Below are 72,089 nucleotides of genomic sequence, written 5' to 3'. Positions count from 1 at the left end.
GGAGTTAAATTCTTTCGGATTTTTAAAATTTTTAACTTAAAACACTTGGTTACCATTAGAAATACTAGTAAAGTAGTAGTTGTATTAGAATCTAGTGCTCTCTGATAATAAAGAACAGCCCTAGTCTTATATACTGACTACCCAATTCTAGTAAAATTTTTCAAAATTTTCAATTAAATGAACTCAAAATCATGTTTATACATATTTATGAACGATAAAACTAGGTGTTAACACCGAAATTATTGTTACCTCGGAAAGGACATAAATTGAGAAATAAACCAAAATGTTAGAATTCATTTAAAATGGAATAGAGGAGAACAAAAAGGAAAATAAAAGCCAAGTGTGGAAAATTTTCACCGAGTTATTCAAAATATATATCACATATTTTTGTACAAATAATTGAAAATACTTTTGTTTTGGACGATAATTAACTGTTTTACCCGATGAAAGAAAAGAAAAGATGGATCTACACGATGAATCAATTCCATCATTAAAAGGAAGTAAAGTCTTCCGAAAAAGACACGCGATTATTGATTTAGGTCATGAAGTTGTCGTCCAGACCAGCTGTAGGTTGACGAAAAACCTAGAAAAGTCATCACTAAAATCAGCAGGAAATCCACGGACCTCAGCATCAAACAGGGTCGCCAAGTGGTCAGACTTATCCTAACCATGAGAGGATATGTCTTGTAAAATGGGGGGGGGGGCACCGTGCAAAATAGGTTGATAAGACTAATGAATCAGATCCCCAGAAAGGATAATCTCCTTAAAGATTAAAAATCAGCTTTTAAGACTGATATTACTCAATCCTTGAGATTGACCTTAAAGATTGAGAATTCAAACTCATAAAATTCAATGATATCTAAACTCGAGGTTGAACGAGAAAATATTTTGATTAAAATTACAAACCGATTTGTTTTCTGAAAACCCATTTTCAATGCATTCATTACCATTGAACGTAAAATCCTAGGAATTCACCTAAAATTCATTAGGTCACCTGAACCAAATCGGGTGTCAACCGTAAGAACGGTGGTTGCATAGCATGGTCGAAGACAGGACCTTGTGCCAGACCGACAAATTAAAAGGGTGAGCTTTACTATTGCTCCTACCAAGAATAGTAATTGCGTCCGACACGTTATAGACCATAATTAAAAGCATGTCAGGGGACATTGCCTTAACAGTTGCTTGTTCAACGCTTTCCTTTACAATCGGACGGTAGTTTACCGAAAGGTAATATTCGGAACAAGTATACTGGACGTGTTGCTTTTCCAATTCAAGGTTAGCAAGTGGGTGACACAAAACCGCAAGTTTTGAGCTAAAATTTACAAATATGAAACCCACCAAACCCAAAAAAATATTTTGCAAACACCGGTGAAGGGTTATTCCGGAAAACTTATCTAGGGTAAAAACTAGATTTAATTTTCAAAAGATCAAATGTTTTCATAAAGATCCAATTTCCTTAATGGATCTAAATTTTTATAGTCATGTGGGACTGTAAACCATATCGTTACTACCATTATTTATACCGCCGTAAAAAAATCACTGATGTACAAAGTGTGAAGAATAAAGAAGTGATTCTAGTATTTCAAGACGATATTGCTTGAGGACAAGCAACGCTCAAGTGTGGGAATATTTGATAATGCTAAAAACGAACATATATTTCATAGCATTATCCCTCAAGAAAGACAAGCTTTTAGTTGCAATTGTTCTATTTACAAGTGATATTCGTTTAAATAATAAAAGGTGAAGACAAAAGACAGATTCGACGAATTGAAGACGCAAACGACCAAAAAGCTCAAAAGTACAAAGTACAATCAATGAGGTTCTAATTATTGATAAGAAACGTCTCAAAATTACAAGAGTACAAGATTCAAAACGCAAAGTACAAGATATTAAATTATTCGCAAGGACGTTCGAAAATCCGGAACCGGGACCAGAGTCAACTCTCAACGCTCGACGCAACGGACTAAAAATTACAAGTCAACTATGCATATGAATATAATATAATATATAATTAATTCTTAAAATTAATATATATATATATATATATATATATATATATATATATATATATATATATATATATATATTATATTATATTTAAATAAACGTCTGCAGAAGAAAACAACCAAATTTGGCTCTCCCCAGCTTGCCATGCGATCGCATGGCCTGGAAGGCATAAATCCATGCGATCTCATGAGCATCTTTTCCAGATCACAGGCCTATAAAAATCGAGCTTTGGTGCACCATTTATCCATCCATAATATCAATCTCTCTATCTATATACGTAATATATATATATATATATATATATATATATATATATATATATATATATATATATATATATATATATATATATATATATATATATATATATATATATATATATATATATATATTATATTTTAATTTTAATTTTAATTTTAATTTTAATTCTAATAATAAGGGTATGTTAGCGAATGTTGTAAGGGTGTAAGTCGAAATTCTGTCCGTGTAACGCTATGCTATTTTTAATCATTGTAAGTTATGTTCAACCTTTTTAATTTAATGTCTCGTAGCTAAGTTATTATTATGCTTATTTAATCCGAAGTAATCATGATGTTGGGCTAATTACTAAAATTAGGTAATTGGGCTTTGTACCATAATTGGGGTTTGGACAAAAGAACGACACTTGTGGAAATTAGACTATGGGCTATTAATGGGCTTTATATTTGTTTAACTAAATGATAGTTTGTTAATTTTAAATATAAAGATTTACAATTGAACGTCCCTATAAATAACCATATACACTCGATCGAACACGATGGGCAGGGCATTTATATGTACGAATAATCGTTCATTTAACTGGACACGGGAATGGATTAATAGTCACTAGAATTATTAAAACAGGGGTGAAATTATGTACAAGGACACTTGGCATAATTGTTAACAAAGTATTAAATCCTTGGGTTACACGCAGTCGATAACCTGGTGTAATTATTAAACAAAGTATTAAAATCTTGTTACAGTTTAAGTCCCCAATTAGTTGGAATATTTAACTTCGGGTATAAGGATAATTTGACGAGGACACTTGCACTTTATATTTATGACTGATGGACTGTTATGGAAAAAAACCAGACGGACATATTAAATAATCCAGGACAAAGGATAATTAACCCATGGGCATAAAACTAAAATCAACACATCAAACATCATGATTACGAAAGTTTAAATAAGCATAATTATTTTATTTCATATTTAATTTCCTTTATTTTATATTTAATTGCACTTCTAATTATCGCACTTTTATTTATTGTTATTGTATTTAATTGCACTTTTAATTATCGTACTTTTTAATTATTGCAAGTTTATTTTATCGCACTTTTATTTATCGCAATTTCATTATCGTTATTTACTTTGCGCTTTAAATTAAGTCTTTTATTTATTTAATATTTTACATTTTGTTTTAACTGCAACTAAAGTTTTTTAAAATCGACAAACCGGTCATTAAACGGTAAAAACCCCCCTTTATAATAATAATATTACTTATATATATATATTTGTAATTTTATAAATTTAAACTAATATAGCGTTAAGCTTTGTTTAAAGATTTTCCCTGTGGAACGAATCGGACTTACTAAAAACTACACTACTGTACGATTAGGTACACTGCCTATAAGTGTTGTAGCAAGATTTAAGTATATCCATTCTATAAATAAATAAATATCTTGTGTAAAACTGTATCATATTTAATAGTATTTCGTTATAAAAATAAAGCTATTTTATATACACCTCGCAGAACATCAAGTGTTTTAATATGTATTCATACACTTTTGAAAGACTTCAAGACACTTATCAAAATACTTCTACTTAACAAAAATGCTTAAAATTACATCCTCGTTCAGTTTCATCAACAATTCTACTCGTATGCACCCGTATTCGTACTTGTACAATACACAGCTTTTAGATGTATGTACTATTGGTATATACACTCTAATGATCAGCTCTTAACAGCCCATGTGAGTCACCTAACACATGTGGGAACCATCATTTGGCAACTAGCATGAAATATCTCATAAAATTACAAAAATATGAGTAATCATTCATGACTTATTTACATGAAAACAAAATTACATATCCTATATATCTAATCCATACACCAACGACCAAAAAAACCTACAAACACTTTCATTCTTCAATTTTCTTCATCTAATTGATCTCTCTCAAGTTCTATCTGCAAGTTCTAAGTGTTCTTCATAAATTCTACAAGTTCTAGTTTCATAAAATCAAGAATACTTCCAAATTTGCTAGGTTACTTTCAATCTTGTAGAGTGATCATCCAACCTCAAGAAATCTTTCTTATTTACAGTAAGATATCTTTCTAATACAAGGTAATGCTCATATTCAAACTTTGATTCAATTTCTATAACTATAACAATCTTATTTCGAGTGGAAATCTTACTTGAACTTGTTTTCGTGTCATGATTCTGCTTCAAGAACTTTCAAGCCATTCAAGGATCCTTTGAAGCTAGATCCATTTTTCTCATTTCTAGTAGCTTTATCCAGAAAACTTGAGGTAGTAATGATGTTCATAACATCATTCGATTCATACATATAAAGCTATCTTATTCGAAGGTTTAAACTTGTAATCACTAGAACATAGTTTAGTTAATTCTAAACTTGTTCGAAAACAAAAGTTAATCCTTCTAACTTGAGTTTTAAAATCAACTAAACACATGTTCTATATCTATATGATATGCTAACTTAATGATTTAAAACCTGGAAACACGAAGAACACTGTAAAACCGGACATACGCCGTCGTAGTAACACCGCGGGCTGTTTTGGGTTAGTTAATTAAAAACTATGATAAACTTTGATTTAAAAGTTGTTCTTCTGGGAAAATGATTTTTCTTATGAACATGAAACTATATCCAAAAATCATGATTAAACTCAAAGTGGAAGTATGTTTTCTAAAATGGTCATCTAGACGTCGTTCTTTCGACTGAAATGACTACCTTTACAAAATGACTTGTAACTTATATTTTTGACTATAAACCTATACTTTTTATGTTTAGATTCATAAAATAGAGTTCAATATGAAACCATAGCAATTTGATTCACTCAAAACGGATTTAAAATGAAGAAGTTATGGGTAAAACAAGATTGGATAATTTTTCTTGTTGTAGCAACGTGAAAATTGGTAACAAATCTATATTAATCATATCCTAACTAACTTATATTGTATTATACATGTATTCTAATATATTATGTAATCTTGGGATACCATAGACACGTATGCAAATGTTTTGACATATCATATCGACCCATGTGTATATATTATTTGGAACAACCATAGACACTCTATATGCAGTAATGTGGGAGTTAGCTATACAGGGTTGAGGTTGATTCCAAAAATATATATACTTTGAGTTGTGATCTAGCCTGAGACATGTATACACTGGGTCGTGGATTGATTCAAGATAATATATATCAATTTTTTTCTGTACATCTAACGTTGGACAACTAGTTGTAGGTTACTAACGAGGACAGCTGACTTAATAAACTTAAAACATCAAAATGTATTAAAAGTGTTGTAAATATATTTTGAATATACTTTGATATATATGTACATATTTGTTATAGGTTTGTGAATCGACCAAATTTTCTTACAACAACAGTTATCACTCTAGCATTAATGCCGCACCTTTTGAAGCTTTGTATGGCCGCAAGTGCCGATCTCCTATTTGTTGGGCCGAAGTAGGCGAAAAGCAAATCACCGGACCCGAGGTAGTCCATGAAACAACGGAGAAGATTGCTCAGATTCAAGCCAGACTTAAGACTGCCCGCGATCGTCAGAAGAGTTATACCGATCTTAAACGTAAAGACTTTGAATTCAACGTGGGTGACCGTGTAATGTTAAAGGTTGCACCTTGGAAAGGTGTGATTAGTTTTGGAAAACATGGAAAGTTGAACCCACGATACATTGGTCCTTTTGAAATCTTGGAACGTGTTGGACCCGTTGCATACCGTTTGGATCTACCAGCACAATTGAGCTCAGTTCTTCCAACCTTCCATGTGTCAAACTTGAATAAGTGTCTTGCTGCACCCGAACTTATCATACCACTTGAAGAACTTACAATTGATGACAAACTCCACTTTATAGAAGAACCTGTTGAAATTACGGATCGAGAGATCAAAAATTTGAAATGCAACAAGATTCTGATCGTCCGAGTACGATGGAATGCCAAACGAGGACCTGAGTTTACTTGGGAGCGAGAGGATCAAATGATGCAAAAGTATCGTCACCTTTTCCCAACTCCTCCATCTACCTCAGCTTAAAATTTCGGGACGAAATTTTCTTTAACAAGTGGGTAATGTAACGACCCTGGAAATTCCAACTTTTATTTATTAATAATTATTATTAATACTTGTGTTTAATGAATGTATTTTATTACATTTACTTGTCACCATACTTGACTTTTAATTGCCCGACACGTCTTTGTGACACGCGTACTTTTCACGAATAATATTTTTGAATATTATTTACATTCATGATTATTTATTTTTAATCATTTTAATTAACTAAGGTTAGTGATTAATTACTTGGGCTTTATTTATTTAATTGCATCCTTATTTGGACTTGGGCCTTTAATTAATAAACTTGGACTAGTAACCCCACCCTACACTTTATTTGCACTTGTAAGCCCAACATATTAACTAGTATTTCATTAAGATTAAACTTGTATTAATTAGCTTAATGGGGCGACAAAGCTTTCAAGCATGCAAGACCATACTCTCATGCATTTAACCTTACTACCCCATTCTAGCATTCACCCTTCTTCCAAGACTTGAAAGCAAAATTTGACCTTCCCCTTTTATTCAAAAAAAACCGTCCACTTCCTAGTGTGAGGAGGAGTTCTTTTGTTTTCAAATTTTGATACATATTACTTGTATTTCATTCTCATTTACTCATACATTCAACACTTACATTTTTTCTCTCTTTTCTCTCTAGCATTTTCTCTCTAAAAACTAGTAAGTGACAACAAAAATTCTTCTTCTTTTTCCACTCTAAAAACCGTAGCTACACATGTACATCATCATCATCTAGATTACTTGCTTTAATTACTTGTTTGTTACTTGTAGTTTGATAGTTGTTATTCAAGATCAAACTTATTAGTTTGCTTCTCCATGAATCTTGTTTTTCTTCACTCCTTTGTTGATGAAGAATCAAGAACAAGAACTCAAACTTGTTAGTTTGGAGTTCTACATTTAAGTGTTTCAAAAAGTTCATAAGATTTATAAATTTCTTTCTTTGTTTTCATGTTTGTAGACTTAAACGCTAAGATTCAACTTTGTTTTGAATCTTCCTAAGTATGACACAAACATGAAACATAATACTTATAGATCTAGTTATTTTCTTCATTTATGCTCACTTTAAATTCGTGATTTCAAGTTCATAAGTTTTATAATCTTCTTTGTTTTCATGTTTTGTAGACTTGAATTCTTAAGATTCAAAACTTTAGTTTGAATCTTCTCAAGTATGAAACAAACATGAATATTACTTGTAGATCTAGTTTATTTCTTCATTTTTACTTACTTTTAATTTGTGTTTGATGTTCATGGTCAAGTGTTACTAGTTAACTTTGATCTCATTTATCTTGAACAAAAGTTAACTTTAAAAGTTCAAGAACATGTAAGTAAGCTTTCTTTAATTATAACTTTGTACACTTATGTTAGATCTAGACTTTTGGGTCTAGGATCTTCAAGATCTAACTAAGAACTATGTTCTACAACTTAAGATCTTGATTTTATAAGTTTATTTTCAAGTTGTAACTTAATATTAGATTTAAAGTTCATGTATGTGTTAGATCTAAGACCTTGATGTAATTTTGGTTCATCAAACTTCATACAACTCTTAAGTGAGTTATGCTACATGTCTTAGACTTACACTTGTGTCATAATAGTCAAAACTTGGTTAATATTACTTTTATAGTTCATGTATGTGTCGGATCTAAGACTTTGATGTAACTTTAGTTCATCGAACTACATACGACACTTAAGTGAGTTGTGCTTAGACTTGCACTTGGGTTATGATGGTTAAACCTTGGTGAAAATGATGAAAACACATCAACGAGTTGTACACTTAAAGCTATATGCATCAAGGATGAGAACCATGATAAGCATCGAGCACCAAGAACCACCGGAACCTACTGACCCTACTGTTTTACTGTTTCTGTGTCTGACCCGTATGACCTAGGCTACTGTAAAGATGATTTTAAGATATCTCTGTTCGATTAGATAACATTTCATTTAGGACTCATCTTAATCCGAGTTACGGTTTAGGATTTATGGCCCTCCGATCGTCCCTATGTCATTTTAACGTTGTGCTGAAAATTCTGACCTACTCGCACTTAGACCGTCGCCACGGTCAAACGAAGACGATTTTGCTTCTGGTATTTTTATCACAACTAAAGGACTCATATACGGAGCCATGGCCACTGGTCTCACCTTATTTCAGTAGGTATAGAGGCCGTGGTGACTGATCCAAGTCAGCCTTTGTTTTAAAACTCTTTTCATGAACGAAACTTACTTTACACCTTGTGTTTGATGATGAATTATGATGACCTTTAAGACCTTATTTACATACTTTTAAACCTATTCGGACGATTTACTGACTTAGTACTATTTGACTTAGGTTAAGGACTTTCCGTACCTACACACTTGCTTATTTCCCGAGTCATACTTTACCGCTACTTTATCATTGTGAGTTATAGCATCCCTTTTTACTTTAACTATTTTGGGACTGAGAATACATGCGCTTTTTACATTTTACATGTTAGGCACGAGTACTTAAACTTTATATATGTGTGGGTTATACAACGGCATAAACATTCCCTTTAGCTTGGTAACGTTTAGTCATTGGTTTTTGAACCGGTGAACGCGAATCTTAGATATGGATCCATAGGGTTTGACATCCCCACTCGGGCAAGTAGCGCTAGCATTTAACGAGTGTTTAATACTTCGTAATCATACGCACTTGCCAAGTGTACTTTCAGGGGGTATAAACGTTAAGTTAGTTACCAAGTGCCCACGGTTAACATATACTTTATCATACTGTTTTGAAACGCTCTTTGTAGCACTGAAATCTCGTGGCCTACCTTACATACTGTTACACTTAAACTATAGCTCACCAACCTTTGTGTTGACGTTTTTAAGCATGTTTTTCTCAGGTGCTTAAGGTTATTTGCTTCCGCTGTCGTGCTAGTCTTGCCGTAGACACCCGCTGCTCTAGTGTTATCACCGCATGAACTGTTTATCCTGCATTCATAACTTTAATACATTTGAAAATATGTTTTGTAATGACCTAAGGGTCACATACATTTATTCATGCTTGCTATTTGTAGAAGCATACTGTTGGTGTAAAACATTTGATGTCGATTATGACGTCATCTTTCTATCGTGAATGCAACTTCTTTAATTACAGCATATAGTACTTAACCTTGTAATGATCCTGTTGTTGATGATTCGTACACGATGGTTTTGTACGGGGCATCACAGTAAGCGGGTCGGGTCGGGACGTAGTGATCCTGAGGTGACATTCGGCTCATAATCTGACGCTGATGATAGTCCCATCTATCATGCTGTCATTGCCTGGAATGCTCGTAATCATTCCGGGCTTGCCACTGCTCCTTCCGACGAAATCTCTCTGAAGTTTGTCATATCAACCTCATCTACACGCTGGTAGACGTCAGTCATAGCCTCCCGAATGACATCCCTAATGTCATCCGCTTCCTCCATTTCCTCGTCTGAACCTCTCTCTACCTGAGGATGATTACCTTCATAGGGTACTGGCTGATTGTGTCTACTCTTTAATACCTTAGCACCCGCATAAACCCTCAATTCTAAAGGTTCAACTTGTTCCCTACATACCATAAGTGGACCCCCTTGATCCCTATCTACACCTAAATACTCTCCAATGAGAATAACAAAAATACCTCCTCCAATTATCCCCCCTTCCTGTATTCCTTCCCCCATTTTAGATAAATAAAAACCAACACAGTAAGGAATATTAACAAAGCCTCTTGGGTCTCGAATACACTTTAGGTAAATTAAATCATGTAAGGTCAATTTTTACTTGTTGTGACCTCTCTGTGTAATCGAGTTAGCAAAAAATCTTTGAATTATACGAAGCTCGGCTCTGTTAATATGTAAGTAGGTATGTGTTCCTGCCCGCCCAAAAACATTATAATCTGACATACGCCTCCAGACGGCGTTCGCATCAAAATTTCTATCTACCCTTTCACCACGATAAATCAAATTAATACAATCGGGTAGTAGTAATTCAGCGGGCGTATATATCTGCAAAGCCCTGGCCATGTTCAGTATGGACATCCTGTACATCCTACGGCCAAGTATAAATCTAAGAAAACTTCTATCATCTAATCTATCTACATCTACATTTAATGCTATAGTACTCATCAGTTCAACACACCATTCCTTATATACAGGTCTACGAATGGTGAATAGACATTCCCAATCGGTAAAAGAAGAATTGCCATACCTTTGAATCAGTAGCAGTCTAACACGGTCAGCTAGATGTACTGTTTCCAAAGGATTCCAATCAATTACCCTAGGCACCTCTACATCTTTCGTTACTAATTTGAATTTATTACTTTGATATACCAGGTAATCTCTCCAGCTTCTACCGAATCTCAGATTAGGATGCAACATGTGTTCAGGAATCGTTAGGTATTCTACTGGCGGATGCATCGGAAATACTGTAAAGGCATCAACAAACTGTAGCGGATCATAATAAGGCACATGTTGATCAGGTTGATGTTGTTGTTCCTGTTGTGGTTCTTGTTCGGGTTCTGGCTCGTATTGCGGCTCATATTCTGGTTCAGGCTCCTGTTGTGGTTGTCTAGATGATGATGAAGTACCAGCAGTATCGATTTTCTGCAAAACACATTAAACACAAAATTTGTGCATCCAAATATGCATTAGTGTTGGCAAAATAACAACTTAAATTAACCACAATAACATGTTCAATCGAAATTAAACTTATACACATTTTCACATTTTTTTACAATTCTACACTTTTTCAAATAAGCACATATGAAAATGTATACAAATTTCATAAGCATTTAACTCAAATAACATGTCAAAATAGTCATTACAAACAATTAAACAAGTCTCAAATGGCAATTATATCAAATTAATTAAGTTCATGAATTTTGTACCTAAAAAGTCCACTTTAATTCTCAAAAATCATGTTTAGGATCAAAGTTTGGATCATTTAACTACCTAAACATGTTACACTACTTAATTTAATAATAATTCATGACAAAAATCGGCTATAACCTGTTTATATCAAAAAGCCTCAAATTGCTCAAGAACACAAACCCTAGATTTCTAAAATTTTTGAAGTTTTTGGCTTCAAATCATGTTAAATAGCATCAATCTAGGTTATAGATGCATAAAATACTAACAATTTAACACTAATTACACTAGAAATTAACAAAATCAAATTAGGTAAAATATTGGTAATTTTCACAAAAAACTAGAAATTTTTAGAGTTTAGGGGTGTAATTTTTACCTTTTTGTTGAAGAATCCGAACCTAGGCATGATTAGAGCAAGAAATTTGACGAATTACGGTGAAAATTTGCGATTTTTAGATATTATTTGGGTGTATTTTCGTGATATGTATGTGTGTTTGTGAGGAGACAGACTAGTCGACTGATATTTGATCCTGGCCAAAATTTCAGCTCCATGCGATCGCATGGACTGGAAGGCCAAATCCATGCGATAGCATGGGGTTCAGGTACAGTGCATTTTTGTTTTTTGTTTTTTTTTTCTTTTTAAATAAAAACCTTATAACTTTTTAAAACATATATTAATAAAATTTTTAAAAATTTGTTTCTTTTTAGGATGAGGGCGTTTCGGAACGATGTCCTAGTCCGTCCCTCGACAAAATTTTAAAATTTGTCAATTTTAAGCGCAGTTTTAAAAGTAAAGGTTTTTGGGGTTTTTTAATGTTTTTGGCATACTTTAATTCAATAAGATTAAAAATAATGATAATAAAAGTTCTCGTCCCTCCCTTGGGTAGAACAATTTCGGTTCAACGACCTAGTCTTCAACTCACGACGAATTTTTAGAAATCAATTTTTAACTTAGCGAAATAAAGTAAATTTTTGTTTTTAAATTCACACCAAACTTAAATTTAAAATGCATAAAATTAAAAATTCATATTATTAAAATTAAAAATTCACACCAAATTTATATTATATTTTTGTTTTTATACATACAAACTTATATTAAAAATATTAATTTTTTCAAATATTTATAAATTTAAATATATTGATTTTAAAAGTTTTACAATATTAATTTAATATTTATATATTAACTTTAAAAACATAGTAAAATTAAAAATTAAAAATCTTTTTGGTCTTTTATCTCACTTTAATCAATCAAATATTATCAAAAATATATGCCCCTCTTTTCGGTAAAGTAATTTCGGCTATATTACCTAGTTTTACTCCTGACGAATTTTTGAAATATTTTGGATTGATTGATCAAAGATATTTATACCTTATGAATAAACGGTAAATTTCGCAGTGATGTAATAAATTTTTGCATGATATCAATAATTCCGATCACAAAACCTAATTTTATTGAATACCAATTTAATAGTTTATAGAGAACAATTTAGCGTTTATTATCAAAAGGTTAAAAGCAATAAAAATATACATAAAAACTGTACATACTTACCTGTAAAATAGAATTCTTAGTGACCTGCTTTAGCCCACTCATAAGATAGTCGGACTAATTGGTTTTCCATAGCTACATAGGCGTAACCTCGAGCATTCAACGTTTTTTCTTCGAAACATATGAACGGTCCATCTCTGCATAAAGTAACAAATTCGGTATTGAAATATGTCTGATTCGTCGAGCATTTTCCTTCGTGCGACCATTTTCTGCATTTGTGACATCTTTCAAGGTGTCGTGCTCTTCTTTTCGCTGCGAATTTTGATTTTCCTTTACCAAAATGTAACTTATTATTTTCGTTTCTGGATTCTTTTCTTACTCCGTCCAATTTGCCTCTGATTAATGATACCAATTCACTTGGAAGGGTGTCATTATTCCGTTTAGTGATCAAAGCGTGTAGCATTAGACCATGGTTTAGTTCACAGGAAGTCTTCATCTCGTAAAACCTAAAAAAAAAAAAATTTCAGAATGGGGGGAGAAGACTAGTTCTTTAGGGTCTGCTAGGGAAAGACCATTCGGATTCCATTCTCGAAGACTACACGAAAACAGAATATCTAACTCTAACAGAAATATATATTACCCTAAAAAGATTCGAATCTCCCCACACTTAGTTAGAAGTGGTGTTGAAATTATGATTGACTTCATTGTCAACTTCCATCGGATCATGTACGTAATGTTTAACTCTGTGACCATTAACTTTAAATTCAATCCCATTTGAATTTATCAACTCTATTGTTCCGTATGAAAAAACTCTTTTGACTATAAATGGTCCAGACCATCTTGATTTCAATTTTCCAGGAAATAGCTTGAATCGTGAATTGAAAAGAAGAACTCTGTCTCCTTCTTTAAATTCTTTTGAACTTCTGATTCTTTTATCATGCCATTTCTTCGTTCTTTCCTTATAGATTAACGAATTTTCGTATGCTTCATGTCTTAATTCTTCTAATTCGTTTAGTTGACTTAATCGTAGACGTTCGGCTTCATGTAAATCAAGATTACATGTCTTCAAACCCCAAAATGCTTTGTGTTCAATTTCTACTGGAAGATGACATGCTTTTCCGTAAACGAGTTTAAAAGGTGTGGTTCCAATTGGAGTTTTGTAGGCTGTTCTAAAAGCCCAGAGTGCATCCTCCAATTTCATGGACCATTCCTTCGGATTTGATCCTACGGTTTTCTCTAGAATACGTTTTAAAGCTCGGTTGGTATTTTCAACTTGTCCACTTGTTTGTGGATGATAAGCGGTGGAGATTTTATGAGTTACTCCATATCTTTTAACAACTTTCTCAAGTTGATTATTACAAAAATGAGTACCCCGATCACTTATTAAAGCATTCGGTATTCCAAACCTGACAAAAAGAAGTTTTAAAAAGTTGACTACAACTCGCGCATCATTAGTCGGGAGAGCTTGTGCTTCCGCCCATTTAGATACATAATCAATGGCAACGAGAATGTAGAGATTATTATGAGATTTTGGAAATGGACCCATAAAGTCAATACCCCAAATGTCAAATACTTCACATACTTGAATTACATTTTGTGGCATTTCATCACGTTGACTTATTTTTCCGGCCCTTTGACAAGCATCACAGGATTTGCAAAGAAGGTGTGCATCTTTGAAAATTGTAGGCCAATAGAAACCAGCATCGTAAACTTTTCTTGTTGTGAGCTGAGGCCCCCATAATGCCCTCCTGTTGGTCCTGTGTGACAATGGTTTAATATTTGACTAGCTTCATCTCCGAATACACATCGGCGTATTATTCCATCGGGACAACTTTTAAACAAATGTGGATCTTCCCAGAAATAGTGTTTTATATCGCTAAAGAATTTATTTCGTTTTTGGTACGATAATCCTTTTTCAAGGAATCCACATACTTAGTAGTTTGCATAGTCTGCAAACCATGGAATTTCATTATAATCTATCTTCAATAGATATTCATCAGGAAAGTTGTCTTGTATTGCCGATTCATTTAGAACTTCTAATTCAGGATTTTCAAGACGAGAAAGATAATCAGCGGCTAGATTTTCTGCTCCCTTTTTATCTCGGATTTCAATATCGAACTCTTGTAAGAGTAAGATCTAACGGATTAATCTTGGTTTAGCATCTTGTTTCAAAAATAGGTATCTAAGAGCAGAATGGTCAGTATAGACCACCGTTTTAGCTAGAACGAGATATGAACGAAATTTGTCAAAAGCAAAGACAATAGCAAGGAGTTCTTTTTCAGTAGTTGTATAGTTTGTTTGTACTCCTTGTAATGTCTTACTAGCGTAATAAATAGGTTGAAATCGTTTTTCAATCCTTTGTCCTAAAACGGCTCCCATTGCAAAATCACTTGCATCGCACATTAGTTCAAATGGTAGATTCCAATTTGGAGTTATCATGATCGGCGCATTAGTGAGTTTTTCTTTAAGAATATTAAAATATTTGATGCATTCATCTGAAAAGATGAATGGAGCATCTTTTTCTAGGAGTTTATTCATAGGAGTGGCAATTTTAGAAAAATCTTTTATGAAACGTCGGTAAAAACCGGCATGCCCTAGAAAATTCCTAACTCCTTTAACATTGGTGGGATGTGAAAGTTTAGCAATTACATCTACTTTAGCTCTATCCACTTCAATTTCTTCCTTTGAAATTTTATGACCAAGAACGATGCCTTCTTTAACCATGAAATGGCATTTCTCCCAATTAAGTACTAGATTTGATTGTTCGCATCTAATAAGCATTCGTTCAAGATTAACTAGACATGTTTTAAAAGTATCACCGAAGACTGAAAAGTCATCCATGAAAACTTTCATGCATTCTTCTATCATGTCGTGAAAAATCGCCATCTTGCACCTTTGAAATGTTGCAGGGGCGTTGTAAAGTCCAAATGGCATGCGTTTGTAAGCAAAAGTACCATAAGGGCACGTGAATGTGGTTTTCTCTTGGTCCTCGGGTGCTATTGGAATTTGAAAATATCCGAAAAAACCATCAAGAAAACAATAGTAACTATTTCCGGCTAATCTTTCCAACATTTGATCAATGAAAGGTAAGGGAAAGTGATCTTTTCTGGTGGCGTCATTTAATTTTCTATAATCAATACAAACATGCCATCCTATTACAGTCCTAGTAGGAATAAGCTCATTTTTCTCATTTGTGATGACAGTCATGCCACCCTTCTTAGGTACGCATTGAACTGGGCTTACCCATGGACTATCAGAAATTGGATAAATTAAACCTGCATCAAGCAGTTTAATAATTTCTTTCTTAACAACATCTTGCATATTAGGATTTAGTCTTCGTTGGCGTTGCACATACGTTTTATGACCTTCTTCCATAAGGATTTTATCTGTGCAATACGAAGGACTTATTCCTTTAATATCATGAATTTTCCATGCAATAGCTGGTTTATGAGCTTTTAGCACAGAAATTAGTTGAGATTTTTCATTTTTGGTAAGAGAAGACGATATTATTACAGGTAATTCAGTTTCACCATGTAAATAAGCATATTCCAAATGGTTTGGAAGTGGCTTTAACTCTAATGTCGGTGGTTCTTCTATCGACGATTTATATCGATATCTGTCTTCTTCTTTTAGCATTTGAATTTCTTCTGTTGTTGGTTCATATCCATTAGCCATAAGTGTAGCTAACATTTCAGCTTCATCAATTGGTTCAGTTCCTTCTCCTAAAGAACATTCTCCTGTTCCTTGTAATTCTGGAAATTCTTCTAACAATTCTGCATGTGAATCTATAGTTTGAATATAATAACATGTATCATCTGCAGATTGCGGTTGTTGCATGGCTCTATCAACTGAAAAGGTAACACTCTCGTCCTCTATACTTAGGTTCAGTTTCTTACCAAACACGTCTATTATTGCTTTGGCCGTGTTTAAGAATGGTCTTCCTAATATGAGAGGAACTCGAGAATCTTCTTCTATGTCCAGAATAACAAAATCTGCTGAAAATACTAAAGTACCAACTTTAACTAGCATGTTCTCCATTATCCCTCTAGGATATTTTATTGATCGATCTGCTAGTTGTATACTTATTCGTGTTGGTTTCAATTCTCTAAGGTCTAGTTTAGCGTATAGTGAATACGGCATTAGATTTATACTAGCACCTAAGTCTGCCAATACTTCTATTGAACTAAGACTACCCAGAAAACATGGAATCATGAAACTTCCTGGATCTGATAATTTTTTCGGTATCTTATTCAAAACACTTCAGAACAATTAGCATTCATAGTAACAGCCGAGAGTTCTTCCATTTTCTTTCTATTCGTGATTAGATCTTTCAGAAATTTAGCATATCTAGGAATTCCTGAAATTACATCGATAAAAGAAAGATTGACAATTATCTGTTTAAACATATCCAAGAATTTGGATTGCTCGGCTTCAAGTTTCTCTTTTCTTATTTTACTCGGGTAAGGAAGTGGTGGTTGGTATGGTTTAACATAAGGTTTAACCTTAACTGTGTTATCTTCATTAACCTTTTCAACTACCTGTTCTGTTTCCTTATCTTGATCAGATTGTGGTTCTTGTGGAGTAGGAATAGCTTCATCAGAAATTACAGGTATTTCAGGTGGTTTAAGTGTAATACCACTTCTTGTGGTAATGGCTTTAGCTGTTTCATTCCGGGGGTTAGCATTTGTATCGCTAGGTAGACTTCCCGGTTTTCTTTCACCTATTAACCTTGCTAGGTTGCTCACTTCTTGTTCCAAATTTTGAATCGAAGCTTGTTGATTTCTAAATGCTTGAGCATTTTGTTCATTGGTTTGTTTCTGAGATGTGAAAAACTGAGTTTGAGATTCAACTAGCTTTGTCATCATGTCTTCTAAATTTGGCTTTTTATCATCGGTTTGTGGTAGTTTATTTTGAAAAATAGGTCTTTGCTGATTGTAAGTATTATTGGATACTTGTTAATTACTAGGACCTTGTTGATTGTTGTATGGAACATTTCGGTTATAGTTCTGATTTTGATTGTAAATTGGTCTTGACGGTTGATAATTATTCTGATAATTATTTTCAGGCCTTTGGTTTATGTATGAAACATTCTCTCTTTGTTCCATTGTTAGTTCAATACTGAGACAATCTTTTGTTAAATGTGGTCCTCTACACTGCTCACAACTAATTCGTATTGAGTGAATATCTTTAGTCATCTTTTCCATTCGTCTCTCGACAGCATCTATCTTTGCGAAAATGGAATCTAAGTCATGGTTAGAATCAGCTCTAGCTGCTTTAGATGATCTAACGATATCTTTTTCTTGGTGCCACTCATGTGAGTGGGAAGCAGTGTTATCAATAATTTTGTAAGCGTCAGTTGCGGTTTTCTTCATAATGGAACCACCAGCTGCTATATCGATGTCTTTTCTTGTAGTGATGTCGCATCCTTGGTAGAATATTTGTACTATTTGACAAGTGTCTAAACCATGTTGCGGACATCCTCTCAATAACTTTCCAAATCTTGTCCACGCCTTATATAGAGTTTCATTTGGCTTTTGTGTGAACGTAACTATATCTCCTTGAAGTCTTACGGCTTTAGATGCCGGAAAGAATTGTTTAAGAAAATTTTCAACTAAAACGTCCTATGTATCAATCGCCCCTTCAGGTAACGATTCTAACCAATCTTTGGCTTCTCCCTTTAAAGTCCAGGGAAATAACATGAGATATATCTGTTCATCCTCCACTTCTCTTATTTTAAATAGAGTACAGATCCTATTAAAGGTTCGAAGATGTTCGTTTGGATCTTCCTTCGGCGCACCACTAAATTGGCATTGATTAGTTACCATGTGTAGAATTTGTCCTTTGATTTCATAATCTCGCGCATTAATGTCTGGTTGAGTAATTGCGTGACCTTGGCCAGTGTGTTTAGCTCTCATTCGGTCTTCCATACTTAGAGGTTTCAGATTCTCCATAATTGAATTTGTTGAATCTGAATCACTAGAGGATTCTGATTTAATGGTTGGTTCCTCGACAATCTCCGTTTGAATGATTGGTGGTTCCGGAGGAAAGATTAGTGGTTCAGGATCTCTGAATTGTCCCTGAATATCCTCCGGATTCTCAATTGTGAGGTCGGGTTCAAAAAATGGATTATCGGAAATTTGAATTGGAGTACTTGGTCGACTAGATGACGATTCTAAAGAAAAATCAACGGCGACAATATTTGCTAGATGTCTTGATCGAGTTACAGGTGGTGAACGTACAAAAGGTGGTGAACGTTTTGCTCGGTGCATTCACTGAATATCCTATTAGTTATAAAAATAAGAAAAATTATATAAGTTATCAAATTAATAGACTTTTCTGATTTTGCACACGTTTCGAATAGCCAAAAGATGCAGCAGAGGGGCAGGATTCGTTTGGTCTCAATATAATTGAGTACTGTTTGGCTCCAATAACCCGGTCCACGTACAAATCCAACTATTACTACGAACCAGAAAATGGATGGCTATCAATTTAACCACTTAAAATAATTTTTCGTTTTGAAATTTTAGAGAAGAAATAGAAAAAAAATTCTATGTCCTATAAACTAGAGCGGCGAAAAATAAGAAAGAAAAAGAGCGCGTCGAAAAACGTCGAAAAATAAATAGTCAAAAAATAAAAATAAGAAAGTAGCGCGTCAAAACTTAAAAAGGAACTAAAAACTAAGAATTAAAAGTTGCGTCTAAAAATATTAAAGATTAAAAGAAAAACTATATCCCAAACGGCAATAACTTAAAAAGGTACTAAAATTTATAAAACGGCGTCGCAAAATTCTAAAACACCTAAATCTTAGTCTAAAGAAAAAGCACTTAAGGAATTTTACGGCAAAGCCTAAGAATCTAGAAATAAAAATAACTATGGCAAAAACTAAGTTTAAAACTAAGTACGAGCGAAAAATACAAATATTACGCTAAAACAAATAAAAAGATACAAAATATAAAAATATACTTAAAGTTGTAAAAAGTACAATTTTTATAAAAATATTATTTTTATATTATTTATTTTATAAAACTATTAATTTTATAACTAATAAATCTAATTAAAACTTAAATATACAAAATAAACTAAAACTAAACTAAATATTAAAATACACTAACCCTAATTAACTAATTAATTAATAATAATAATTATTTAAAACCTAACCCTAATCTGGTCGTCTGAGGTTTCAGACATGTCCAGTCAACTCATGCGATCGCATGAGTTTTCTGTTATGGATCCATGCGATCGCATGGGCCTTGGATCCGGTTCAGTGTTGGGCTGCTACAGTACCAGGCCGAATAATTTTATTATTATTTTTTTTTCTGTTTTTCAATATATAAAATATAAATATAACTTAAATAAAAATTTAATTTTAAAAACTTAAATAAAAATACTTATTCACTTTATAAACTCTTAAAAATATAAATGTATTTTTCTTTCTTTTTGTATTTTTATATTTTTATTTTTTTTTAAAACTTATATTTTTATAAAAAGAACTTAATAAAAACTTTTATAATTTTTTTATATAGCGTTTCGCTCCGGCGTTTAGCTTTTGAGCCCCCGGCAGCGGCGCCAAAAATACTTGATGTTATGCGAGGGTATATGAAATAGTATTATTTTTACAACGAAATACTATTAAATACGATACAATTTTACACAAGATATTTATTTATTTATAGAATGGATATACCTAAACCTTGCTACAACACTTATAGGCAGTGTACCTAATCGTACAGTAGTGTAGTTTTTAGTAAGTCCGGTTCGTTCCACAGGGATCTTTTAAACAAGCTTAACGCTATATTTTTAAAAACTTATATTTGTAAAAACACAAAAATATATAAGTAATATTATTATTATAAAAAGGGGGTTTACCGTTTAATGACCGGTTTGTCGATTTTAAAACTTTAGTCGCAGTTAAAACCTAATGTAAAATATTAAAAATAAATATAACTTAATTTTAAAGCGTAAAGTAAATAACGATAATGAAATTGCGATAAATAAAAGTGCGATAAAATAAAATTGCGATAATTAAAGAGTACGATAATTAAAAATGCAATTAAATAAAATGACAATAAATAAAAGTGCGATAATTAAAAATGCAATTAAATATGAAATATATAAATTATGCTTATTTTAAACTTCCGTAATCATGATGTTTGACGTGTTGATTTTAGTTTTATTACCATGGGTTAATTATCCTTTGTCCTGGATTATTCGATATGTCCATACGGATTTGTCCATAATAGTCCATCAGTCATAATCATAAAGTGCGAAAGTCTTTGTCAAATTATTCTTATTCCCGAAGTCAAATATTCCAACTAATTGGGGATTCGAATTGTAACAAGGTCTTAATACTTTGTTTAATGAATACACCAGGTTATCGACTGCCTGTAAACCAAGGTTTTACTACTTTGTTGACAATTACACCAATTACCCTTGAATGTAATCAACCCCTGTTTCAACAATTCTATTAACTATTAATCCAGTTTCGTGTCCGGTAAAATGAACAATTATTGGTATTTATAGATATCCCGCCCACCGTACCCAGTCAAGCGTATGTGGTTATATATAAATACGTCAAATTATAAGTCTATATATTAAATTATCGAGGTATTGTTTAGTTAATATAAAGCCCATTAATATCCCATAGTCTAATTTCCACAAGTGTCGGTCTTTTGTCCAAACCCCAATTATGGAACAAAGTCCAATAACCCCGTCTTTAATATTTAGCCCAACATCACAATTACTTCGGCTCAAATAAGCATAATAATAACTTAGCTACGAGACATTAAACTAAAAATAACATTAACCATAACTTACAGTGATTAAAAATAGCGTAGCGTTACACGGACAGAATTTCGACTTACACCCTTACAACATTCGCTAACATACCCTTATTATTAGAATTTAAAATTAAAATTAAAATTATATATATATATATATATATATATATATATATATATATATATATATATATATATATATATATATATACGTGAGTAAGATAGAGAGATGGATGGATATATTAAATCGTTCGACAAGCTGCCGTTTTATAGCAATGTAGCCCGACACTGTACACCATGCGATCGCATGAGTTTTCCTCTTCGAAGCCATGCGATCGCATGGCCCTATTTCTCAGCTAACATTCACAGGTTCAATAGTTTGCCGACACTTTTATTAATATAAATATAATATATATAATTTTAAGTAATTATATATATTATATTATATTTATGCGCATAGTTGACTTGTAATTTTTGCTCCGTTGTGTCGCGCGTTGAGAGTTGACTTTGGTCCCGGTTTCGGATTTTTGAACGTCCTTGCGTATAATTTAATATCTTGTACTTTGCGTTTCGCGTCTTGTACTCATGTAATTTTGAGACGTTTCTTATCAATAATTGGAACCACTTTGATTGTACTTTGTACTTTTGAGCTTTTTGGTCGTTTGCGTCTTCAATTCGTCGAATCTTTCTTTTGTCTTCACCTTTTATTATTTAAACGAATATCACTTGTAAATAGGACAATTGCAACTAAAAGCTTGTCTTTCTTGAGGGATAATGCTATGAAATATATGTTCGTTTTTAGCATTATCAATATTACTTTAAATAATAACAATGATCTTACAAATTTTAGAATAATAATAATATTCCTAATATATCAATAACCTTAACCATAATAATAATAATACTTGTTCTAAATACTTGTTTTAATATTAGTAATAGTTAATATAATTAAAATAACAATAATAATAACAATAACAATAAGTAATAATAATAAAAAAAATAATAATAACAATAATAGATAAAAATAAACTACCTCAACAGAATGAGTTTTTTTTTAAAAAAAACAGCCCTTGCTCGGGCTCGAACCCTAGACCTCTCGTTAACCAAACAACACTCTAACCATCTGCTCCGCCCATTTCTTTCTGATTAATACCATCGATTCCATTTTCTTCTTCAATTCTAATCCAAGCAACCAGGGATCGAGTAATTGAGTGGCGACTTTACTAGAATTATAACTTATTGATTTGGGTTGTTCCATTTAATTAAAACAGAAAAGGAATAAGCTGAGCAAACAGATGATAAAAACATTTTGAAACTCAAAATCAAATTCGACTATAAAGGTTGTTATAGATCACGATCCCTTCATGAAAAAGATGCTAAATTAATCCCATAAACTTTATGGATAATCAATTTACTTAAAACATCCAAACGAATCCAAATTTTACGATGAACTGATTGTTTGACTTTTTGAAAAATCGACTTTGACTTCGTAATTAGAACTTAATATTGAGAATTGGCACTTGAAGTTTTGCACGTAGTTTGAGGAAAGGAAAACTAACAAAATTGCATTTAAGGATTTCAAATTTTGATACAAAATCATGTTTTGAGTAAAAAATTCATAACAGAGGTTCGTGCTTTTTATTTTCTATTTTTCCTTCATTAATTGCAGTAATGGGTCATTATATATCAGTTATAAATCGAATAAATGAAGCTGTTAAAGATGACACGATTGATTTGTTCGTATTAAGAATTAATTTGGACGTGTAACTAAATCGAAGACAGGAAAATCGATCAGTGAAGGAAAAGAAAAAAAATATAAAAATTAAATAATTAAAAGTTGATGTCGATTGCAAACGGATTTTGTTGTATCTGAGATTGAGATTTGATTTTTGATCTAGTTTAGGAACAAAAACAAAAATCAATAACAGTTTCGATTGGGATGTGAACTGAATTGTACGAGTTCTTTGATTTTTGTAATTTATATAATCAATCTAATATTAATAAATATATTAATAATAATAATAATAATAATAATAATAATAATAAAATAATTATATTAATAATAATACTAAATAATAATATTACAAATAATAAAAAATGGTAATAATAATATTATTAGTGATATTAATTATAATATTAGTTATAATAATATTAATATATAAAAAAATAATAATATTAATAATATTAATATTATAACAACTTATACATATTAAATTTTATATATATATATATACATTATATCAGAAATAATAATATTGATAATACAGATAATAACTTTAATATCAACAATAATAATATTACAATAATGCTAAAAATAATAAGAATAATGATAAGAGTACTAATAATAATAATAATAATAAGGCTAGTGATAATAATAATGATATCATAATAAAATTTTATCATAACTACACACTTATCTTATAATTTCTTAATCATCTTATTTAATGTTTTCTTTTGTTATCTTTTACATCCTATTTAAAATTTTAATTTTAATTATACCCATCAAATATCATTGATGGTGATAATAACAATTGTAATAATATTAATATAACAAATTAATATAATTATAATACACGAAATGAAATATTATAAATTACTACATATAATATAGTATTTTCATATGTATAACTGTATATAGAAATATATATATATATATATATATATATATATATATATATATATATATATATATATATATATATATATATATATATATATATATATATATATTAGTTAACAAGTTTTTATTTTTAAATCATAAACTATTTTACATCTTTAATTAAATCGCGTAATATTTTATAAATGTTTTTCAGATTATAATATTCATTATATATATATATATATATATATATATATATATATATATATATATATATATATATATATATATATATATATATATATATATATACATACCTCTTTTCAACTAATGGTTCGTGAATCGTCGGAAATAGTCAAAGGTCAGATGTAATCATGAAAACATTTTAAAAATTTTGAGACTCGGTTTAATAGACTTTGCTTATCGTGTCGAAACCATATAAAGATTAAGTTTAAATTTGGTCAAAAATTTTCGGGTCGTCACATGCTTGACGTTGAGTTCGTTGCACCATTCACGAAATGGGTTGTCAGAAAACTGTTTGCCGTTATCGCTAATAATGATTCCAGGTATTCCAAAGCGACAAATAATGTTTCGCCATACGAATTTTACTATATTTCGGCCTGTTATGGTTGCTAAAGGTTCTGCTTCAACCCACTTGGTGAAGTAGTCAACTGCAACTACTAAGAACTTTACACGCCTTGGTGCCTCTGGGAATGGGCCAACCAAGTCGATTCCCCATTAGTGGAACGGCCAAGGGCTTGATATGCTTGTCATGTCACATTGCTTTTGACGAGTAATAGGGGCGTGTTCTTGACAGCTTTGACATGTTTCAATTATTTTTGTTGCATCTTTGTACATTGTGGGCCAAAAGTACCCCAATCTAGCTACTTTTTGGGCGATGGTCCTGGCACCATCATGTGCTCCACAAATGCCAAAATGAGCTTCTTCAAGAACGTATTGCGCCTCATCCGGTTGAACACATCTAAGCCATGGTGTGAGGTAACCCTTCTTGTATAGTGTGTCATTTTTTATGGAGTACTGAGGTGACTTAATCCTAATTTTACGAGCAAGATTAGGATCCGTCGGCAAGGTTCCATTCTTAAGATACTCGACAATAGGGTCCATCCATGTGGTATCTTGTGTAGATGAAGAATTGACTTCCATGATGTCTATGCTTCGACATTGAACGACTTCAACTAACACATTCTTTGATAAGTGTGCGAACACAGAAGATGCTAACTTGCTGAGAGCGTCTGCACGATTATTTTTTGAGCGTGGAATTTGTGTGATTGAAAACTTGTCAAAGTTTGTCTTTAACTCTTTTGCTTTCATCATGTACTTTTTCATTGATTCATCGCGTGCCATGTGTAGTGACCCGAACTTTTCCATGTTTATATATATATTAAATGAAATTGTTATTTACATGATTAAGTGTTTCCAACATGTTAAGCAATCAAACTTGTTAAGACTTGATTAATTGAAATAGGTTTCATATAGACAATTGACCACCCAAGTTGACCGGTGATTCACGAACGTTAAAACTTGTAAAAACTATATGATGACATATATATGGATATATATATAGTTAACATGATATTATGATAAGTAAACATATCATTAAGTATATTAACAATGAACTACATATGTAAAAACAAGACTACTAACTTAATGATTTTGAAACGAGACATATATGTAACGATTATCGTTGTAACGACATTTAATGTATATATATCATATTAAGATATATTAATACATCATGATATCACGATAATGTAATAATTTAACATCTCATTTGATTTAATAAACAATGGGTTAACAACATTTAACAAGATCGTTAACCTAAAGGTTTCAAAACAACACTTACATGTAACGACTAACGATGACTTAACGACTCAGTTAAAATGTATATACATGTAGTGTTTTAATATGTATTCATACACTTTTGAAAGACTTCAAGACACTTATCAAAATACTTCTACTTAACAAAAATGCTTACAGTTACATCCTCGTTCAGTTTCATCAACAATTCTACTCGTATGCACCCGTATTCGTACTCGTACAATACACAGCTTTTAGATGTATGTACTATTGGTATATACACTCCAATGATCAGCTCTTAGCAGCCCATGTGAGTTACCTAACACATGTGGGAACCATCATTTGGCAACTAGCATGAAATATCTCATAAAATTACAAAAATATGAGTAATCATTCATGACTTATTTACATGAAAACAAAATTACATATCCTTTATATCTAATCCATACACCAACGACCAAAAATACCTACAAACACTTTAATTCTTCAATTTTCTTCATCTAATTGATCTCTCTCAAGTTCTAACTTCAAGTTCTAAGTGTTCTTCATAAATTCTACAAGTTCTAGTTACATAAAATCAAGAATACTTCTAAGTTTGCTAGCTTACTTCCAATCTTGTAAGGTGATCATCCAACTTCAAGAAATCTTTGTTTCTTACAGTAGGTTATCATTCTAATATAAGGTAATAATCATATTCAAACTTTGGTTCAATTTCTATAACTATAACAATCTTATTTCAAGTGATGATCTTACTTGAACTTGTTTTCGTGTCATGATTCTGCTTCAAGAACTTCAAGCCATCCAAGGATCCGTTGAAGCTAGATCCATTTTTCTATTTTCCAGTAGGTTTATCCAAGGAACTTAAGGTAGTAATGATGTTCATAACATCATTCGATTCATACATAAAAAGCTATCATATTCGAAGTGGTAAACTAGTAATCACTAGAACATAGTTTAGTTAATTCTAAACTTGTTCGCAAATAAAGTTAATCCTTCTAACTACACTTTTAAAATCAACTATACACATGATATATATCTATATGATATGCTAACTTAATGATTTAAAACCCGGAAACACGATAAACACCATAAAACCGGATTTACGCCGTCGTAGTTACAACCGAGGGCTGTTTTGGTTTGGATAATTAAAAACTATGAAAAACTTTAATTTAAAAGCTATACTTCTGGGAAAATGATTTTTCTTATGAACATGAAACCATATCCAAAAATCATGGTTAAACTCAAAGTGAAAGTATGTTTTTCAAAAGAGTCATCAAGATGTCGTTCTTTCGACGGAAATGACTACCTCTTTCAAAAACGACTTGTAACTTGTATTTCCGACTATAAACCTATAACTTTTCTGTTTAGCTACGTGAAAATTGTAACTTGTAACTTTTCAAAAACTACTCATTTTAGCTACGTGAAAATTGGTAACAAATCTATTCCAACCATAACTTAATCAACTTGTATTGTATATTATGTAATCTTGAGATACCATAGACACGTATACAATGTTTCGACCTATCATGTCGACGCATCTATATATATTTCGGAACAACCATAGACACTCTATATGTGAATGTTGGAGTTAGCTATACAGGGTTGAGGTTGATTTCAAAATATATATAGTTTAAGTTGTGATCAATACTGAGATATGTATACACTGGGTCGTGGATTGATTCAAGATAATATATATCGATTTATTTCTGTACATCTAACTGTGGACAACTAGTTGTAGGTTACTAACGAGGACAGCTGACTTAATAAACTTAAAACATCAAAATGTATTAAAAGTGTTGTAAATATATTTTGAATATACTTTGATATATATGTACATATTTGTTATAGGTTCGTGAATTGACCAGTGGCCAAGTCTTACTTCCCGACGAAGTAAGAAATCTGTGAAAGTGAGTTATAGTCCCACTTTTAAAATCTAATATTTTTGGGATGAGAATACATGCAGGTTTTATAAATGATTTACAAAATAGACACAAGTACGTGAAACTACATTTTATGGTTGAATTATCGAAATCGAATATGCCCCTTTTTATTAAGTCTGGTAATCTAAGAATTAGGGAACAGACACCCTAATTGACGCGAATCCTAAAGATAGATTTATTGGGCCTAACAAACCCCATCCAAAGTACCGGATGCTTTAGTGCTTCGAAATTTATATCATATCCGAAGGGTGTCCCGGAATGATGGGGATATTCTTAAATATGCATCTTGTTAATGTCGGTTACCAGGTGTTCACCATATGAATGATTTTTATCTCTATGTATGGGATGTGTATTGAAATATGAAATCTTGTGGTCTATTATTATGATTTGATAATATATAGGTTAAACCTATAACTCACCAACATTTTTGTTGACGTTATAAGCATGTTTATTCTCAGGTGATTATTAAGAGCTTCCGCTGTCGCATACTTAAATAAGGACGAGATTCGGAGTCCATGCTTGTATGATATTGTATAAAAACTGCATTCAAGAAACTTATTTCGTTGTAACATATTTGTATTGTAAACCATTATGTAATGGTCGTGTGTAAACAGGATATTTTAGATTATCATTATTTGATAATCTACGTAAAGCTTTTTAAACCTTTATTGATGAAATAAAGGTTATGGTTTGTTTTAAAATGAATGCAGTGTTTGAAAAATGTCTCATATAGAGGTCAAAACCTCGCAACGAAATCAATTAATATGGAACGTTTTTAATCAATAAGAACGGGACATTTCACCATGTATGTTCCATTAACATGATTTGTGATTAACATTGAGTCACAGTAAACTTCCAAATTCTTGACTTCCAATCGAGTTGCGAGTTCTAGACCGGTGTTCAGAGCCTCATACTCGGCCTCATTGTTTGAGGTATGAAATTCAAATCGTAGTGCATATGTTATTTCTTTACCTTGGGGGTCTGTCAAGATCAATCCTGCTCCAGAACCGTCTATACTGGATGCTCCATCCGTGTATAGTGTCCAAAATTATGTGTCCTTTTTTGGAGTTGTGTCTTCAGTTATTGGGTTTGTTGGAGACTCGGCTATGAAATCTGCCGGGACTTGTCCTTTAATGGATGATCGTGGTTTATATGAGATATCGTGTTCCCCTAATTCAATTACCCATTTCGCCAGTCTACCAGAGTTCTCTGGCTTGAGTAACACTTGTCTGATAGGTTGATCAGTTAAAACACATATTTGATGAGCTTGAAAATATCGACGCAATCGCCTTGCCGTGTGGACTAGAGCAAATGCTAGTTTTCCAAGTATTGGGTAGTTTACCTCAGGCCCTTGTAACGCTATGATCACGAAGTAGATTGGTTTTTGGATACCCTTTCTGTCAGCCATGAGAACTGAACTAATTGCCTCATGAGACGCCGCTATATACAACGTCAACATCTCTCCATGGATTGGTACAGTAAGTGATGGGAGAGACTGTAGGTGTAGCTTTAACTCCTGAAAGGACTTTTCTGCTTGTTCACTCCACCGAAAATCTTTTTTATTCAAACACCCTTTAAGTGTTTTGAAAAATGGAAGTGATCTATCTGCTGACTTAGAGAGGAATCTTTCGAGAGCGGCCAACTTACCATTAAGGCTTTGAACTTCACGAACTGTTTTAGGTGATGCCATGTCGATGATGGCTTTAATTTTTTCAGGGTTTACTTCTATTCCTTCTTTCGTGATCATGTGTCCTAGGAATTGGCCCGTTTCTACCCCGAATATGCATTTCTTTGGATTTAATTTCATGTTAATGCGCCTTAGGGTTTTGAAAGTTTCCTCAATGTCTAATATTATGCTTCCTTCATCTCTGCTTTTTATCACCATGTCATCTACATAAATCTCGACGTTGCGCCCTAACTGGTTAGCGAAAGTTTTATCTAGTAACCGCTGATATGTTGACCCTGCATTTTTTAAACCAAATGGCATTTTTGCATAGCAGAACGTTCCTAGCTCTGTATGAAAGGCAGTTTTTTCTTCGTCTTCTTCGACCATTTGTATTTGATGATATCCCTTGTAGGTATCCAAGAAGCATTTGAATTTGAATCCATCAAGAGATTCAATTTTTTGATCTATTTCCGGCAGAGGGTAACTATCCTTAGGGCACGACTTATTCAGGTTTGTGAAGTCGATGCACATTCGCCATGTTCCATCACTTTTTCGGACCATTACAAGATTAGCCACCCAACGAGGAAAGAAAACTTCTTTTAGTATCCTGGCTTTTACAAGCTTTGTAACTTCTTGGTTTATGGCTTCGTTATGTTCTTGAGCTAGAACACGCTTCTTTTGTCTGACTAGGAAGGTACGAGGATGTATATTTAGTTTATGCTCCGCGAGCTCTCGGGGAATCCCAGTCATATCGCATGGTGTCCATGCAAAGATGTCTTGGTTATCACATAACAATTTTTGTAGTCGCGCTGCTAACGTCGGAGAGATGCTGGTACCAATGGAGACTGGTTGATCTGGGTGGAGGTTGTTTATGACAATATCTTTGGTCTCATTTGGTTTCTTGTCAGTTGTTGATGTTGCTATTACCTCGACATCTCGCTCTCTTTTTCAAGAGGTGTGCATGCATCCCTTAATGCATGGTGTGTCTCCAAGTACAGTGGCGATACCGGAAGGAATTGGGAATTTGATCAATAAGTGTATTGTGGAGGCAATTGCTCCTAATTTATTCAATCTCGTTCTTCCTAGTATCACGTTGTAGGGTGATGGGGCCCGGACAACCATGAACTCTACTTTAATAGTCATGTTACCTTTACCCTGATAGTCATTTAGGGTTAGAGAAAGGGTAATGACACACATGGGCCATAATTGTTGGCCTGCGAATCCCACCAATGGAGTTGTTGGTGGTTGCATCGTTGCTTTCTGAGTATCATTAAGCAGTTGGAAACAATGATCGTACATTATTTCTGTGGAACTCCCTCCATCTACATAGATGCGATGAACTATCGCGCCTCCTATTTCTGCTTTGATCAACAATGGTTCATCACCTATAGCGTTCTTTGGGACCGGGTCTTTGCTAGTGAACGAGATATCAAAGATTTGTCTCCTGGAAATGGTACGTGTTGCATGAGAGCATCCTCGGATCATTAGTATCTCGTTATCTTTCCAAATTTCTTTATTTTTTGCGGAAGATCGAAATGATTTTTTCCTTTATCATTGCCTTCTGATGTACCTAGATTTTGATTACTATTATGTACCCTTGCGCCTTTTGCTAAATGACTTAAGCGACCATTCTTGATACAAGCCTCGATTTCTCTTAGAAGGTCAATGCATTTGTTTGTTTCATGTCCGTGGTCCCCGTGAAATTCACAATACTTAGTTCGATCTCTACGATGAGGAGGTGTGAACATCTTTGGTGGAGGTTTGAGGGCCGCTTTTCCTTCAGTTGTCGCAAAAATTTGCGCTGGAGATTTAATTAATGGAGTGAAGGAAGTGCTAGTAGGATGACCACGATCAACGTGTCGTGTTGAGGTACGGTGAACATACTTTTCTTTCTGTTTCCGAAGATTGTCTCGATAATTCTGGTTCTGTCTACTCTCACCCGTCCCTCTTTTAGATTCACGTAGGCGATTTTTTGTGTTTGCTTCTTCAGCCCTTATGAAGTTATTGGCTTGTATGAAAAGAGCTTCCATTGACGTTGGTGGTCGGGCGATGAGGTCTTTAAAAATCCTCCCCGGGCGAAGCCCGCTAATGAAAGCTCCTGTCATCATCCCATCTGATCGATCAGTCATGTGCAGTGTTTCTTTACCAAATCTTTCCCAATAATCTTTCAAGCTTTCATCAGATCGTTGTCGGATTCCAAGTATCTCAGCTTGAGTTTTTTGAAACCTTCTTTGTTGTAGGAAGTTGGTATGAAACTTGTTCCTTAACTCATAGAAGTCATCGATACTTCCTGGAGGTAAGTTGTCGTACCAAAATCTTGCCGCTCCACTAAGAGTTATGTGAAAAAAAACGACACCAGGCTGGCTCTGGTAGCTTGTGTACATCCATGGTTCCCATAAATATTGTTAGGTGATCATCTGGATCTGATAACCCATCATAGGTTTTGAGATTGGTTGGAACTTTAAGCCCGTCGGGCATGTTGTAATCTCTTATCCGTTTTGTGAATGGGGAGGCTACTAAATTGAGTACGTTTCTATCAGATTCTTTGAATACGAACGACTCATTATAAAACTTGTTAGCACTTGCAACTTTTTGCCTTGTGAACCCTTCTTGGTTTTCGAGTATAGTCTCGCCTCTATTCTTTTTAAGTGACTTGCTATTCCCTTCACCATTTTTTAGCGTTTGATCGTCAAGTGCTTCCTCATAGTCTGAGTTCCAAGGTTCGTTCACGGGATGGTCGTCAAGGTTTGACGCTTTTTTGTTGGTTGTCTCCTTATTTTTTTAAGAAAATGCTGAATACATAGCATTAATTTGATTGAAGTTTTGGACTATAAACTGCATGATTGGATCATCATTATTTCCTGCACGTACATCTTTATTTGTGTGATCTTGAATTCCAGGGATTGGTACGCTTTCTTGTGTTCCGATTATGGGGATGTTTGCCTCTACAGGTTGTTCGGTAGGCAATTCGGAACTGCTTGGGCCTTTGCCATGATCATGAGTTGGTGGGGTGTATGAAGCTTCTCCGGTCATTATTTATCGGTATTGGTAGAAAAAAGGTGTAACTCGTGGTAGAAAAAGGATTTTAATTCGGATCTCACGGATGGCGCCAAATGATGATACGTCGAATTACAAAGCTTTAATACGGTCCATGATGACCATATTCGTTGACTAATTAATGCGTATCACTTACAAGGTTTTGTTAATGCATGGGTCCTTAAGTGGTTTATTGTATCGGGTGGCGATTCCCTATTTGGTAACTCATATTACAACCGAAGTGTAATTGGTTTTACGCCACTTATCCTGGGTAGGAACCGATCGAGTATGAAAATTTATGACGTTTGTAGAGGAAGAATTATGGATGGCTTTTACATTAGCATCCCTTGAATTATTGTTCTTGCCTAACAGATTATATATGAGAATGAGTTATAGACATGAATTGATTGTGTGTAGTAAAGATGGGAGTATGAAGATAAGTGTTTTTTGTGATTTGTCATGGGAATTATTACGTATTTATAAGTATACAAATGATCCCATATCCTTAGAAACTTCATGTTCATTGAATGGGTCCCTCAAACATCCCAACTTTATGTAACTTTCCTTCATGTCTTTTCATTCATTGTCAAACCTTATGTTTTAATATACATCCACTGTTATGTTTTGACAGTAGTTGATCATAACTTACATTCATCCATGTAATGTACACAAAGTAATAAATTATTTTATTATTTGGTGTTTGAATATTAATTGTCTAATATTTTACCAACTATGGGTTAAGATTAGTATTTAATATATTTTAATATAGATACTCTATTACCCCTTCATCTCCGTTTTGGAGAGTATTTTATTCATTATTATTTGATGGTTAGAGTTACCGAAAGTGTACTTACAAATTTTTCATTAAAACATATGACGATCAAAATAATTACTCCGTAGTTAAGTACAAGGGTTGACAACTTAGATTTTAAATAGTTTAAAACTGATTGTACATCTGAGTACACGGAGATCAATATATTAAAAAAAGTCAATGATGATGTATATTATGATGGATATATCTCTACATTTTAGCGTAGAAGTTAAATCCTATGTGTCACTCTGACATACAATTCAGAATCTGAAGTCCACGTGGAATTTTTATAACCATTTTACGCCATTTTTTTACTCAAAATTCCACATGGCACGATCCAACCCTATCTTCTCTCTTCACCTCTTCTGCATCTCCTCTCTCTTTCTCTCACCAAACTTTCAAACCCACATCTAAAATTACACCATCGATCCTGTTTTTTTCAGCCAATTTCTTCAACCGTCATATCCAAATCTGAATCCGCATCATTTTTCTACAAAGTAACATATCGATGCAACTGGCCATTAAAGCCTGAATTCTTCTCTCTTCAAAATTGAATCTGACTATTAAAGCCCACATCCTTCCAACTGGCGATTAAAGCCTGAATCCGACCTTGGACGCCACAGATACGACAAGATCGAATGGGTATGAGTTTATCACCAATCAAAGATTTAGGGTTTAATCTCACAAATCACGGTTATCAGGTGGCAAAAATTAGGGTTTGTTTTCTTCACTTTTATGCAATCGATCCTTTAATCCTATCTTTTAATCACTCAACATCTGGCCTAAAATTAGTTAATAAGTTTTTAATTTCAAAAGAGATTCAAAAGAGATTCTTTAATCCTATCTTTTAATAAGTTTTTAATTTCAAAAGAGATTCAAAAGGTTTTGAATTTCGATATTAGTTAAGTAATACCTTATTTATGAAGGCATAACATTTCAGTTGTAATACAAACTGTTAGATGAAGACCGATTGTTGTTGACATAGTGCTTCGACCAAGGAATGTTTGTTGTAGTTCAAAGTTGGAATCTGACAAAGACAACAAATTAGTTGGTGGATTCAGGCTATACATTTATTTATGAATACAGCTTTATATCCCAGCTATTACCATAAAATATAAATTTGTTTTTGTGGTTATTACACTCCCTTTTGTAAAAGAATTCCCAACTAATCAGGGCCGGTCCCGAGAATTTGAGTGCCCTGGACGAAACGAAAAAAAGGGCCCTTAGACCCTAATGAATAATATAAGCTAATTAAAAAATGACAAATATATCAATCGTTAAAGATATTTTAAAGATTATTAATGTTACTTTATTCAATAAATGAAACACACCAACTATACAGATACAACATAATTTATACTCCTTGATATTGATTTTCAATGCTCTGCCACAGCCTCTCTCTATCTGTTATCTACTTGATAAGTGATAAGTTAATGTGTTTTATCTCACATTGGTGAGAAATCAAACATGAATACACTATAAATTAATAACTTGGACCATGATAAATAAAGAACAAAAATTAAATTTATTCATTTGGGTGACCAATAAATAATATTGGGCCCCTAAAATTATTGGGCCCGGGGCGAATGTACACCTTGTACCCCTCCGGGCCGGCCCTGCAACTAATTGTTCTATAAACTAATCAATCAAGAATGGTATATCAATTCTTTATTTAAGTAAATGTTCATGTATTTTGTACAAAATAAGGTGTTTGGTTTCGTATTTGATTTTGGAATTTAATTTGCGTGTTCCGGTTTTTAATCTGCAAGTGTATAGAAAATTTGGTCGTTCTTGACTATAAACAATTGATATATTGTAATTGTATTCAATAATAACGCTTACGTCATTAATCAGTATCAATACTAATGTTTTCGCATACTATTTTTTAGAGCCGCCATGCAACGCACGAGCTCTTAAAATCTAGTATAAAAATAAAAAGTAAAAGATCAATTAAAATAATCCGTTAATAGCAAAAAGTCGATTTATTTACCAGTATTTTCTTACTAAATCTAAAGGTGAAAATCAAAACTACTTATGATATTTAGTCGATTTAAAATAATCCGTTAACAATGAATATGAAGTAAATAAGTAAATGAATATGATGTAAAGTATGATTAATTAGGTTAATAAATTTCCTTGTTAAGTTAGATGAGCAATTATATTTTTTTAGAACTGTAGAATTTCATTAAAAAATAAGGGCTCCTCCTAGCAAGGCACTAGGGAGGATTCGAAAACAATACAATTATAAAGGCCTCAATTGTCAATCGTTCTAGCAGACATTACATTTACCTCTACTAAGAAACCAACAGAAAGAATAATGTCTAATAGAATCGAATAACACCTCTTTCTTCAATCTACGAGAGCCAAATATTACACTATTACGAAACCTCCAAATGTGTCATGCGAAGGAAGCGGAAATAACATACAAACAAACCTTTGAAGAAGCTTGTAGGTTACAAGATTCGAACCAATCTAACCACTCTAACCAAGAAGAGCTACACGTCGGGAGCTTGATGTCTAACCAAACCTTAATTCTTCTCCATAGCTCGACCGCGAGGGGACATTCGAATAAAAGATGATCAACGGATTCAACATGACAATCACAAATGGCGCAACGGTTGTCTTCAATCTTCATTCCTCTTAACGAAAAATTGATTCTAGTTGGTAAACTATTCCACGCTACTCTCCACAGAAAATGTTAACCTTTTTAAAATTTCTTTAATCCAACGAGTGGGTCTATCAAACGAAGGCATAATGCAATCATCTGAATGTAATCTGATACTTGAGACTTGGAACTCCAACTCCTAGGATAAGGACCACACCCATGAATCTTTATTTTCATTTAAATCGCATGTACCAATATCGGTAATAAGACGCTGAATCATGTCTTCATTACGAGCACCTATATTACTTCTAATCCAATTTCAATTCCATACGCCATCTACTAATTTTTCAACAAGATAACAGTCACCTTCCAAATGAAATAATCTTCCGAATTTAGAGGCAACAGTTCCATTTCCTTTCCAATTATCGAGTCAAAAATGTACACCTCTACCATTTCCGACTTTGACCCTTAAGACGTTATTAGGCAACTTTCCATCATATTGCAGATTATTGTATAATTTAACAATCATAGGCCATGCACTAAACCCACTTATATTACCACCCATACTTCCTTCGCACCCTAATATAGCTCTTATAACACTTTCTCACTTTTTTTCCAGGTATGCAAAAAACCTCCACACCCACTTAAGCAAAAGAGCATAATTGAAAGCTGATAATGCTAAAAACGAACATATATTTTATAGCATTATCCCTCAAGAAAGACAAGCTTTTAGTTGCAATTGTTCTATTTACAAGTAATATTCGTTTAAATAATAAAAGGTGAAGACAAAAGACAGACTCGACGAATTGAAGACGCAAACGACCAAAAAGCTCAAAAGTACAAAGTACAATCAAAGAGGTTCCAATTATTGATAAGAAACTTCTCGAAATTAAAAGAGTACAAGAAGAGAAACGCAAAGTACAAGATATTAAATTATACGCAAGGACGTTCAAAAATCCGAAACCGGGACCAGAGTCAACTCTCAACGTTCGACCCAACGGACTAAAAATTACAAGTCAACTATGCACATAAATATAATATAATATTTAAATAATTCTTATAATTATTTATATATTATATAATATATTAATAAACCGTCGGCAGAAGAAAACAACCACATGTGAGCCTCCCCAGCTGGCCATGCGATCGCATGGCCTTGAAGGGCAAAGCTCTTGCGATCGCATGAGCCCCTTTTTCAGTTCACAGGCCTATAAATTTCGAACTTTGGTGCATCATTTAATATCCATCCATCAATCTCTCCATCTAAACGTATTATATATATATTATAATATAATTTTAATTTTAATTTTAATTTCTAATAATAAGGGTATGTTAGCGAATATTGTAAGGGTGTAAGTCGAAATTCTGTCCGTGTAACGCTACACTATTTTTAATCATTGTAAGTTATGTTCAACCTTTTTAATTTAATGTCTCGTAGCTAAATTATTATTATGCTTATTTAAGCCGAAGTAATCATGATGTTGGACTAAATACTAAAATTGGGTAATTGGGCTTTGTACCATAATTGGGGTTTGGACAAAAGAACGACACTTGTGGAAATTAGACTATGGGCTATTAATGGGCTTTATATTTGTTTAACTAAATGATAGTTTGTTAATTTTAATATAAAGATTTACAATTGGACGTACCTATAAATAACCATATACACTCGATCGGACACGATGGGCGGGATATTTATATGTACGAATAATCGTTCATTTAACCGGACACGGGAATGGATTAATAGTCACTAGAATTATTAAAACAAGGGTGAAATTATGTACAAGGACACTTGGCATAATTGATAACAAAGTATTAAAACCTTGGGTTACACGCAGTCGATAACCTGGTGTAATTATTAAAATAAAGTATTAAAACTTTGTTACAGTTTAAGTCCCCAATTAGTTGGAATATTTGACTTCGGGTATAAGGATAATTTGACGAGGATACTCGCACTTTATATTTATGACTGATGGACTGTTATGGACAAAAAACAGACGGACATATTAAATAATCCAGGACAAAGGACAATTAACCCATGGGCATAAAACTAAAATCAACGCATCAAACATCATGATTACGGAAGTTTAAATAAGCATAATTCCTTTATTTTCATATTTAATTGCATTTTTAATTATCGCACTTTTATTTATTGTCATTGTATTTAATTGCACTTTTAATTTTCGTACTTTTTAATTATTGCAAGTTTATTTTATCGCAATTTTATTTATCGCAATTTCATTATCGTTATTTACTTTACGCTTTAAATTAAGTTGTATTTATTTTTAAAATTTTACATTAGGTTTTAACTGCGACTAAAAGTTTTAAAATCGACAAACCAGTCATTAAATGGTAAAAACCTCCTTTTTATAATAATAATATTACTTATATATATTTGTATTTTTATAAAATAAAACTAATATAGCGTTAAGCTTTGTTTAAAAGATTTCCCTGTGGAACGAACCGGACTTACTAAAAACTACACTATTGTACGATTAGGTACACTGCCTATAAGTGTTGTAGCAAGGTTTAAGTATATCCATTCTATAAATAAATAAATATCTTGTGTAAAATTGTATCGTATTTAATAGTATTTCGTTGTAAAATATAAGCTATTTCATATACGCCTCTACGCACATCAAGTATTTTTGGCGCCGCTGCCGGGGAACAATTTCTGCTTAAACGCCGGAAGCACAACGCTAATATAAAAAAAAAAGATTTTTATTTTTAGTTACTTTTATAAAAAAATACGCTTTTGTAAAAATACGTTTTAAAACCAAAAATATAAAAACAAAAACAAAAATTATTTTTAAGAGTTTGTTAAATATTTAATTTTTATAAAGTTTCTTTATTTCTATTTTTAGTTTGTAAAAATATAAGTTTTATTTAATTTATATAAATATATTATAAATATAATTTAGCAAAACAGAAAAAAAAATATATTAAAACTCTCGGCCTGGTACTGTAGCAGCCCGTAACCTGGCCCAAAACCCTGGCTCATGCGATCGCATGAGCCCGAAGGCATAACTTCATGCGATCGCATGAAGGCACCTGACACGCCACAGTAAAACCATAACAGCATTAATTACGGGTTATTATTATTATTATTATTATTATTATTATTATTATTATTATTATTATTATTATTATTATTATTATTATTATTATTATTATTATTAATTAAACCCTAACTAGGTTATTATTATTATAATATTTAGTTTTAATTTTATTATTTTGTATTATTTAGTTTTAATTAGTTTAATTAATTTATATAAAATTAATAGTTTTATAAAATAAATAATATAAAAATAATATTTTTATAAAAATTGTACTTTTTACAAATTTTAGTATATTTTTATATTTTGTCTCTTTTTATTTGTTTTTAGCGTAATATTTTTATTTTTCGCTCGTTTTTAGTTGTAAATCATAGTATTTGCCATAGTTATTTTTATTTCTAGATTTTTAGGCTTTGCCGTAAAATCCCTTAAGTGCTTTTTCTTTAGACTAAGATTTAGGTGCTTTAGAATTTTACGACGCCATTTTTTTTATTTTAGTACCTTTTTAAGTTATTGCCATTTGGGATATAGTTTTACTTGTAAGCTTTAATATTTTTAGACGCAACTTTTAATTCTTAGTTTTTAGTTCCTTTTTAAGTTTCAACGCGCTACTTTCTTATTTTTATTTTTCGACGCCTTTTACCTATGTATCAATTATCACTCCAATTAGTAATCTCAATTTGCAATTTTAATTTTAAGTTAGTGATAATAATAAGGTTGGGTTAGTCGAGTGTTTTAAAGTTTTATAAGTCACTCTTTTTCTTTCTTATTTCTCCAATTTTAATTTTAATTTCGACGCGCTCTTTTTCTTTCTTATTTCTCGCCATTTTAGTTTTTAGGACTTAGAATTTTCTCTATTTCTTATCTAAATTTCTTTAAATTATGAAAATTTATTTTAAGTGGTTAAATTGATAGACATCAAAATTTTCTGGTTCGTAGTAATAGTTGGATTTGTATGTGGACCGGGTTATTGGAGCCAAACAGTACTCAATTATATTGAGAACAAACGAATCCTGCCCCTCTGCTGCATCTTTTGGCTATTCGAAACGTGAGCAAAATCAAAAAAGTCTATTAATTGGATAACTTATTTAATTTTTCTTTCTTTTTAAAAACTAATAGGATATTCAGTGAATGCACCGAGCAAAACGTTCACCACCTTTTGTACGTTCACCACCTGTAACTCGATCAAGACATCTAGCTAATATTATCGCCGTTGATTTTTCTTTAGAATCGTCATCCAGTCGACCAAGTACTCCAATTCAAATTTCCGATAATCCATTTTTTGAACCCGACCTCACAATTGAGAATCTGGAGAATATTCAGGGACGATTCATAGATCCTGAACCACTAATCTTTCCTCCGGAACCACCAATCATTCAAACGGAGATTGTTAAGGAACGAACCATTAAATCAGAATCCTCTAGTGATTCAGATTCAACAAATTCAATCATGGAGAATCTGGAACCTTTAAGTATGGAAGACCGAATGAGAGCTAAACGCACTGGCTAAGGTCACGCAATTACTCATCCAGACATTAATGCGCCAGATTATGAAATCAAAGGACAAATTCTACATATGGTGACTAATCAATGCCAATTTAGTGGTGCGCCGAAGGAAGATCCAAATGAACATCTTCGTACCTTTAATAGGATCTGTACACTATTTAAAATAAGAGAAGTTGAGGATGAACAGATATATCTCATGTTATTTCCCTGGACTTTAAAGGGAGAAGCCAAATATTGGTTGGAATCGTTACCTGAAGGGGCGATTGATACATGGGACGTTTTAGTTGAAAATTTTCTTAAACAATTCTTTCCGGCATCTAAAGCCGTGAGACTTCAAGGAGAAATTGTTACATTCACACAGAAACCAAATGAAACTCTATATGAGGCATGGACCAGATTTGGAAAGTTATTAAGAGGATGTCCGCAACATGGTTTAGACACCTGTCAAATAGTACAAATATTCTACCAAGGATGCTACATCACTACAAGGAAAGACATAGATATAGCAGCTGGTGGTTCCATTATGAAGAAAACAGAAACTGACGCTTAAAATATTATTGATAACACTGCTTCCCACTCACATGAGTGGCACCAAGAAAAAGATATCGTTAGATCATCTAAAGCAGCTAGAGCCGATTCTAGCCATGACTTAGATTCTATTTCCGCAAAGATAGATGCTGTCGAGAAACGAATGGAAAAGATGACTAAAGATATTCACTCAATACGAATTAGTTGTGAGCAGTGTGGAGGACCACATTTGACAAAAGATTGTCTTAGTATTGAACTAACAATGGAACAAAGAGAGAATGTTTCATATCTAAACCAAAGGCCTGGAAATAATTATCAAAATAATTATCAACCGCCAAGACCAATTTACAACCAAAACCAGAATTATAATCGAAATGTTCCATACAACAACCAACAAGGTCCTAGTAATCAACAAGTATCCAATAATACTTACAACCAGCAAAGACCTAATTTTCAAAACGAACCACCATAAACCGATGATAAAAAGCCAAATTTAGAAGATATGATGACGAAGCTAGTTGAATCTCAAACATAGTTTTTCACATCTCAGAAACAAACCAATGAACAAAATGCTCAAGCATTTAGAAATCAACAAGCTTCTATTCAAAATCTGGAACAAGAAGTAAGTAACCTAGCAAGGTTAATAGGTGAAAGAAAACCGGGAAGTCTGCCTTGTGATACAAATGCTAACCCCCGAAATGAAACAGCTAAAGCCATTACCACAAGAAGTGGTATTACACTTAAACCACCTGAAATACCTGTAATTTCTGATGAAGCTATTCCTACTCCACAAGAACCACAACCTGATCAAGATAAGGAAAAAGAACCGGTAGTTGAAAAGGTTAATGAAGATAACACAGTTAAGGCTAAACCTTATGTTAAACCATACCAACCACCACTTCCTTACCCCGAGTAAAATGAGAAAAGAGAGACTTGAAGCCGAGCAATCCAAATTCTTGGATATGTTTAAACATATAAATGTAAATCTTCCTTTCATTGATGTGATTTCAGGAATGCCTAGATATGCTAAATTTCTGAAAGATCTAATCACAAATAGAAAGAAAATGGAAGAACTCTCGGCCGTTACTATGAATGCTAATTGTTCAGCAGTGCTGTTGAATAAGATACCAGAAAAATTATCAGATCCAGAAAGTTTCACAATTCCATGTTTTCTGGGTAGTTTTAGTTCAATAGAAGCATTGGCAGATTTAGGTGCTAGTATAAATCTAATGCCGTATTCACTATACACTAAACTAGACCTTGGAGAATTGAAACCAACAAGAATAAGCATACAACTAGCCGATAGATCAGTAAAATATCCTAGAGGGATAATGGAGAACATGCTAGTTAAAGTTGGTACTTTAGTATTTCCAGTAGATTTTGTTGTTCTGGACATGGAAGAAGATTCTCAAGTTCCTCTCATATTAGGAATACCATTTTTAAACACGGCTAAAGCAATGATAGACGTGTTTGGTAAGAAACTAACCCTAAGTCTAGAGGACGAGAGTGTTACCTTTTCAGTTGATAGAGCAATGCAACAACCGCAATCTGCAGATGATACATGCTATTATATTCAAATTATAGAATCACATGCAGAATTATTAGAAGAATTTCCTGAATTACAAGGAACAGGAGAATGTTCTTTATGAGAAGGAACTGAACCAATTGATGAAACTGAAATGTTAGCTACACTTATGGCTAATGGATATGAACCAACAACAGAAGAAATTCAAATGCTAAAAGAAGAAGACAGATATCGATATAAATCATCGATAGAAGAACCACCAAAATTAGAGTTAAAGCCAATTCCAAACCATTTGGAATACGCTTATTTACATGGTGAATCTGAATTACCTGTAATAATATCGTCTTCTCTTACTGAAAATGAAAAATCTCAACTCATTTCTGTGCTAAAAGCTCATAAACCAAATATTGCATGGAAGATTCATGATATTAAAGGAATAAGTCCTTCATATTGCACACATAAAATCCTTATGGAAGAAGGTCATAAAACGTATGTGCAACGCCAACGAAGACTAAATTCTAATATGCAAGATGTTGTTAAGAAAGAAATTATTAAACTGCTAGATGCAGGTTTAATTTATCCAATTTCTGATAGTCCATGGGTAAGCCCAGTTCAATGCGTGCCTAAGAAGGGTGGCATGACTGTCATCACAAATGAGAAAAATGAGCTTATTCCTACTAGGACTGTAACAGGATGGCATGTATGTATTGATTATAGAAAATTAAATGACGCCACCAGAAAAGATCACTTTCCCTTACCTTTTATTGATCAAATGTTGGAAAGATTAGCCGGAAATAGTTACTATTGTTTTCTTGATGGTTTTTTCGGATATTTTCAAATTCCAATAGCACCCGAGGACCAAGAAAAAACCACGTTCACGTGCCCTTATGGTACTTTTGCTTACAAACGCATGCCATTTGGACTTTGCAACGCCACTGCAACCTTTCAAAGGTGCATGATGGCGATTTTTCATGACATGATAGAAGAATGCATGGAAGTTTTCATGGATGACTTTTCAGTCTTCGGTGATACATTTGAATCATGTCTAGTTAACCTTGAACGAATGCTTATTAGATGCGAACAATCAAATCTAGTACTTAATTGGGAGAAATGCCATTTCATGGTTAAAGAAGGCATCGTTCTTGGTCATAAAATTTCAAAGGAAGGAATTGAAGTGGATAGAGCTAAAGTAGATGTAATTGCTAAACTTCCACATCCCGCCAATGTTAGAGGAGTTAGGAGTTTTCTAGGACATGCAGGTTTTTACCGACGTTTCATAAAAGATTTCTCTAAAATTGCCACTCCTATGAATAAACTCCTAGAAAAGGATGCTCAATTCATCTTTTCAGATGAATGTATCAAATCTTTTAATATTCTTAAAGAAAAACTCACTAATGCGCCGATCATGATAACACCAAATTGGAATCTACCGTTTGAACTTATGTGCTATGCAAGTGATTTTGCAATGGGATCCGTTTTAGGACAAAGGATTGAAAAACGATTTCAACCTATTTATTATGCTAGTAAGACGTTACAAGGAGCACAAACAAATTACATAACTACTGAAAAAGAACTCCTTGCTATTGTCTTTGCTTTTGATAAATTTCGTTCATATCTCGTTCTAGCTAAAACAGTGGTCTATACTGACCATTCTGCTCTTAGATACCTATTTTTGAAACAAGATGCCAAACCAAGATTAATCCGTTGGATCTTACTCTTACAAGAGTTTGATATTGAAATCCGAGATAAAAAGGGAGCAGAAAATCTCGCCGCTGATCATCTTTCTCGTCTTGAAAATCCCGAATTAGAAGTTCTAAATGAATCAGCCATACAAGACAACTTTCCTGATGAATATCTATTGAAGATAGATTATAATGAAATTCCATGGTTTGCAGACTATGCAAACTACTTAGTATGTGGATTCCTTGAAAAAGGATTATCGTACCAAAAACGAAAAAATTCTTTAATGATATAAAACACTATTTCTGGGAAGATCCACATTTGTTTAAAAGTTGTCCAGATGGAATAATACGCCGATGTGTATTCGGAGATGAAGCTAGTAAAATTTTAAACCATTATCACACAGGACCAACAGGAGGGCATTATGGGCCTCAACTAACAGCAAGAAAAGTTTACGATGCTGGATTCTATTGGCCTAGAATTTACAAAGACGCACACCTTCTTTGCAAATCCTGTGATGCTTGTCAAAGGGCCGGAAAAATAAGTCAACGTGATGAAATGCCACAAAATGTCATTCAAGTATGTGAAGTATTTGACATCTGGGGTATTGACTTTATGGGTCCATTTCCAAAATCTCATAATAATCTCTACATTCTCGTAGTCATTGATTATGCATCTAAATGGGCGGAAGCAAAAGCTCTCCCAAATAACGATGCACGAGTTGTAGTCAACTTTTTAAAACGTCTTTTTGCAAGGTTTGGAACACCGAAAGCTTTAATAAGTGATCAGGGTACTCATTTCTATAATAATCAACTTGAGAAAGTTCTCAAAAGATATGGAATAACTCATAAAATCTCCACTGCTTATCATCCATAGACAAGTAGACAAGTTGAAAATACCAACCGAGCTTTAAAACGTATTCTAGAGAAAACCGTAGGATCAAATCCGAAGGAATGGTCCATAAAATTGGAAGATGCACTCTGGGCTTTTAGAACAGCCTACAAAACTCCAATTGGAACCACACCTTTTAAACTTGTTTACGGAAAAGCATGTCATCTTCCAGTAGAAATTGAACACAAAGCATTTTGGGCTTTGAAGACATGTAATCTTGATTTACATGAAGCTGGACGTCTACGGTTAAGTCAACTAAACGAATTAGAAGAATTAAGACATGAAGCATACGAAAATTCGTTAATCTATAAGGAAAGAACGAAGAAATGGCATGATAAAAGAATCAGAAGTTCAAAAGAATTTAAAGAAGGAGACAGAGTTCTTCTTTTCAATTCACAATTCAAGCTATTTCCTGGAAAATTGAAATCAAGATGGTCTGGACCATTCATAGTTAAAAGAGTTTTCCCGTACGGAACAGTAGAATTAATATATTCAAATGGGATTGAATTTAAGGTTAATGATCACAGAGTTAAACATTACATAGATAGTCCGATGGAAGTTGACAACGAAGTTAATCACAATTTCGATACCACAGCTAACTAAGTGTGGGGAGAATCAAGTCTTTAAAGGATAATATGTATTTTTGTTAGAGTTAGATTTTCTGTTTTCGTGTAGTTCTCGAAAATGGAACCCGAATGGTCTTTCCCTAGCAGACCCTAAAGAACTAGTCTTCTCCCCCCATTCTAAATTTTTATTTTTTTTAGGTTTTACGAAATGAAGACTTCCTGTGAATTAAACTATGGTCTAATGCTACACGCTTTGATTACTAAACGTAATAATGACACTCTTCCAAGTGAAATAGTATCATTAATCAGAGGCAAATTGGACGAAGTAAGAAAAGAATCCAGATGCGAAAATAATAAGTTACAATTTGGTAAAGGAAAATCAAAATCCGCAGCGAAAAGAAGAGCACGACACCTTGAAAAATATCACAAATGCGGAAAATGGTCACACGAAGGTAAATGTTCAAATAATCAAACCTATTCAAACACCGAATTTGTTACTTTATGCAGAGACGGACTGTTCATATGTTTAGAAGAAAAAACGTTAAATGCTCGAGGTTACGCCTATGTAGCCATGGAAAACCAATTAGTCCGACTATCTTATGAGTGGGCTAGAGCATATCACTAAGAAATCTATTTCACAGGTAAGTTTGTACAGTTTTTATTTTTTATTTTAATTTTTAACCTTTTGATAATAAACGCTAATTTGTTCGCTATAAAGTATTAAATTGGTATTCAATAAAATTAGGCCTTGCGACCGAAATTATTGATATCATACAAAAATTTATTACATCACTGCGAAATTTAACGTTTATTCTTAAGGTATAAATATCTTTAATCAATCAACCCAAAATATTTCAAAAATTCGTCATGAGTTAAATTAGGTCGTTGAACCGAAATTACTTTACCGAAAAGAAGGGGTGTATATTTTTGATAATATTTGATTGATTAAAGTGGGATAAAAGCCAAAAAGATTTTTAATTTTATTTTTACCATGTTTTTAAAATTAATATATAAATATTAAATTAATATTGTAAACTTCTTTAAAACTGTAAATATTTGAAAAATTAATATTTTTAATATAAGTTTGTATGTATAAAAACAAAAATATAATTTAAGTTTGGTGTGAATTTTTAATATGAATTTTTTTAATTTTATGCATTTTAAAAATAAGTTTGGTGTGAATTTAAAAAAAAAAATTTACTTTATTTTGCTATGTTAAAAATATGATTTTTAAAATTTGTCGTGAGTTGAAGACTAGGTCTTTGAACCGAAATTGCTTTACCCGAGGGAGGGACGAAAACTTTTATTATCATTATTTTTAATCTTATTGAATTAAAGTATGCCAAAAAACATTAAAAAACCCAAAAATCTTTGCTTTTAAAACCGCGCTTTGAATTGACAAATTTTAAAATTTTGTCGAGGGACGGACTAGGAAATCGATCCGAAAAGCCCTCATCCTAAAAAGAAACAAATTTTTAAAATTTTTATTAATTTTATGTTTTATAAAGTGTAAGGTTTTATAAAAAAAAAAAAGTCAAAACACTGTAGCCGGCACCACATGCGATCGCATGGGGTTTACACTCCAACCTCATGCGATCGCATGAGGCTGGAAATCAGACCAGACACAAAAGGGCAGCGAGCTGTTCTTCAACACCACAACACACAAACACATACGAAAACACACTCAAATTCTCTCCAAATTTCACCAAAATTCACCGTAATTCGTCAAATTTCTTGCTCTAATCATGCCTAGATTCGCATTCTTCAGCAAAAAGGTAAAAATTACACCCCTAAACTCTATAAATTCTTAGTTTTTGTGATAATTACCAATATTTTACCTAATGCAATTTTGTTAATTTCTAGTGTAATTAGTGTTAAAATGTTAGTATTTTATGCATGTATAACCTAGATTGATGCTATTTAACATGATTTGAAGCCAAAAACTTCAAAAAATTTAGAAATCTAGTGTTTGTGTTCTTGAGCAATTTGGGGCTTTTTGATATAAACAGGTTATGGCCGATTTTTGTCATGAATAATTGCTAAATTGAGTAGTGTAACATGTTTAGGTAGTTAAATAATAAAACCAACCGATTTTTGTCATGAAGAATCGGAACCGGTGGGGGAAATAATAAAACGGTTAAGTAAAAGAGAATCCTCAACCAACCGACCAAGGTTAATTATGGTCAATGGTGTTTCCGCCAAGGAAGCAAAATATTGGGAGGATTACCAATTCTCCGATGAATCGGATTCCGACGAAAATTCCAATGATGTTATAGAAATTACCCCAACTGAATTTAAAAAGGCAAAAGAAAATAATAAGGGAAAGGGCATAAAAATAGAGAAATCTAATTCCAACCCCGATGAACTTTATATGTATCGTCAACCCCCGAAGTTCTTAAGTTGTACCAATGACCCGGGAACCTCTAAACCACCAGGTTTTTCTAAACCAATGTGGACAACGACGGCTCGTATTAGGGGAACATCATATATCCCTAGAAACTTGGCAAAACGAACCAAAACCGAAGAAGAAGAAACGAGCGAGTCGGAATAAGATAGTTGTATTCGTGTGGTGTAATATATGTAATATAGTGTTCTTATGCTTTATGATATATGTAAAAATTGCTTGTATTAATAAGTATTTTTTTATGAATCTAACTCTTGTCTATTTTACAGTTTAAAAACACAAAATGGATAGACAACCCAATATTTTAAGAGACCTACCCGGAGACATGATTGATGAAATCTTGTCTAGAGTCGGCCAGAATTCCTCGGCACAACTATTTAAGGCGAGATCAGTTTGTAAGACATTCGAAGAACGTTCCAAGAATGTCTTGGTTTATAAGAGACTTTCGTTTGAAAGATAGGGGATATCACATTGGGAAACCCATAAGTTACGATGTGTTTACTTTGACGCATATATTGCGGGGAACCCAAATGCTATTTTACGCAACGGGTTAAGAAATTATTTTGACTCAATATATCCGAATATTGGACTTCGTGATTTAGAAAAAGCAGCTAACATGCAACATAAAGAAGCATGTTATGCTTACGGATTAGTAATGTTCGCTTCTCACCAAAGTGAGAACAAGAACATCGGGCTACAACTATTAAACAAAACGTTTCCACACGTGACGGAGTCGGTAATTGGGGTAAGAAATGAGGTTTTTAGATTATTACGGGACTGTTGGACATTACGTAACCCTCGTCCCTTTGACGACGTTACAACACGCTGTCTTATCAACGGCCATAACGGTTATGTTGCACAAGACCAAGGATGGGAAGTAGTCCTAGTAAAACCAGAATGCATGACTTGTTTCTGGACGTATGAATTACGTGTCTTTATTGCCTTTGCTGAACGACTTGTGTACTAGCTAGAATTATCTTCACAACTATCTTGTATCAAAGTTATTGTGTGCTATATTTCATGCTTTATGTAAAATAAGCGGTATTGTAAGTTTGTAAAATATTGTATAAAAGTTTGAACGCGAAATATTATTATAATCAGTTTTTCATATAGAATTGTAGTAGTTGAATTGTATATTAGCTACTAAGTATGAACTTAACGGGTAGGTACTACCCGAATTTAAACTTATAAAACGCTAATATGAAGAAAAAGCTTTTATAAATGAGTTCATATTATGCTACAAAATACTGTTAACTACTCTTAATATTCTGTATGATTAACTTGTTCCATTTGACTATTTTGAAGGAAATGGCACCGACTACTCGACACACCGTGAATATGAATGAAGAGGAATTCCGTACTTTTCTAGCTTCAAACATAGCTGCAGTACAGGCTGTGCTACATACCAACAATAACCTTGGATCTAGCAGTACAGGAAATCGTGTAGGATGCACCTACAAAGAATTCACTGCCTGCAAACCTTTGGAATTTGATGGAACCGAAGGACCGATCGGATTGAAACGGTGGACCGAGAAGGTCGAATCGGTGTTTGCCATAAGTAAGTGTACTGAAGAGGACAAAGTGAAGTACGCTGCACATACCTTCACAGGTTCTGCGTTAACATGGTGGAATACCTATCTAGAGCAAGTGGGACAAGACGATGCGTACGCACTACCGTGGTCAGCATTCAAGCACTTGATGAACGAGAAGTACCGTCCCAGAACCGAGGTCAATAAGCTCAAGACAGAACTTAGAGGGTTACGAACCCAAGGATTTGATATTACCACGTACGAAAGACGATTCACAGAATTGTACCTATTGTGTCCGGGAGCATTCGAAGATGAGGAAGAGAAGATCGACGCATTTGTGAAAGGATTACCGGAAAGAATCCAAGAAGATATAAGTTCACACGATCCCGCCTCTATACAACAGGCATGTAGAATGGCTCACAAACTAGTGAACCAGATTGAAGAAAGAATTAAAGAACAGACTGCTGAAGAGGCCAATGTGAAGCAAGTCAAAAGAAAGTGGGAGGAAAACGGTGATAAGAATCACCAATACAACAACAACAGCAATTACAATAATAATCGCAATAATTATCCCAACAATCGCAACATCAATCGCAACTACAACAAACGGCCCAACAACAACAACAACAACAACAACAACAACAACAGCAACAGCAACTACAACAATCATCCCAACAACAACAACAACCGCAACAACAACAACAATCAGAAGCAGCTATGCCAAAGGTGTGAAAAGTATCACTCGGGGTTCTGCACCAAATTTTGCAACAAGTGTAAAAGAAATGGTCATAGCGCGGCGAAGTGTGAGGTCTACGGACCAGGGGTTAACAGAACGAAAGGAACAAATGGTGTCGGAACGAGTAATGGCAGAGCAAGTAGTGTCGGAGCAAGTTATGCCAATGTAGTTTGTTATAAATGTGGAAAACCGGGCCACATTATTAGAAATTGCCCGAACCAGGAGAACACGAATGGACAAGGCCGTGGAAGAGTTTTCAATATTAATGCGGCAGAGGCACAGGAAGACCCGGAGCTTGTTACGGGTACGTTTCTTATTGACAATAAATCTGCTTACGTTTTATTTGATTCGGGTGCGGATAGAAGCTATATGAGTAGAGATTTTTGTGCTAAATTAAGTTGTCCATTGACGCCTTTGGATAGTAAATTTTTACTCGAATTAGCAAATGGTAAATTAATTTCAGCAGATAATATATGTCGGAATCGAGAAATTAAACTGGTTAGCGAAACATTTAAGATTGATTTGATACCAGTAGAGTTAGGGAGTTTTGATGTGATAATCGGTATGGACTGGTTGAAAGAAGTGAAAGCAGAGATCGTCTGTTACAAAAATGCAATTCGCATTATACGAGAAAAAGAAAAACCCTTAATGGTGTACGGAGAAAAGGGCAACACGAAGCTACATCTTATTAGTAATTTGAAGGCACAAAAACTAATAAGAAAAGGTTGCTATGCTGTTCTAGCACACGTCGAGAAAGTACAAACTGAAGAAAAGAGCATCAATGATGTTCCCATTGCAAAAGAATTTCCCGATGTATTTCCGAAAGAATTACCGGGATTACCCCCACATCGATCCGTTGAATTTCAAATAGATCTTGTACCAGGAGCTGCACCAATAGCTCATGCCCCTTACAGACTCGCACCCAGCGAGATAAAAGAACTGCAAAGCCAATTACAAGAACTTTTAGAGCGTGGTTTCATTCGACCAAGCACATCACCATGGGGAGCTCCTTTTTTGTTTGTCAAGAAGAAAGATGGTACATTCAGGTTGTGTATCGACTACCGAGAGTTGAACAAACTTACCATCAAGAACCGCTACCCACTACCGAGAATCGACGACTTATTTGATCAACTACAAGGCTCGTCTGTTTATTCAAAGATTGACTTACGTTCCGGGTACCATCAAATGCGGGTGAAAGAAGATGATATTCCAAAGACTGCTTTCAGAACACGTTACGGTCATTACGAGTTTATGGTCATGCCGTTTGGTTTAACTAATGCACCAGCTGTGTTCATGGACCTTATGAACCGAGTGTGTGGGCCATATCTTGACAAGTTTGTCATTGTTTTCATCGATGACATACTTATTTACTCAAAGAATGATCAAGAGCACGAAGAACATTTGAGAAAAGTGCTAGAAGTATTGAGGAAAGAAAAACTGTACGCTAAGTTTTCAAAGTGTGCATTTTGGTTGGAAGAAGTTCAATTCCTCGGTCACATAGTGAACAAAGAAGGTATCCAGGTGGACCCGGCAAAGATCGAAACCGTTGAAAAGTGGGAAACCCCAAAAACTCCGAAGCATTTACGTCAATTTTTAGGACTAGCTGGTTACTACAGAAGGTTCATCCAAGACTTTTCCAGAATAGCAAAACCCTTGACTGCATTAACGCATAAAGGGAAGAAATTTGAATGAAATGATGAACAAGAGAAAGCATTTCAATTATTGAAGAAAAAGCTAACTACGGCACCTATATTGTCATTGCCTGAAGGGAATGATGATTTTGTGATTTATTGTGACGCATCAAAGCAAGGTCTCGGTTGTGTATTAATGCAACGAACGAAGGTGATTGCTTATGCTTCTAGACAATTGAAGATTCAAAAGCAAAATTATACGACGCATGATTTGGAATTAGGCGCGGTTGTTTTTGCATTAAAGACTTGGAGGCACTACTTATATGGGGTCAAAAGTATTATATATACCGACCACAAAAGTCTTCAACACATATTTAATCAGAAACAACTGAATATGAGGCAGCGTAGGTGGATTGAATTGTTGAATGATTACGACTTTGAGATTCGTTACCACCCGGGAAAGGCAAATGTGGTAGCCGACGCCTTGAGCAGAAAGGACAGAGAACCCATTCGAGTAAAATCTATGAATATAATGATTCACACTAACCTTACTACTCAAATAAAGGAGGCGCAACAAGGAGTTTTAAAAGAGGGAAATTTAAAGGATGAAATACCCAAAGGATCGGAGAAGCATCTTAATATTCGAGAAGACGGAACCCGGTATAGGGCTGAAAGAATTTGGGTACCAAAATTTGGAGATATGAGAGAAATGGTACTTAGAGAAGCTCATAAAACTAGATACTCAATACATCCTGGAACGGGGAAGATGTACAAGGATCTTAAGAAACATTTTTGGTGGCCAGGTATGAAAGCCGATATTGCTAAATATGTAGGAGAATGTTTGACGTGTTCTAAGGTCAAAGCTGAACATCAGAAACCATCAGGTCTACTACAACAACCCGGAATCCCAGAATGGAAATGGGAAAACATTACCATGGATTTCATCACTAAATTGCCAAGGACTGCAAGTGGTTTTGATATTATTTGGGTAATAGTTGATCGTCTCACCAAATCAGCACACTTCCTGCCAATAAGAGAAGATGACAAGATGGAGAAGTTAGCACGACTGTATTTGAAGGAAGTCATATCCAGACATGGAATACCAATCTCTATTATCTCTGATAGGGATGGCAGATTTATTTCAAGATTCTGGCAGACATTACAGCAAGCATTAGGAACTCGTCTAGACATGAGTACTGCCTATCATCCACAAACTGATGGGCAGAGCGAAAGGACGATACAAACGCTTGAAGACATGCTACGAGCATGTGTTATTGATTTCAGAAACAGTTGGGATCGACATCTACCGTTAGCAGAATTTTCCTACAACAACAGCTACCATTCAAGCATTGAGATGGCGCCGTTTGAAGCACTTTATGGTAGAAAGTGCAGGTCTCCGATTTGTTGGAGTGAAGTGGGGGATAGACAGATTACGGGTCCGGAGATTATACAAGAAACTACCGAGAAGATCATCCAAATTCAACAACTGTTGAAAAGCGCCCAAAGTCGACAAAAGAGCTACGCTGACATTAAAAGAAAAGATATAGAATTTGAAATTGGAGAGATGGTCATGCTTAAAGTTGTACCTTGGAAAGGCGTTGTTCGATTTGGTAAACGAGGGAAATTAAATCCAAGGTATATTGGACCATTCAAGATTATTGATCGTGTCGGACCAGTAGCATACCGACTTGAGTTACCTCAACAACTCGCGGCTGTACATAACACTTTCCACGTCTCGAATTTGAAGAAATGTTTTGCTAAAGAAGATCTCACTATTCCGTTAGATGAAATCCAAATCAACGAAAAACTTTAATTCATCGAAGAACCCGTCGAAATAATGGATCGTGAGGTTAAAAGACTTAAGCAAAACAAGATACCAATTGTTAAGGTTCGATGGAATGCTCGTAGAGGACCCGAGTTCACCTGGGAGCGTGAAGATCAGATGAAGAAGAAATACCCGTATCTATTTCCAGAAGATTCGTCAACACCTTCAACAGCTTAAAATTTCGGGACGAAATTTATTTAACGGGTAGGTACTGTAGTGACCCGAACTTTTCAATGTTTATATATATTAATTGAGATTGATATTTACATGATTAAATGTTTCCAAAATGTTAAGCAATCAAACTTGTTAAGACTTGATTAATTGAAATATGTTTCATATATACAATTGACCACCCAAGTTGATCGGCGATTCACGAACGTTAAAACTTATAAAAACGACATGACGATATATATATATATGGATATACATATGGTTAACATGAGATTATGATAAGTAAGTATCTCCATAAGTATATTAACAATGAGTTATATACATATAAACAAGACTACTAACTTAAGGATTTCGAAACGAGACATATATGTAACGATTATCGTTGTAACGACATTTAAATGTATATATATCATATTAAGATATATTAATATATCATAATATCATGATAATATAATAATTTAACATCTCATTAGATATAATAAACAATGGGTTAACAACATTAATTGAGATCGTTAACTTAAAGGTTTCAAAACAACACTTACATGTAACGACTAACGATGACTTAACGACTCAGTTAAAATGTATATACATGTAGTATTTTAATATGTATTTATACACTTTTGAAAGACTTCAAGACACTTATCAAAATACTTCTACTTAACAAAAATGCTTACAATTACATCCTCGTTCAGTTTCATCAACAATTCTACTCGTATGCACCCGTATTCGTACTCGTACAATACACAGCTTTTAGATGTATGTACTATTGGTATATACACTCCAATGATCAGCTCTTAGCAGCCCATGTGAGTCACCTAACACATGTGGGAACCATCATTTAGCAACTAGCATGAAATATCTCATAAAATTACAAAAATATGAGTAATCATTCATGACTTATTTACATGAAAACAAAATTACATATCCTTTATATCTAATCCATACACCAACGATCAAAAACACCTACAAACACTTTCATTCTTCAATTTTCTTCATCTAATTGATCTCTCTCAAGTTCTATCTTCAAGTTCTAAGTGTTCTTCATAAATTCCAAAAGTTCTAGTTTCATAAAATCAAGAATACTTTCAAGTTTGCTAGCTCACTTCCAATCTTGTAAGGTGATCATCCAACCTCAAGGAATCTTTGTTTCTTACAGTAGGTTATCATTCTAATACAAGGTAATAATCATATTCAAACTTTGGTTCAATTTCTATAACTATAACAATCTTATTTTAAGTGATGATCTTACTTGAACTTGTTTTCGTGTCATGATTCTGCTTCAAGAACTTCGAGCCATCCAAGGATCCGTTGAAGCTAAATCCATTTTTCACTTTTCCAGTAGGTTTATCCAAGGAACTTAAGGTAGTAATGATGTTCATAACATCATTCGATTCATACATATAAAGCTATCTTATTCGAAGGTTTAAACTTGTAATCACTAGAACATAGTTTAGTTAATTCTAAACTTGTTCGCAAACAAAAGTTAATCCTTCTAACTTGAATTTTAAAATCAACTAAACACATGTTCTATATCTATATGATATGCTAACTTAATGATTTAAAACCTGGAAACACGAAAAACACCGTAAAACCGGATTTACGCCGTCGTAGTAACACCGCGGGCTGTTTTGGGTTAGTTAATTAAAAACTATGATAAACTTTGATTTAAAAGTTGTTATTCTGAGAAAATGATTTTTATTATGAACATGTAACTATATCCAAAAATTATGGTTAAACTCAAAGTGGAAGTATGTTTTCTAAAATGGTCATCTAGACGTCGTTCTTTCGACTGAAATGACTACCTTTACAAAAACGACTTGTAACTTATTTTTCCAACTATAAACCTATACTTTTCTGTTTAGATTCATAAAATAGAGTTCAATATGAAACCATAGCAATTTGATTCACTCAAAACGGATATAAAATGAAGAAGTTATGGGTAAAACAAGATTGGATAATTTTTCTCATTTTAGCTACGTGAAAATTGGTAACAAATCTATTCCAACCATAACTTAATCAACTTGTATTGTATATTATGTAATCTTGAGATACCATAGACACGTATACAATGTTTCGACCTATCATGTCGACACATCTATATATATTTCGGAACAACCATAGACACTCTATATGTGAATGTTGGAGTTAGCTATACAGGGTTGAGGTTGATTCCAAAATATATATAGTTTGAGTTGTGATCAATACTGAGATACGTATACACTGGGTCGTGGATTGATTCAAGATAATATTTATCGATTTATTTCTGTACATCTAACTGTGGACAACTAGTTGTAGGTTACTAACGAGGACAACTGACTTAATAAACTTAAAACATCAAAATATATTAAAAGTGTTGTAAATATATTTTGAACATACTTTGATATATATGTATATATTGTTATAGGTTCGTGAATCAACCAGTGGCCAAGTCTTACTTCCCGACGAAGTAAAAATCTGTGAAAGTGAGTTATAGTCCCACTTTTAAAATCTAATATTTTTGGGATGAGAATACATGCAGGTTTTATAAATGATTTACAAAATAGACACAAGTACGTGAAACTACATTCTATGGTTGAATTATCGAAATCGAATATGCCCCTTTTTATTAAGTCTGGTAATCTAAGAATTAGGGAACAGACACCCTAATTGACGCGAATCCTAAAGATATATCTATTGGGCCTAACAAACCCCATCCAAAGTACCGGATGCTTTAGTACTTCGAAATTTATATCATATCCGAAGGGTGTCCCGGAATGATGGGGATATTCTTATATATGCATCTTGTTAATGTCGGTTACCAGGTGTTCACCATATGAATGATTTTTATCTCTATGTATGAGATGTGTATTGAAATATAAAATCTTGTGGTCTATTATTATGATTTGATATATATAGGTTAAACCTATAACTCACCAACATTTTTGTTGACGTTTTAAGCATGTTTATTCTCAGGTGATTATTAAGAGCTTCCGCTGTCGCATACTTAAATAAGGACGAGATTTGGAGTCCATGCTTGTATGATATTGTGTAAAAACTGCATTCAAGATACTTATTCTGTTGTAACATATTTGTATTGTAAACCATTATGTAATGGTCGTGTGTAAACAGGATATTTTAGATTATCATTAGTTGATAATCTACGTAAAGCTTTTTAAACCTTTATTGATGAAATAAAGGTTATGGTTTGTTTTAAAAATGAATGCAGTCTTTGAAAAACGTCTCATATAGAGGTCAAAACCTCGCAACGAAATCAATTAATATGGAACGTTTTTAATCAATAAGAACGGGACATTTCACCAGTTCTGAAGAACGACGTCCCAATACAAAGGAAATGAGGAAAAATAGAACAGAGCATTTAGAGGCCGAATTGGGAACGACATTCCTTATAAAGGAACGGAGTTCCACTTCATGCACATAAGAATGACGTTCCACAAAGTAGAACGGCGTTCCTACTCCTCGGGCAACAAGAACGACGTTCCACATAGTGAAACAGCGTTCCACCTGGGTTTTCTGGGCAGAATTTTAAGTGGAGTATAAAAGGAAAGAGATGGGGTTTTTCATTATGTGCAATTATATTTAAGTGGTGCAGTTTTGGAGGCTGAGGTTAATTAGGGTTTTCATTAAGTTTTTCATCAAATTTTATCATCTACATCAAGGATTGGAGGTTATCTCAAGATCTAGGGCTTTGTTCTTCATCATCTTCATCTTCTACCTTTAGCTCAATTTGTAATTTTCATAGTTTGGTACAATTTCATCTTTAATATTGCAATATGTTGTTTGAATCTTCATTTACTTTGATTATCTTGTTAGTTCTATCCATGATTGGCTAGATTTCTTTGTGTACACTTGATTACGAAGCTTATAAGCTAAGGATTGTTCATATTTATGTTTATGATTATGTTTGAATGAATCTATGTGTTGTTGATTGAGTTATGCTATTAGAATTAGATAATGAACCTTTGCTATCTTTGTTTTAGACTTTACTTTGATTATATGAGTTGCCTAACTTTTCTTAGGGATTTGATTAGTGAATCAACTTGTACTTCAACACTTAGGTGACCTAGACAATTAAATTGGGGATTTTAAGGGATTGAGTTCTTGGTTTGGGTTGGTTTTCAATTGGTCTTTAGTTAAAATAGTGGAGTTTGGTTTTCTTATGGGATTTTGATCACCAGAGGATTTTAGGGGACTTTAATCCAAGCTAAGTACTAATGGCACTCTTATGATTCAACTAGATCTTATTGATGTAAGCTTATGGGAATTCGCAAATATTGATTTAATCATTATAGTTTTAGTAGGGATACTAGAACACATTGTTTGAATACAATTCGATCTTAATCCAAACAAAGAACAATTTGAATGCTTCAAGTGGAATAGTCAAGTGTGCATGCTTTTATTATTATTGTTAGTTCCTAATCATATCTATTTACTTGTTATCATTGACACTGTCTTTCAAAACGTTTCAAAAACCCCCCAACCAAACAAACTTTGGGATAATTATTAGTTTTCATTAATCGGATTGGCAATTATCGCTCTCTTGGGACGAATCTTAAACGGAAAACTTACTTCTAGAAGGATCGAGTCATTGTTTCTCGGAGCTTGTCATCTTAGTTAAGTCCACGTTTAATTCAATTATAAATCTAAAAGAAAGCAATATGCAACAAGCACATCAGTATACAAGAATCCAAGATGACACACTTGAAGATGTTTAGACTGAAATTGTTTTGGGGTAACAATCATTTTGATTTTGCTTATCTTTGTCTTGAGATCTATATGGTGGTATTATTTCGTTATGGTATCTTAGTGCCTTTGTTAAAGAACGTATTTGGTGCGATGATCACTACATTATCGTGAAATGTTATTGGGTTCGAGGGGATATTAAGGTCTACGTGGTTAATATTTTTGAAACCCAACCGTTACAAGAGAAGATTGGATTATGGAACAAGATTTTTGAGTTTATGGCTTCGAATGTAGGTGATTATATTCTTTTTGGTGACTGGAATTTCTCCGGGTTGAGGGTGGAAGAAGTAGGTCTGATTTTTGTTGTTTGTATGCGAGCAAGTTTAATGAATTTATTGAATCGTTCTCATTATATGAGTTGCCTCTTAGTGACTTACAATTTACATGGCATAATAAACCGGGTAATAAGTTGAGTTAACTCGGTCGCTTTTTCTTACAAATGGCGTGTTGCATAGTGTACAAGATATCAAAGGTGTGTTTTTGCCTAGAGGTTACTCAGACCATTCGCGTGGTCTTTGTATCAAGATAAAGTTAATTTTGGACCAACTTATTTCAAAGTGTTTGCATTCTGGTTCAAACGAAAAGATTTTGATGCCAATGTTCGTAGAATTTAGAATGATGTGTGCTTGATCCCGGACTTGGATTTCGTTGTCGAGTTGCGGTTTATGAAAGCTTAGTTACAGACTTGGATTCATTATTCTTGTATAGCTTAATCTATTCATCTAAAGCAGTTAGAGAGTAAAATTGTTGACCTGGACATGCTAATCGACTCTGGTACAGCTTCTTCTGAGGATGTTGCCTTGCACAATTCACTATTCTAAGAGAATGATGATTTAAATAAATAACTGGCGCTAAATTCTTTACAAAAAGCAAGAATAAATGGGATTTGGAGGGGATGATAACTCTAAATTCTTCCATTGCTCATTGAAACATATACTAGTCGACAACATATTCAAGGTTTGTTGATTGATGGTGAATAGGTGCTTGACCCGTTGTGCATAAAAGAGAAGTTTTTCCAATTTTACATACATAAATTTGATCCAGTGAACACAAGTGTTGAATTTAATCATGTTAGTCCACATTATTGTTTATCACCACTTGAATCTGCTCACTTGGAACACCATTTCGATGATGATGAGATCAAATTTGAAGTATGGGATTGTGGGCCCGGACGATTATTCATTTCGTTTTCTCAAAAAAAATTGGGATTTATTCTATGTTGATATTTGTAGGGATGTTCGTAAATCATTCGAGACCTCGGTTATGCCTCGTGGTGCAACTCATCTTTTTTGCACTTATTCCGAAAGTGAGAAATCCTGTCCATATATCTGAATTCCGCCTTATCTCGTTAGCGGGGTTTTTTTTATAAAACTATCGCAAAGCTACTAACGAATAGATTGTCCAATGTTATCGACAAGAACATCAGTCCCGTTAAGTCAATTTTTATTCCTGGACGTCAGATTCTCAACGATTCGTTGATGTTGAGTGAGATTATTTCGTGGTTTAAAAATAAAAGGCGAAAAATGCTCCTATTTAAAGTTGACTTCAAGAAAGTGTACGACTCGATGAGTTGGAATTAACTCTTGTTCATGCTTCACACATTGGGTTTTGGTCAGAATGGGTGTAACTAGATATCAGGATGTCTAACTTATATTGGTAAATGGTAGTCCGACTCATGAGTTTCCGATTAAAAGTGTTTTACGACAGGAGGATCCTCTAAGTCCTTTCATTTCATCATTATTATGGAAGGCCTACATTTAGAGTTTCAACAAGCAATGGAGTCAAACTTCATCAGCGACATTAAGGTTGGTGTAAATGATCTTCGTGTTTCTCACTTTATTTATGCCAATGATGTCATCATCCTATCTAAATGGTGGAGATGTGAAATGGACCATATTTTGCGCATCTTGGAGGTTTTTTACTTAGTTCGGTGCCTTAAACTTAATGTGCTAAATCTCGCGTGTTTGGAGTAGGTGTGGATCCAGAGGTGGTTAACCAATTTGTGACCTAAGCAGGTTGTTGTTAAGGTTCTTTCCCGAATAAGTATCTCGGTATCCCGATAGGCTCTAATAAGAAACTTGTATCAAGTTGGAATGTGATGGTTGATAAATTTCACCATAAACTTGCATCTTGGAAGGCTATATTTTATCTTCGAGCAGAAGATTAGCATTGATTAAACTGGTCATGGGTAGTCTTGGCATTTACTTCATGTCGATTTTCAATTGTGCCCAGAAAATGTGCTTAAAATCTTTGAATTTATTCATGCCAGATTCGTTTGGGGAGGTAATGCGACTACTCATAAGATGACATGGATTAAATGGGACTCCATTTTAGCTCTTTTTGATCAAGGTAGTTTAAATGTCGGGAGTCTTAAAGCTTTCAATGTAGCCTTGATTCATAAATGGAGGTGGCGTTATTTAAAAAAACAGGATGATCATTGGATGCGATTAACCAAGTCAATACATGGGATTATTTTTGAGCAGGTTCCTGGTAATGGCTTATGGTCTTCGATGGTAGACTCTTGGTTGAAGTCCTTGTCGAATAATATTTTACCGATTAATGTAATTCGAATGGATGTGGGAAATAGGATTGCTGTTCGTTTTAGGCACGACTGTAACACCCCGTCAGAACACACTAGCAGAATATTAACTTCTGTTCTCACAGTTAACGGTTACGCCCTCTATATGAGACGCTTTTCGAAAAGTAAACGCATTATTTCAAAACATCTTCATTATAATAAAATTATTCAAAAACATTTAATTTAATGACAATAGTAAATAATTCATAAACATTATTTAATAAGAACAGTTTCAAATGCGATTATTATAGTTCTTGACATAAAGACCCATGCTGGACTCCAATCCAGTGTATGCACCACGTAAGCACATAGTCATCAAAGCAATGCGGAAGCTAATACCTTTAATAACCTAAGATAAAATATGCGGAAGCTAAAACCTTTAAGAACCTAAGATAAAACATGAAAACGATCAACAAAAATGTTGAGTGAATCTACAGGTTTAAGTAAATCAGTTTATCTTTGTTAGACCACGAGATTTAGTTCAAAATAGTAAAAGTTATACAACACTTTTGAGCACTTGAATATAAAGCTTTAACCCGTGGATAGCTTAAATGTGTTACACGTCTTCCTTTACCCATATTGCAAACGTTGATCAAGCATTCAGTTACAAAGTTTTAAGCACCCAGTTCGTTGAGTGAGGTTTGTCAAACCTACGGTACCGTTCTTATAGTTCGAGCCCTACAAAGTAATTAATATATTCAAGCTAGAGGCTTTTAGATCAAACTCATTGTGTATATTCAGTTTAGTACTCATGTATAATGCGTAAGACAGTTTAAAATCAGCATGTTATCTCATCCCAAAAAGTGAAAATGTATGGGACTGTAGACTCACCTTGAGTGCACTTGACAAATCACAAGCAAAATTAGCAGAGTTAAAATGACTAAGTAATGCAACCTAAATGTACCATTTTATAGTTACATAAGTTTTGTTTCAAAAGACAGACTCGCAGAACAGTTGTCCTATTGCTCAGACCGACGAAATCGTATAGTAAAAGTCAACACATAAGTCAACTAGTCAAGCAAGTCAACAAAAGTCAAACTTTATCAAGTTGGTCAACCTAAGTTAACTACATCAGTAGGTCATGCCAATGTTATCATAAACTCAAACCAAGTTCAACTCATAAGTTTCATATAGTCTTTTAGTCAAATAACGTTTACTAGTTTAGCTATCGTACGTTTTCACAGCGGTCATGCAATCGGACAATCATAGTTTATAAATGACACATCAAACAATTATCAACAACTCTAGATCATAAGTTCATTTTATAAGCTTTTTAAAAAGACTAAGCACACTATCATACGGTTCCTAGAACTCACGTAGCATGCAAAACATTCAAGGACAGTTTCTGTTTGCGTATCAGTTTCATTTTAATTCTCATTTAATATTGAAAATAGCAATTAACAAACGTCCAATTGTAGATGACTCTAAACACTCCAAATTATCAGTGGTAAAATAATCAAAGAAAACAACGTAGACAATTTGTACAGTATTAACCAACTTTCGGACTTTCTGATTTAGACAGAATTCAGACCTTTGGTTTCGGCGCGCATACAACACATAGAAAATAAGACTTTTAGAGCTAGATATGTAAACATTATATTCTAAGCAATATACATAATACATCATACTAGAAGCACAAAGTCCAATTCAACTTGTACATCATGCTAGACAATTATTTGTGCAAAATAGACAGATTCGATCCTATTCAGGAGTCAAGTTCGGGTTCGGATATACAAGCATCTAGAAACAATTAGCATGTGAAGTCTAAATGAAATTATAAGTACTAATCATGAAATTTAAAGAATATAAAAGTTTGGTCAGCAAAAAGCATGTTAAATGGTCGTTAATTTGGTCCATGAACAACTTACTAGTTAACACGTTGTAACACGAACATTCAAGTAATCATAAAATGACTTTTACAAATTCGATTACTATGATATCCTAGTCCATTTTATGAGTTTTTCATTTCTATATCCATCTAGAATCAGTTCATAAGCCAATTTAAAACACACAAGTTTCATTTTTTGAATTATAGCATAATTACATACCGAAACTTCAAACGCGCATTACTTAGGCTATACAAAATGAAATCATGCAATTCAAGCGAGAAAATTCAATAGTTTTTCAATAGATATCCATCTAAACACTTTTAAGTTTCATAAAACAAACTCACAAAACTAGTATCATAGCAATACAATTCGTTTTAAAACCCTAACTCGCAAATCAGACAAAATAACGACTAGTTACATACACAATCGCGACCAATTTAGCAATAGAACATCTAATTCATCATAATAGTAAGAAAAATCAGATTTATAAACTTAGGGTTAGCAGTTATACCTTTCTAGCAAAATCAATGCACAATACTAGACGTAGAACGAAGCAACGAACAACTTTGATGCACAAGACTTGTTCCAATTTTGAGTTTTGAGTGGTGTTAGGGTTGGTTTAGGTTGACGGCCAAGGGAGGGGAAGAAGAAGGAGAATGTTGACTAGCAATGTGATAATGAGGGTTACAGTTTAATTCTTGCTAGATATAATTAAGTCTAGGGCCTAATTAAAACCCAACTAGTGATCCACTAAACACAATTTGGTCCATTAAAGGTTGTGGTGATGGGGTTCGGCCGAATGGCCCATGGAGTGGGGTCTCGGGCTCGTTTTGCTAGCTAGTGTACATGCAGTGGTCCTTTTCGAGTGCCGTTAACATTAACCGATCGTTAAAACCAAACCCACCGGGTTAAATTCATTAAACAAATAATGAATTAAATAAGTTTTTATTAAAAGTAATAATTATTAAAAATAATTATTTTATCAAAAATCAGACGTTTCGTAGTCTCGTGAGACCTCTGTTGCAGTCCATTTTCTCAGTATTTCAAAACATGAAATAAGTTTTCCAGCTAATATGATCATATATCAATTATGTTATTTCATCATGAACTCAAGTTTGCATTTAATTCAATTAAATACACGAATTGAAAGTAAACACCGTTAAATACTTAACGGACAATTAACAAAACTTAACTGAAAAAGGGTATTACAATGACTTATGGCTGGGGCACGCGTATAACACTGGCCATTTTTTTTAAAAAGAGACATAGCGGAAGAAATATTTACAAAAACTGCCCTTACATACATGTAAGCATAATTTTTACAAATACGTTATCAATTTACATTATTACTAAAACAACTGGTGTTACGTTAACATCCAATTATAATTATAAAATACTAGACATCCGAGTTGTCTTCGTCAAACATATCTTCAACAGGTTCCCTCCCTTCTAACTAGCATGCAAAAGATCCAAAACCTGCAAGCGAGGAAATGTGGGAGATTTGCATGAAGCTAAGTGAATGGAACTACGTAATAGGTCTAGCATACAGTAACAATTCGTACCAAATAATGACAACCAGCAACAACATACAACAAGCAACAACAACAACAACAACAACTATGTGCTAACTAGAGGACCAGTGGCTTGTACGGGCCATTGACCACTAGCTGATTAGGCCAGGGTCTACTGATAGTCTTAAACACTGAATCTTCAATACATTCATCCTCGCAACGAATACGTCATTCCGAACTATACTAAACAAACAGTAGTTCACAGAACCCAACCCACCCAATCGAGGTTAACCTCCTTGAGATAAACCCATCCAGTCGAGATTCATCTCTTGAGCGGAACCCAACCAATCTCGGTTCTACCAACAAAGACTACAACCAGGCAACAGACACAAGCAACTCAAATACTATGGCTAATGCAAGGCAACCCTACACTATACAGCATAATCAATACTTCTACAACAATACAAATACTACATAAGACAACTAACAAATGTAAATCCTACTAGCACAACTTGCTACTATAAACTTGTAGTGACCCGAACTTTTCCATGTTTATATATATTAAATAAAATTATTATTTACATGATTAAGTGTTTCCAACATGTTAAGCAATCAAACTTGTTAAGACTTGATTAATTTAAATAGGTTTCATATAGACAATTGACCACCCAAGTTGACCGGTGATTCACGAACGTTAAAACTTGTAAAAACTATATGATGACATATATATAATTATATATATAGTTAACATGATATTATGATAAGTAAGTATCTCATTAGGTATTTTAACAATGTGTTATATACATAAAATTGATTTTATTGAATTAAGAAACTCGAAACGATATATATAACAATTATCGTTATAACAACGTCTTACTAAATACATATGAATGATAAGTAAACATGTCATTAAGTGTATTAACAATGAACTACATATGTAAAAACAAGACTACTAACTTAACAATTTCGAAACGAGACATATATGTAACGATTATCGTTGTAACAACATTTAACTGTATATATATCATACTAAGATATATTAATATATCATAATATCATGATAATGTAATAATTTAACATCTCTTTAGATATAATAAACAATGGGTTAACAACATTTAACAAGATCGTTAACCTAAAGGTTTCAAAACAACATTTACATGTAACGACTAACGATGACTTAACGACTCAGTTAAAATGTATATACATGTAGTGTTTTAATATGTATTCATACACTTTTGAAAGACTTCAAGACACTTATCAAAATACTTCTACTTAACAAAAATTCTTACAATTACATCCTCGTTCAGTTTCATCAACAATTCTACTCGTATGCACCCGTATTCGTACTCGTACATTACACAGCTTTTAGATGTATGTACTATTGGTATATACACTCCAATGATCAGCTCTTAGCAGCCCATGTGAGTCACCTAACACATGTGGGAACCATAATTTGGCAACTAGAATGAAATATCTCATAAAATTACAAAAATATTAGTAATCATTCATGACTTATTTACATGTAAACAAAATTACACATCCTTTATATCTAATCCATATACCAATGACTAAAAACACCTAAAAACACTTTCATTCTTCAATTTTCTTCATCTAATTGATCTCTCTCAAGTTCTATCTTCAAGTTCTAAGTGTTCTTCATAAATTCTACAAGTTCTAGTTTCATAAAATCAAGAATACTTCCAAGTTTACTAGCTCACTTCCAATCTTGTAAAGTGATCATCCAACCTCAAGAAATTCTTGTTGTTTACAGTAAGATATCATTCTAAATCAAGGTAATACTCATATACAAACTTTGATTCAATTCCTATAACTATAACTATCTTAATTCGAGTGATAATCTTACTTGAACTTGTTTTCGTGTCATGATTCTACTTCAAGAACTTTCAAGCCATCTAAGATCCTTTGAAGCTAGATCATTTCTTGTCACTTCCAGTAGGTTTACCTACTAAACTTGAGGTAGTAATGATGTTCATAACATCATTCTATTCATACATATAAAACTATCTTATTCGAAGATTTGAACATGTAATCACTAGAACATAGTTTAGTTAATTCTAAACTTGTTCGCAAACAAAAGTTAATCCTTCTAACTTGACTTTTAAAATTAACTAAACATATGTTCTATATCTATATGATATGCTAACTTAATGATTTAAAACCGGAAAACACGAAAAACACCGTAAAATCGGATATACGCCGTCGTAGTAACACCGCGGGCTGTTTTGGGTTAGTTAATTAAAAACTATGATAAACTTTGATTTAAAAGTTGTTGTTCTGGGAAAATGATTTTTCTTATGAACATGAAACTATATCCAAAAATCATGGTTAAACTCAAAGTGAAAGTATGTTTTCCAAAATGGTCATCTAGACGTCGTTCTTTCGACTGAAATGACTACCTTTACAAAAACGACTTGTAACTTATATTTTTGACTATAAACCTATACTTTTTAAGTTTATATTCATAAAATATAGTTCAATATGAAACTATAGCAATTTGATTCACTCAAATCGGATTTAAAACGAAGAAGTTATGGGTAAAACAAGATTGGATATTTTTTTATTGTTGTAGCTACAGGAAATATTGTAACAATTCTGTACAAATAATATCCTAGCTAACTTATATTGTATTATACATGTATTCTAGTATATTATGTAATCTTGGGATACCATAGACACGTATGCAAATGTTTTGACATATCATATCGACCCATCTATATATATTATTTCAAATAACCGTAGACACTCTATATGCCGTAATGTTGGAGTTAGCTATACAGGGTTGAGGTTGATTCCAAATATATATATACTTTGAGTTGTGATCTAGCCTGAGACGTGTATACACTGGGTCGTGGATTGGGTCAAGATAATATATATCAATTTATTTCTGTACATCTAACTATGGACAACTAGTTGTAGGTTACTAAGGAGGACAGCTGACTGAAAATATTTAAAACATTAAAACGTATTAAAAATGTTGTAAATATATTTTGAACATACTTTGATATATATGTACATATTTGTTATAGGTTCGTGAATCGACCAGTGGCCAAGTCTTACTTCCCGACGAAGTAAAAATCTGTGAAAGTGAGTTATAGTCCCACTTTTAAAATCTAATATTTTTGGGATGAGAATACATGCAGCTTTATAAATATTTTACAAAATAGACACAAGTACATGAAACTACTTTCTATGGTTGAATGATCGAAGCCGAATATGCCTCTTTTGCTTGGTAGCCTAAGAATTACTAATTTTGAGAATTAGTGCACGCCTAATTGACGTGAATCCTAAAAATAGATCTATTGGGCCTAATGAACCCCGTCCAATGTACCGGATGCTTTAGTACTTCGAATTCATTTATATCATGTCCGAAGGATTTCCCGAAATGATAGGGGATATTCTTATATGCATCTTGTTAATGTCGGTTACCAGGTGTTCACCATATGAATGAATTTTATCTCTATGTATGGGATGTATATTGAAATATGAAATCTTGTGGTCTATTATTTTTATTATGGTTTGATAATATATAGGTTAAACCTATAACTCACCAACATTTTTGTTGACGTTTTAAGCATGTTTACTCTCAGGTGATTATTAAGAGCTTCTGCTATTGCATACTAAAATAAGGACAAGATTTGGAGTCCATGTTTGTATGATATTATGTAAAAACTGCATTCAAGAAACTTTCTTTTGATGTAATATATTCTTATTGTAAACCATTATGTAATGGTCGTGTGTAAACGGTATATTTTAGATTATCATTATTTGATAATCTACGTAATGCTTTTTAAACCTTTATCGATAAAATAAAGGTTATGGTTGTTTTAAAAATGAATGCAGTCTTTGAAAAACGTCTCATATAGAGGTCAAAACCTCGCGACAAAATCAATTAATATGGAACGTTTATAATCAATATGAACCGGACATTTCAGTTGGTATCCAAGCGTTGGTCTTAGAGAACTAGAAATTTGCATTAGTGTGTCTTATCGAGTTTGTTAGGATACATTAGTGAGTCTGAACTTCGACCGTGTTTTCTTTAAAAACGATTGCTTAACACTTTTGTTGGAAACTATATGTAATTATTATGTGATATATTAACCTCTTAATATGTTTGATATTGTGTGATAGATGTCTACCACTAGTACAAATCCCATCGACTCACCTGATAATAATGAAGAGTCGAATATACTTTGGGAAGATTCACACATTCCCGAAGAGGAATCAGAAGAGGAGGAACCGGAAGAGGAGGAACCAGAAGAAGAGGAACCGGAAGAGGAGGAACCGGAAGAAGAAGAGGTTCTGGAGGAAGAAATATTGATACTTACAGTAAATCGATTAAATAAAAGAAAATCCTCAACCAACGGACCAACGTTAAAAATGGTCAATGGTGTTTCCGCCAAGGAAGCAAAATATTGGGAAGATTACCAATTTTCTGATGAATCGGATCCCGATGAGGATTCCGATGATGTTATAGAAATTACCTCGACCTAATTTAATAAAGCAAAAGAAAATAATAAGGGAAAAGGTATAAAAATAGAGAAACTCGATTCCAACCCAGATTAACTTTATATGTATCGGCAACATCCGTATTTCTTAAAATGTAACAATGACCCGGGAACCTCTAAACCACCAGGTTTTTCTAAACCATTGTGAAAAACGACGGCTCGTATTATAGGAGCACCATATATCCCTAGAAAATTAGGAAAACGAACCAAGTCCGAAGAAGAAAAAACCAGTGATTCAGATTAGAGGGTTGTAATCATGTTATGTATTACATGTATTGTAGTGTGCTTGTACTTTTATATTCTATGTAAAAATTACTTGTATTATTTGTTAATTATCTTTTACGAATCTAATCCTTGTCTATTTTACAGTATAAAAACAAAATGGACGTTAAGGGTAGACAACCGAATATTTTAGAAGACCTACCAGAGGATATGATTGAGGAAATCTTGTCTAGAGTCGGTCAGAATTCATCAGCACATTTAGTTATGGCGAAATTAACTTGTCAAACATTTGAAAGATTTTCTAGAAATGCCTTAGTTTATAAAAGGCTTTCCTTTGATAGGTGGGGTATATCACATTGGGGAGACCGTAAGTTACGCCGTGTTTTCTTTAAAGCGTTAAATGCGGGGAACCCAAATACAATTTTACGCTACGGGTTAAGAACCTATTTTGACTCAACATATCCCAACATAGGATTTCATGAGTTAGAAAGAGCTTCTAACATGCAACATAAAGAAGCTTGTTATACTTACGGGTTAGTGATGTTCGCTTCTTACCAAAGTGAGAAAAAGAACATCGGATTACAACTTTTAAATAAAACCTTCCCACAAGTGACGGATTCAGTAGTTGGGGTGAGAAACAAGGTTTTTAGATTATTACGGGGCTGTTGGACATTACGAAACCCTCGTCCTTTTGATGACATTACAACATGCTGCCTAGCCAATGGTCATAACGGTTACTTTCCACAAGATCAAGGATGGGAAGTCGTCTTAGTAAAACCAGAATGCATGACTTATTTCTGGACTTATGAATTACGTGTCTTTATTTCCTTTGCTGAACAACTTACGTATTAACTAGGTTTATCTTCAAAACTGTCCTGTATCAAAGTGTACTATATTTCATGTTATATGTAATATAGCGAAGTTGTAAGTTTGAAGAATAATTGTATGTGATATATTATTATAATCAGTTTTTCATATGAAATTGTAGTAGTTGAATTGTATATTAGCTACTAAGTATGAACTTAACGGGTAGGTAGTACCCGAATTTAAAACTATAAAATGCTAATATGAAGAAAAAGCTTTTATAAATAAGTTTATATTATGCTACGAACTACTATTGACTACTCTTAAATTCTATATGATTAACTCAATTCTTTTGGCTATTTTTGAAGGAAATGGCACCGGCGACTCGTCAGAACTTGAACATGAGTGAGGAAGACTTCCGTGTTTTCCTTGCTGCGAACATAGCCGCAGTGCAGGCTACGATGCAAAATAACAATAACTCTGGATCTAGCAGTGGAACTAATTCCACAAGAAATCGTGTAGGATGCTCCTACAAAGAATTCACTGCCTGCAAACCTTTGGAATTTGATAGAACTGAAGGACCAATTGGATTAAAACGGTGGACCGAGAAAGTCGAATCGGTGTTTGCCATAAGTAAGTGTACTGAAGAGGACAAAGTTAAGTACGCTACGCATACCTTCACAGGTACTGCGTTAACGTGGTGGAACACCTATCTTGAACAGGTAGGACAAAATGCTGCTTACGCACTACCGTGGTCGGCATTCAAACAATTGATGAACGAGCAGTACCGTCCTAGAAACGAAGTCAATAAACTCAAGGCAGAACTTAGAGAGTTACGAACACAAGGGTTCGACGTTACCACATATGAATGAAGATTCACAGAGTTGTGCCTATTGTGTCCGGGAGCATTCGAAGATGAAGAAGAGAAGATCGACGCATTTGTAAAAGGGTTACCAGTAAGGATTCAAGAAGATGTGAGTTCACACGAGCCCGCTTCTATACAGAAGGCAAGTCGAATGGCTCATAAACTCATAAATCAGATTGAGGGAAGAATTAAAGAGCAGGCGGTCGAAGAAGCCAACATGAAACAACTCAAGAGGAAATGGGAGGAAAACGGTGACAAGAGTCACCAGTACAACAACAACAACAATTACAACCACAATCGCAACAACTATCCCAACAACCGCAACAACAATCGCAACAATAACCTCAATCCTAACAATAACTACAACAAACATCCCAACAACTACAACAACTACAATAACCGTTTCAACAACAATAACAATCCCAACAACAACCTCAATAACAACAACGGCAATAAAAACCAAAAACAGCCATGTCATAGGTGTGAAGAAAATCATCAGGGGTTTTGCACGACATTTTGCAACAGGTGTAAAAGAAATGGTCATAGCGCGAAAAAGTGTGAGGTCTACGGACCAAAGTTTAACAGAACTAAAAGAACAAATAATGTCGGAACAAGTAATGCCGAAATGAATAGTGTCGGAGCAAGTAATACCAACGCTGTTTGTTATAAATGTGGAAAACCGGGCCACATTATTAGAAATTACCCGAATTAGGGGAATACTAATGGTCAGGGCATCGGAAGAGTTTTCAATATTAATACGGCAGAAGCGCGGGAAGACCCAGAGCTTGTTACGGGTACGTTTCTCATTGACAATAAATCTGCTTATGTTTTATTTGATTCGGGTGCGGATATAAGCTATATGAGTAGAGATTTTTGTGCTAAACTAAGTTGCTCACCGACACCCTTGGATAATAAATTTTTGCTCGAATTAGCAAATGGTAAATTAGTTACAGCGAATAATATATGTCGGAATCGAGAAATTAAACTGGTTAACGAAACATTTAAGATTGACTTGATACTAGTAGAGTT

General features: G+C 33.5%; 2 protein-coding genes across 2 annotated transcripts; both read right to left on the bottom strand.

Annotated features, from left to right (window-relative positions):
- Positions 1-24,800: 24,800 nt before the first annotated feature.
- On the bottom strand, positions 24,801-25,427 carry LOC139901844 (uncharacterized). The gene has a single exon (XM_071884515.1). The coding sequence runs from the start codon at positions 25,425-25,427 to the stop codon at positions 24,801-24,803; it is 627 nt and encodes a 208-aa protein (XP_071740616.1).
- Positions 25,428-30,434: 5,007 nt separating this feature from the next.
- On the bottom strand, positions 30,435-30,971 carry LOC139901842 (uncharacterized). The gene has a single exon (XM_071884514.1). The coding sequence runs from the start codon at positions 30,969-30,971 to the stop codon at positions 30,435-30,437; it is 537 nt and encodes a 178-aa protein (XP_071740615.1).
- Positions 30,972-72,089: the final 41,118 nt, after the last annotated feature.

Source organism: Rutidosis leptorrhynchoides, chromosome 3 (assembly GCF_046630445.1).
Source record: "Rutidosis leptorrhynchoides isolate AG116_Rl617_1_P2 chromosome 3, CSIRO_AGI_Rlap_v1, whole genome shotgun sequence".
Classification (NCBI taxonomy): Eukaryota; Viridiplantae; Streptophyta; class Magnoliopsida; order Asterales; family Asteraceae; genus Rutidosis; species Rutidosis leptorrhynchoides.
This window is presented reverse-complemented; position numbering and strand designations above follow the sequence as displayed.

Bases quoted from the DNA above. Each gene is read 5' to 3' on its own strand.
- LOC139901842 (XM_071884514.1), bottom strand. From the start codon at position 30,971: ATGATCCGAGGATGCTCTCATGCAACACGTACCATTTCCAGGAGACAA.
- LOC139901844 (XM_071884515.1), bottom strand. From the start codon at position 25,427: ATGGCACGCGATGAATCAATGAAAAAGTACATGATGAAAGCAAAAGAG.